Source organism: Eutrigla gurnardus (genome assembly GCF_963514095.1).
Source record: "Eutrigla gurnardus genome assembly, chromosome: 19".
In the NCBI taxonomy this organism is placed as follows: Eukaryota; Metazoa; Chordata; class Actinopteri; order Perciformes; family Triglidae; genus Eutrigla; species Eutrigla gurnardus.
In genome coordinates this window covers 2,324,329-2,396,004 of record NC_139930.1, presented here as the reverse complement: position 1 = coordinate 2,396,004, position 71,676 = coordinate 2,324,329, and the positions used below count along the sequence as shown (strand labels likewise).

The following is a 71,676-nucleotide window of genomic DNA, read 5'->3' as shown; positions in this document are numbered from 1 at the left end:
GGCTGTAGAAAGTTAATATAGCTTATGTGGTATAACCTCCATGTCCACCAGATATAAGGCATTATTATCTCTAGCATTGTTTTTGATACATGTTGTTCTTCGGTTGGTAACAGAGATTTTACTGGTTACTACCTCTGATTTATCTCCCTATAATCATGGCAGTATGCAACCTAAGCACTAAGTGGTTTTCTCTACAGGTATTGGCCATATTTGGAGAAGATGGCAGTGAAGTTGCCTGAGCTCCAAATACTTACAGCCATGAGGCCTTTCCTCTCTGTAATGCATGCCAAGGCTCACACTGGCAAATGTGAGGTACAGTGTGCAAGTTAAGAGTTTGTGTCATAAGAAGATCGACCACATTAGTGAAATCACTTAATATGTTGTAATCATGTTACGGGCTTGTCAAAGTTCCTGTAAGGCCAGAGATATACTTGCTTTTAACTAGTGTTCACCATAGCTACCTTTTTTTGCATAGTGTCATTTTGGACAGTTCTTTTGCAGCTCCTCAGAAATAAAGATGTTGTTAAGGACACACATGCTTAAAAAGGAAGTATATCTCTGGCCTAACAGTTACAACTGGTGAGGAAACAAGTACAAAAACATGCCCGGACACTTTGGTGTAAGCAAGAGAGCAAGTAAATACAGGTATTTTATAAGCAGTGCATATATTTGTGCATATGTTTGTTTATTTTGGAGCAGGTGAAGTGGAGTGGCAGAAACCAGGATGGTGCAGGAAATACTGTTGGTGAGGAGGTGGAGCAGGTCAACAGTTTTCTCTCAAGGGCAGCTCTGACCACAAAATACATGACCAAGTCAGGTTGGTTCAAAAAAATGAAGTGGCATGCTTTGAAACGACACCAGATAATAAAATTGATTTGAATGTGCATATTCTCTGTTTTGTTTTATACAGGCAGAGCTGATATGATAACAATGCTTGCAATGGAATGGAACAGCAGGAAGGTGGAGAGTCTCCACAAGACACTGGCAAAGCGATTTGTCAAAGTAAGAAGTCTACACTTTTTTAACATTTACATTTGTCATTTAATGGTTAAATGGATGGTAAATGGAATGTATTTATATAGCACAGCTTTCTAGTGTTTGTGACCATTCCAAAGCTTTACAAAGTATGTCCACATTCATCTCATTGTCACACACATTCATACACGTGAATACACTGGTGACTGAAACTACTGTACAATGTGCCAGCTCCTCATCAGAATATAATTCACATAGACAGCAATATGGGATTCAGTATCTTTCCCAAGGATACTTTGACATGTAGAATGCAAAGTATTAAGCATTTAGCAGCAGATAATTGAGTGAACATTCTTCTGACATTGTATTTTTCTGCTGAAAACATTATAAATAGACTACACAGAGAGCAGAGTTGGAAGCTGCAAATCTTCAGCATCTCCAGGAAGACCTCAACATCACACTGGATGACACAGAACAGTGGGTGGAGGATGTGAAGCAGTGGGCAGCCACTGGTAAGCAACATTGTCGCTGACAAGTCAGTTTGGTACTGTCATTCATTTGGCTTCATTTGGTTTTCAAACTCTGCCTGTTTCTGTTTTTCAAGAGAATCATGGTGCTCATAGTAGCCAGGAAGAGCTCCAGAGAGAAATAGATGAGATCATCTATTCCCTCAGAAGGAAGAAGCATGATCTCTATCGACAAAATGGTATTTAGTATTGCATCACTCAACAACTAATGCTTCTTTGTTATTCTTACTAATAATACTTTTTTTAAACTAACAGACAGCAATCAAACAAGGCAACGGAAACGGAGGAGACTGGGTGAGCTCAAGAAAAAACTAAGAGAGGACTCTACAAGATGGCGTGCATCGCGGGTCAGCAGCTCCTGGTTTGAGTCAGCGGCCACGATTAAAACCGACAATCTACAAGACTGATGATCAAGTTATTGTAGAGGATGAGTTTCTCAACTTCCTTGTGGTCAAAATTAAAACGATGACCCAGGATGAAATAGTCCTTCTAGCCTCGAATGCCTTCGACTCTGAGTGGATCGAGTCCTCAAAGAAGGTGTTGTTTGAACTCTGTCCTGACACTAAGCAACGGTGCGTGACCCACAAAGGCAACCAAAAAGATGCCAATAATATCAAATGGTGCCTAAAAGTATTGAATGAATATGGAGATAATATTCCCCGGTTCGTCTCCCACTACCTCGATGAGTTGCCGCCTGTGTCTTTTAACAATCTGGATGTGTCCAACCTGCTGAGCAAAATGGAGCGGCTACACAGTGAAGTTTGCGCGCTAAGGCACGCAGTGAAACTTCAGGCAGATGTCGGCGAGGATCTACGCATGGTGGTTGCGACCATGGACAGCAAAGTTGCCACCGTAGAGCGTAGACTGGAGCTGAGTCACAATGGAGGGCTGTTGGCGCCGAGCAACACTGAACCAGCCTGCACCAGCGCTGTGCGTAATGGCCCAGCTGGAGAGGATGGCACGGCCTCGGCGGAGGACGCGCGCGTCACTGGCCTTGCTGCAGCCGGTGACTCCACCTGTGCAGGCCTGTCTGCTGAGTCAGGGACCGTGAATGGCGGCGCGAGCCCAGGAGGATCTGTAGTCAACACGCCGCAATCGAGCCGGGTTGTAAAACAGAAGCGACCTCAGAGAAAGATCAGCCAGGATCAACCTGTTTCCATGAAACAGCATGTTGGAAAAACTGATCGGAGGGCGTCTAAACCTATCATTGGCACCGCTGCACAAGGGAATATAAAGGTGGTCCGTACGAAGTTGGTGAGTGTTTTCGCTACCAGATTCACACCAGATCTCGATGCAGATACTCTGTCCAACTACTTGACTAAACAACTTGGCCATGATGTTAAATGTGAGCGTATTGACACCGTGAGCAGCCGATACAGCTCGTTTAAAGTCTGTGCTGAGTGTAATGATGTTATGGAGATGTATAACCCAGAGCTCTGGCCTGAAGGTTGCGTTGTGAGACGCTACTATGAGCCACGCAAAGCAGGGCAAATGGGTGCTGGCAGAGCTAGGCTTACTGCTGGTCCAAATGCGCCAAATGGGGCTACGGCGGTGCTGCCGAACTAATATTATTTATGCGGGTTGGATCATATAACTGTCGCGGGCTGCGCCTGGGCAACAACGCAGGAGATAAGTGCCGGCGCTCAGTAGTGGACAACTTGCTGAAAAAGTGTGACATTCTATGTCTCCAAGAAACTTTGTTACCAAAGCAAGACTTGGGGAAACTGAACTCTTTTAATGACAATTTTCACGGGGCTGGTGAATCCACAACGGATCTTTCCCTGGGAATAGTGAGAGGAAGAATAGCAGGGGGCGTGGCCATCCTCTGGCACAAAAAGTTGGACTCGATGATAGAAGTCATCAGGCTTGAAGCTGACTGGTGTATTGCTGTCCTCATAAAAATTAATAACAAGGAATTTAGCATCCTCAACGTACACCATATGAAGCATTGGCAAATGAGGATGAATATCTAAATCGACTTGCTTTTATAAATTCTTTTATCTCTGAGAACCAAGCCACAAGTGTATTTGTAGTGGGTGATATGAATGCTGATATATCAGATAAAAGCTCTTTGTTTGCAAACCATATGTTACAGTTCTGTGATGAACATAATCTAACCGTATCCACTCAAATGTTTTTGCCTGCAGACAGTTTCTCTTACATAAGTGAGGCCTGGCATACTACATCATGGCTTGACCATTGCATTAGCACTGCCGATGCACATGATATTATAAGAACTATAGAGATTGTCTATGAGGCATCCACCTCTGATCATATTCCTTTTGTCATGACATTGGACTGTGATAGTCTCCCTGAGCTGACACAGCAGGGGAAAAATTCCTCTAATAACAAAATTGACTGGTCTAAACTCACAAATGAGGATAGGCTTTCATACTATGGAAACACTGATGTTCTCTTGAGTAGTCTCTGTCTGCCCAAAGATGCTGTCCTGTGCAATGATGTAAATTGTAACCTAAAATCTCATTGTGAGGATCTCTGTGCCTTGTATGATTGTATTGTGGGATCTGTATATGAGGCCAGCAGAACGTACTGTAACAACTCTGAGAGAAGACACACTATTAAGCCATCATGCAGAAGCCAAGAGTGCATGTAGGGCTTGGGTACAGGCAGGCAGGCCAAGAGAAGGACCTGTTCTTGATTACAAAAAAGCCACTACTGCTAGATATAAATATGCAGTTTGTTATGTTAATAAAAATGAGCAAGAAATGAGAGCAGATTCCATGGCTGAAAAGCTCCTTGGTAACGATGTCACTGGGTTTTGGAAAGAGGTAAAAGCTATTAACAGGGACAATACATCATTACCTCGTACCATAGAGGGGGTTTCTGGTGGTGGCAACATTTTTTATTTTTTATTTTATTTAACCTTTATTTAACCAGGAAAACATCTTATTGAGATTAAAAATCTCTTTTTCAAAAGAGTCCTGGCCAAGACAGGCAGCAGCACAGATTTGTTAACAGACAATCATTTAAAAACAACAGAGAACATACAAATAGAGCCACAGTTAAAACATCATCAAACAAAGCATGTACAGACAGAAGAGCCAGCTTCAACATCATTAAGTAACGCCTTAAACATGTTCATAGAAACCAGCTCCTTAAGTTTCAGCGCATTTTGCAGCTGGTTCCATGAAAAAGGAGCAGCATAACTAAATGCCCTTTTCCCCAGTTCAGTGTGGACTCTAGGCACAGTCAGTAAAAACAAGTCCTCAGAGCGGAGCTGGTACTTTCCTGTGCTTTTCTGAAAGACATACTTCTGCAGGTATGTTGGAAGAACACCGAGGATAGTTTTATAAATTAAGATATGCCAATGATGGAGTCTGCGGGTGGACAGGGCAAACCATCCAACTCGAGCATACAAAGAGCAGTGGTGCGTGAGGGTTTTAAAATTAGTAACAAATCTCAGTGCTCCGTGATAGACCGTGTCCAAAGACTGTAGGCATTTTGAAGATGCATTCATATATAAAACATCACCATAATCCAACACAGACAAAAAGGTTGCAGCAACAAGTCTTTTTTTGGCTTCAAAAGAAAAACAAGATTTGTTTCTAAAGTAAAACCCTAGTTTTATCTTTAGTTTTTTCAAAAGCTGCTGGATATGAGGTTTAAAAGAGAGAGCATCATCAATTATAATTCCCAGATATTTATATTGAGACACAGATTCAATGACAGAGCCCTGGAAAGTGGTGATAGGAGGAAGGTCAGAGGGCTTTGATTTAGCTTTTGTGAACAGCATGAGCTTTGTCTTTTCAGCATTTAAAACAAGTTTTAAATCATACAGGTTACGTTGCACAGTGTTGAAAGCAATCTGGAGCTTACAGAGAGCCTGATTTGGGGTAGACGCAGAGCAATATATCACAGTGTCATCGGCATAAAAGTGAAAATTTGTGTTTGGGGCTTTACAATCCAGACAATTGATGTAAATAGTAAATAATAAAGGTCCTAGAACCGATCCCTGTGGCACACCCTTGGATACATTAAGAGAGCTAGAAGTAATACCTTCTGCTCGCACACACTGAGATCTGTCTGATAGATAGTTTTTAAACCAACCGACAGCTTGATCAGACAAACCGATGCTGCAGAGTCTTTCTAATAATAAGGCATGATCCACCGTATCGAAAGCCTTTGATAGGTCAACAAAAAGGGCTGCACAATGTTGCTTGTTATCTAAAAATTCAATAAAATCATTTACCACTTTTAAAGCAGCTGTTGACGTACTATGTTGTTTCCTAAAACCAGATTGAAATTCAGATAAAATACTGTTTGTTGATAAAAAGTCCTTCAGTTGTTGGCTTACAATGGACTCCAATACCTTATTCAAAACAGACAGTTTGGAAATGGGCCTATAGTTGTTTAGCACAGTGGGGTCCCCCCCTTTTAACAGTGGGAGAACAAAGGCAGATTTCCAAATAAGGGGAATTTCGTTTGTCTCCAGGGATAAATTAAAAAGATAAGTCAAAGGTGATGCAATAAAATCAGCAGCTAACTTTAGAAAGTAGGGTTCAAGATGGTCTGGACCTGCTGATTTTTTTGTGTCTAAACATTTCAGGGCCTTATGGACCTCTGAATGTGTAACAGCGCCAAAAGTAAAAGCTTGTCCCTCAAAACAACAACTACAAACAGAGCAAGCAGAGGAGCCTTGAGCTGTGTTTTCAGAGTTAAAAAGTGAACCAGCGGCAATAAAATGCTCATTAAAACAGCCAAGCATGTCAGCCTTTTCATAAATTTGGGTAGAGTCTTTGACAATGCATGGAGGTAGCTCAATACCATTTTTATTTCCAGTTATTGATTTAATGGTTTTCCAGAATTTCAACGGATTGTTTAGGTTATTTGACGTTTCAGTAAGAAAATGATCAGCTTTGGCTTTTCTAATTGCCACTGTGCTTGCATTTCGCAGCTGCCTAAAGAGCAACCAGTCTGATCCAAGACCAGTACCCCTGGCCTTAGACCATGCCACATTGCGCTCATGGAGTAAATTGGATAACTCTGGCGTGAACCATGCATTATCCCTGCCCTTTATTCTATACTTCCTAAAAGGAGCGTGCTTGTTAACAATTTCAATAAAACCATCATAAAAGAATTTCCAGGCATTTTCAACATCAGAAATGACATTCATTTTCTCCCAATCAAATAGAAACAGGTCATGAAAAAATGCTTGCTCCACAAAATGCTTCGTGTCCCGCTTTATGATGACACGCGGTTTAGTTTTAGGAACTTTTGTATTTCTTACAGTTGAAATGACACAGTGATCACTGATGTCATTGGCAAAAACAGAAGCAGCAGAATATTTATGAGGAACATTGGTTAAAATAAGATCAATTAAAGAGGATTTTTCCGGACATTTCATATTAGGTCTAGTAGGGCTGTCAACAATCTGAAATAAATTAAACGAATCACAAAAAGCTTTAAAATCGTCTGATGCTGGAAGCAGCCAGTTCCAATTAAGGTCACCAATAAGGACAATTTCATTGAACTTCAACCCAGATAAAAGTTCCATTAACGATGGTAAGGTGCAGCTGATAGCTGAAGGTGGCCTATAGCAGCCGACGACAGTGATGTGGAGAGTTTTTGAGATTTCCATGTCAAGAGCCAGAAGTTCAAATTGCTTACTTACTGATGTAGAGAGACGGATGTTTACATGGAACTTAGATTTGACATAGACTGCAACCCCTCCTCCCTTTTTGGGTCTGTCAGTCCTATACACATTATAGCCGTCAATGTTGATATCCTTGTTTAAAACTGCTTTGTTTAGCCAAGTTTCAGATATGACAATAACATCAGCATCAGTTGTATGTGCCCAGATACGAATCATATCCATCTTTGCAATCATACTGCGCACATTTAAATGGATGAAACCAAGTCCAGACCTTGTTTTGAATTCAGCAGGGGTGTTAAAAATAACAGCAGACTCAGCAGAGCCTGGGCCTGGGTTAGGTTGAACATTCCCAGAAATCAGCAGCAACAGAACAATTACACACCTATAATCAGACCTTATAGATTTGTTTGAAGGATCCTTTTTAATTTTTAAAAATATAAAAAAGTCACGAAGGCAACCTGAGGGAATAGTAAAGTTGTCTTGTAAAGCCATCAGGCTGACCAGACGGGCCAGGTCCATAGATGCAGGGGGCAGAAGAGTCATAGCTGACAGACTAATGCCCAGTGGACTGCCAGAAGCGCATGTCCCCCGGCATGGTAAAACCGGAGTAATGTTCACTGGACGGGAGTTTTTGGTCCCGTGGGGGATTTCCCCGGCGCCGCTCCAAATTAATAGGAAAAAGGCAGCCACGAGCAGCGACATTGTATGTTGAGATCCCCAAAAAAAAACAAAAAAAAACACGAGGAGAAAAGCAGCCAGACTATTTCACCTCAATAAACGACGCCACACATTAGTGCAGGGAGAGTCCTCCAGGAATCCGTTCCGTGGTTTCCCGACCACCCGATCAACTGAGGGCAGAACGTGTCGTGTCGTCAGACGTAAACAGGAAATCAATCCGGTACCTCGCTCCGAACAAAGTTAATAAACTGGACCAACGGGGATCCCAAACTTTCTTTATATGTCCATGTCCCAAACACAGCCGGAGCCAGCCCCGGACAGCAACAAAAAGCAGCAGGACCATACACCACCCTCCAGACGGATCGACAGCGTATCCTCCCAGCTCCGCGAGGCGACAGGCTCCGACAGTCCAAGGAGCGGCGATCCAGGTCCCCCCGAAACAACGCGGAGAAGCCACTACCTCACTTAAAAAATATCCATAGCTGAACTGTGGAGGCAACACTACTCAGAGCTTTTTAATTGTGTTAAAAGTGACCCCTGCATCTTAGGCAAGATTTCCAGTGGTGATACTGTGCAAATCACAGTCAACGAAGTACTACAAGCTATTGCACAGTTAGCTGATAACAAGGCATGTGGGTCAGATAAAATTTCAGCAGAACATCTTAAATATGCTAGCCCAAGAGCAGCAATTCTTCTAGCTATTTGTTTTACTAGTTTTATGACCCATGGAGTGCTACCAGACTCTATGTTATCGGTAACTCTGGTCCCTGTCATTAAGAATAAAGCCGGCAAGGTGGGCAGCCTGGACAACTACCGACCAATTGCTTTAGCCAGTGTGCTGTCCAAAGTCTTGGAGAGCATATTATTAAATAGAGTGTCTGTTTATGTACACACCTCTGATAACCAGTTTGGATTTAAGGCTAAACATGGAACTGATTTATGTATTTATGCTTTAAAGGAAATTGCTGATAGATATAAAAGACAGAATTCTTCAGTTTTAATTGGTTTTATAGATGCATCTAAGGCATTTGATCGTATAAACCATCATAAATTGTTTTCAAAATTGAGTCAGAGGGGCGTGCCTGACAGTGTCCTAAGGATTTTGGTTTATTGGTATGCCAATCAGTGCATACAAATAAAATGGGGGAATGTAGTCTCTGCTCCATTTGGGGTGAGTAACGGAGTCCGTCAGGGTGGGCTACTGTCACCTTGCCTGTTTAATGTTTATATGGATGATCTATCAGACCAGTTGAGAAGATGTAAAACAGGATGCGTGATAGGAAATATCATTGTTAATCATCTTATGTATGCGGATGATCTGGCAATCATTTCTCCCTCCAGTGCTGGGTTTCAGGAGCTGCTCAACATATGTTCAGAATATGGGGTAGAATTTAATGTTAGTTATAATGCCAAAAAGAGCTCTGTTATGATCTGTCGAACTAAAGGTGATAAGGAACTGGTGTTCCCATTATTTCATTTGTCAGGAAATGTGTTACCTTTTTGTCATACTGCTAAGTATTTGGGACACATCATCACTGATGATTTGTGTGATGATGAGGATATGTACAGGCAACGGCGTATTTTATATACACAAGCCAATGTGCTGAAACGTAAATTTTTCTGGTGTTCTAATGATGTTAAAATTAGTCTCTTCAGAGCATACTGTACCCCCCTTTACACTGCCCCCTTGTGGGTTAAGTTCAAAAAGGCAAGCATTCGCAAACTTCAGGTTGCCTATAACGATTGCCTACGAATTTTGATGGGAAAACCCAGGTGGTGCTGTGCAAGTGAGTTATTCTGTCAAGTGCGTGTAAATACTTTTCACGCTCTGTTGCGGAAATTGATGTACAAATTCATCTCTCGACTGAATGACACACAAAATATCGTATTAATGCTGTTGATCAATCCTGGACTCAGTGCTGTGAGATACCAGTCAGCCATGTGGAAACACTGGTATGACTGTCTCTTTTAAATTTGTAAATTCGTGTGTTTGTTTGTTTTTTAATGGACCTTGAGTCTAATAATAAAGTCTATCTATCTATAATCCAGTTCAACACTGTTGCTGCTGGTCAAGACACAACTGACATAGAAGCAGCATGCAGCCTGTCTGATAATGTGGTTCTGCCTTGGGAAGTGCAAGGAGATGGTAAGCAAAGTCATCATTTTGATATTGAGCTGTGAATATTGGTTTAAAATACACTGACAAAGTCCATACATGAAAACATATTGGCCGATACCGATATCAATCCAATATGATATCAGTACGAATCATACATACTTTTATTGCTTATTTTGTAGTATGGAATGTTAGAAAAGGCTTGATTAAGTGATAGAGATCAGTCAAATAGAGAACAATAGTCAGCAACAGTAGGTATGAGGAAAAACTGACCCATTCTTTTATTAACCAATGGGCACATGAACATGGAACATGCTCAAATGTTTTGATTCTGTCACATCTGTTCTCTATTCTAAAATAGTGGTGAGCCTCCGTTCGAAGAGGCGACTTTTCGACCAAGTCATGCTGGTCGGGCGTATGGAAGAGGAGAAGCTCATAATTGTGAAGGAGATGACCCAGCATTATCAGTGCCTGAGAAAGGCATTAGATAATCTGGAGAACCTCCTTCATCACACTGAGGACAACATCAGGAACCACAGTATGTTCTACAAATATTCTATTTAGTTATTTATTTATTAAAAGAGGAGCATTCCCAATGACTGACATTTTTTTTTATTTTCCTTTTGAGTAGACAAAAACACAGCCTCAGAGTTGGGCATTCAAACTGCATTACATTTCCAAATGTATCTGCCTAATTTTAAATCTCATTCCTTTTCACTTTTCCCTCAAGCCCCTCCTTGGGATATGACCGAGGCCGGATACAGGGGACCGCACGCCTGTCTTTTACAGAGAAAAGACTTTCTCCAAAACAAACTGAGTGCAGTCACAGGCACCTACGCCACTGTCAACACAGAGCCCGGTTTCTTCACAATGGAGGAAGACGTGGAAAGTGAAGAGGACAGCAGTAGTGAAGATTCTGATGAAGAAATCTAGTTGGGAGGAGAGGGAGGGGTGGGGTGGTTTACAAGACTCTTGTTTTGTAAAAATCCCACGGCGGAGGAAAAAAATGTAGATTTCTTGTAGATGTTATTATCTATGTTGTAAATATATGTTGTATATTGAAGCCATGGAAAGCCATGCCTATCAAAGCTTTTGACATCCAAACTAATCAGCGCCTTGGCGGCTACATTCATTAGCTAGCCTTTCCTTCATGTTAACTTGTCTTCAGACTTCAAGCTTCATTTTGTCAACAGGTGCCTGTTCAAAAATGTTATTTTTATTCTTTTGCTATTCTTCTTTAATCAGACTTGCATTTATATAGATTTGAAAATGACAATGTTTTTTAAAAAAGCATTAAAAACAAGTTTATTATAACTTAAATATAAGTTTAGTGAATGTAGGTGAACTCTGACCTATGCTGGTTCTGAGGTCAAAGCAAATGTGTTATTTCATAAGTGTTTCAAACTGGTCGCCCTTTGTCAGATTCACGACCCAGGAAGTATCTCTCAGGGTCAATAAGGTCGGTGACCCCTGGTTTACAGTGTCATTCTTTAATCTGTCTGGAGGAGAACTTTAACATCTGGAATAAATACATGTACATTTAATCCACAACTGTGTCTTTTTTGAAACCCACCTGTTTGATATAAAAGCATCTAAAGTTTGAGTTTATTTGCACATTAAAAATGGAAATAAAGCTCATAGGCTACATGATGGCCACTAAATCTGTCCAAACTACACAGAGAAGCACATCGCTCTCTTGAAGTATGTTCACAAGCAGCAACGTTAGCTAACGTTGTTAGCTAGCGTTAGCTTCACTAATAATCAATCTGATTGACGTGTGGGGCACAGTCTCGATAGCCACATTATATGTAAACAAACTTTAAACCACATTATTACACCAGAACAACAACAATAGATCCAAATTACGAACCCCAGAAGTTCTTTTTTCAAACGTTGATCGAACAGTTCTGTCTTTGAACGTACCCCTGTTAGTCTGCGAAACGGAGCGACAAGAATAAGTGCTAAAATAGCGCGATTAAATGTTTGTGTTAATGTATTTATTTACAAAGGCTTTCTCAAAATATAAACATATGTGACGTGGTTTGACTTTTTATGCTAAAAAATAAGTGGATAGATAATTTCTAAACCCTACGTTTAGAAACCTAACCTAACCCGGAAGAATGCTTGAAGAACGACAGTCTGGTCACGTGGTTGCTATGTGTGTGTGTGTGGTGCGCCATTTTTAATGTAGTTTTAAAGTGTTTTCCCTATTATGTGACGAGATTACAAGGAAGCTTGGAGGCTCTCCAGATGTTTTTGGTAGTGGAAAACACATATTTATGGTCAAATATGATTTTTATTATAATTAAGAGGTTTAAATCTGTTTTTTTCTGGGTTTTGACCCATACAGTTGCGCCCCCTGTTGGATTACCCTCTGTTATGGTAGTAGAGGTCAAGACCTTTCCAAAACTGTTGACCCCATGTTTGTAACACATTTCGTTCCCGTCCTGTAAGCATTCATAAGTGTCTCATTTTCAAGGTTCAAAGGTCACTCCTGAGAAGCAGGAACCTCACACAGTTCTCATACTGATATATGTTACTCTCTAGGCCAAGACCTTTCCAATGATATTTTCATTGTTGTCCTACGACAAAGTTACATTTTCCATCTTGCTCCAAGCCAGCCCCTTTGAGATGGAGTTTCTCACACCCCTTTCAGGTCCAACTTGGATAAAATCAGAAGTACATCTTTTCAGGGGTATTTACTGGCCAAATGTGTTTAAGATATTGATGACTGACCTATTCACAATCATAATTATCATTTTTACCAAGTTGACATACATTTTTCTCCATCAGCAACATCATGTCTATGTAGTATGGTTTGGCCTGATCAAGGTTGAAACGTCTGTATTTTATAGCAGGGGCCATTTAAAATCTTCATCCTGACAGTCAGAGAACCTTCTTCCTCCCTCTTCAACCGCTTATCCTGGATAGGGTCGCGGGGGTAACAGGTCCAGAACCATTTCATTTCATTTATGTTTAAGAAGGAATACAGCTAGCAACTCGTATATGTTATTTCAAAATATTTTATTACATATCTATCCAGATGAGGTGATGCACTGTATAGAGCCGTCAGATCATTTCCTTCTCCTTCCTCTACCTTTTTTGCAGCCAGGAGACCACAGTGGAAATCAGTTTCTTGCACACATCACATTGTCACCTTGTTAAAATAATTGCCTTAGTCACTTTTTGGCAAAAATGAGTTTTTTGCCTAAATGGTCTCCACGTGTTGCTGCCAGCTGGTAAAATCACCTAATTCCTCAGTTGACAAGATCATGAAATTCTGCCCCTTTTTCAGAACGGCCTGATGTCAAGAGAGTGTAGAGCAGTATTATTTAGTATAACTTGCAGTAGAGATGCCGATTCCCATCCTGCAGGTCTTTGGACTGTGGGAGGAAGCCGGAGAACCCGGAGAGAACCCACGCTTACACGGGGAGAACATGCAAACTCCACACAGAAGGAGCCAGGGCCGACCTGGGAATCGAACCCGGGACCCTCTTGCTGCGAGGCAAGAGTGCTACCCACTACACCACCGTGCAGCCCCCGATTTTAGTCAATTACTTTAATTAAAAATACTGGCGGTAAGAGTCAAACAAGACCACAGCATGGAGACCCAGGGGAGGATTGGCCATAGGGAGTACCGGGAGTTTTCCCGGTGGGCCGGTCAATAATGGGCCGGCAGTGGCTGCCTTTTTTTTTCTCTTTTTTTTTTGCTGCAGCCCAGGGAGAGAGACATGCACCGGCCCACAGAGCTCAGCTGCAGCCCACAGACACATTAGAGGCCCAGTGGCTTGTCTGTCTAAAGAATACCTGGCCCAGTGGCCCTATGATAGGCTACAGAGGCCCAGTAGTCCCACCCATTTTCCAGACCCCTACTAACCTGATTAATAGTTGCTTTTATTAACCACTATTTTATATTTTCATCAAAGCATGCCACACATTTGCAGATCTACAAGCTTAAAACTCACATGTTGCCATGTGGTGTGGTTTGACCACCTTGCTATCAGCCTGCCAATGCCATGAGTGAGTTAAATAAACAACACTCTTGAATCTTAAATCCTTTCTCCAGTATCCTTCTTAAGAGCAAATGAGCAACATACTGTGTAGTCATCATTTATGTTATTCAAGGCTCCAGAATATAAAGGGATATTATTCAGTATAGTAGTGTTATTAAGGGCTTGTGTGATTATATGTACAGTACATCAACGGGCCGAGTTGGCACAGTATCTGTGGCGGATTGTGGTGGGCCAGTCTGGACCAAAAAGTCCAGGGCCGAATTTTTGTCCCAGTCCAGGCCTGGGGAGACGTGCTAGGCAAGAAAGCACAAGGACTCCGGGGGAACATAGAGAGAGAGAGAGAGAGAGAGAGAGAGAGAGAGAGAGAGAGAGAGAGAGAGAGAGAGAGAGAGAGAGAGAGAGGCTCAGTGTGCCACTATAATCCCCCAGCAGTCTAGGCCTATAGCAGCATAACTAAGAGCTGGTCCAATGCAAACCTGAACCAGCCCCAACTATAAGCGGTGTCAAAGAGAAAGGTTTTAAGCCTACTCTTAAATGTGGGAACAGTGTCTGCCTCCCGAACCAGAACCAGAAGACGGTTCCACAGAAGAGGAACTTGATGACTGAAAGCTCTGGCCCCTGTTCTACTTTTGGAGACTTTAGGAACTACAAGTAAGCCTTTATTCTGAGAGCGAAGAGCTCTAGCAGGACAGTATGTTTAATGAAGTCGGCAGGTCTAATGATGTCCCCAGGACCAGACTCAAATCCAGGGGGGACCGAGCCTTTGTGGGGGCTGCACCAAGGCTCTGGATCAGCCTCGGGACATTAGATCTGCCCAGACCCTGGAGGTTTTTATGTCCTCATTGAAGACTCAGCTTTTCTCTCTGGCTTTTGATTCAAACTGAGCAAGACATCCTTTTATTGTATGTTTATGTGTTCTGTCTTATATTATTGCATGATGTCTACTGTTTTATTTATTGTCCAGAACAGCACTTGTCAACTGTTGGGTGTTTTAAACACACTTTATAAATAAAGTTTGAGTTGAGTTTGAAGGCTCTGTTAGAAGTGAGGAAACAAAGTCAATGTGCCGCACCTCTTCCTGGAATGAACCCCAGCTTGAGAACGCCTCCCTCCTCTCTCTGCTCACACACACACACACACACACACACACACACACACACACACACACACACACACACACACACACACACACACACACACACACACACACACACACTTCCTTGTTCCTCCCCTTCAGATCTACCGTGTGAGGATGAGTGTAACCAACATGGCGGTGAAGTGCAGCAGCTGACAGGCCACATTCACTGCACACACACATGTTGTTGAGATCAGACCTCAGACCAGTTTCACTTCTCACAAAGTGAAACTCAGACAGTCGTCGTCGCTGAGAGGTGAAATGGCGCAGAAAGGAGTTCAGCTGGACCGGGAGACCTTGTCTTGTTCCATCTGTCTGGATCTACTGAAGGATCCGGTGACTCTTCCCTGTGGACACAACTACTGCATGAAGTGTATTGGAAGCTTCTGGGATGAGAAGGAGATCCACAGCTGCCCTCAGTGTAGGCAGACCTTCATACCGAGGCCTGTCCTGCAGAAAAACACCATGTTGGCAGATGTGGTGGAGGAGCTGAAGAGGACTGGACTCCAAGCTGCTCCTGCTGGTCTCTGCTATGCTGGACCTGAAGATGTGGCCTGTGATTTCTGCACTGGGAGGAAACTGAAAGCCCTCAAGTCCTGTCTGGTGTGTCTGGCCTCTTTCTGTGAGAAACACCTCCAGCCTCATCATGAATCAGCAGCATTTAAGAAACACCGGCTGGTGGAGCCCTCCAACAAGCTCCAGGAGAACGTGTGCTCTCGTCATGATGAGGTGATGAAGATGTTCTGCCGTACTGATCAGCAGTCTATCTGTTATCTCTGCTCTGTGGAGGAACATAAAGGCCACGACACAGTCTCAGCTGCAGCAGAAAGGACGGAGAGGCAGAGAGAGCTGGAGGGGAGTCGACTAAACATCCAGCAGAGAATCCAGGACAGAGACAAAGATGTGAAGCTGCTCCACCAGGAGGTGGAGGCCATCAACCACTCTGCTGATAAAGCAGTGGAGGACAGTGAGGAGATGTTCACGGAGCTGATCCGTCTCATGGAGAGAAGACGCTCTGACGTGAAGCAGCAGGTCAGATCCCAGCAGGAAAGGGAAGTGAGTCGAGTCGGAGAGCTTCAGGAGAAGCTGCAGCAGGAGATCAGTGAGCTGAAGAGGAGAGACGCTGAGCTGGAGAAGCTCTCACACACAGAGGATCACAACCAGTTTCTACACGACTACCCGTCACTGTCACCACTCAGTGAGTCCACACACTCATCCAGCATCAACGCCCGTCCTCCTCGCCGCTACTTTGAGGACGTGACGGCGGCGCTGTCAGAAGTCAGAGATGGACTACAGGAAGTTCTGACACACAGATGGACAAACGTCTCACTGGCAGGGACTGAAGTGGATGTTTCACTGCCACCACCAGAACCCAAGACCAGAGCTGGATTCTTGAAATATTCACGTGAAATCACACTGGATCCAAACACAGCATACAGACGTCTGTTATTATCTGAGGGGAACAGAAAAGCAACATGGAGTCGAAACCAGTCTTATTCTAGTCACCCAGACAGATTCACTGGATGGTTTCAGGTCCTGAGTAGAGAAAGTGTGACTGGACGTTGTTACTGGGAGGTGGAGTGGAGAGGAGGTGGAGTTGGTGGAGTTGAAGTAGCAGTCGCATACAAGAGTATCAGCAGAGCAGGAGGAGGGAATCCATGTGGGTTTGGACACAATGATAAATCCTGGTCTTTAGATTGTTACAATAACAGTTATAACTTCTGGTACAACGGTGTTAAAACTCCCGTCTCAGGTCCTCGGTCCTCCAGAGTAGGAGTGTTCCTGGATCACAGAGCAGGTATTCTGTCCTTCTACAGCGTCTCTGAGACCATGACTCTCCTCCACAGAGTCCAGACCACGTTCACTGAGACCCTCTATGCTGGACTTCATGTTTATGGTGATGGAAGTAGTGGTGAGATCTGTAAACTCAACTAGACAGAAGTCATTTAAGAGCTGAATGACTTCACCTTCCTCCTCCCCCTCCTCCTCTCCTCCTCTCCTCCTCTCCCCCTCTCACCTCCACCCTCCCCTCCTCCTCTGCTTAGTGATGTACTTCTATGTTCTCCTCCTCATCCTCCTCTCCCCCTCCTCTCCTCCTCTCCTCCTCTCCCCCTCCTCCTCTCCTCCTCTCCTCCTCTCCTCATCCTCCTCTCCCCCTCCTCTCCTCCTCTCCCCCTCCTCCTCTCCTCCTCTCCTCCTCCTCCTCTGCTTAGTGATGTACTTCTATGTTCTCCTCCTCATCCTCCTCTCCCCCTCCTCTCCTCCTCTCCTCCTCTCCCCCTCCTCCTCTCCTCCTCTCCTCCTCCTCCTCTGCTTAGTGATGTACTTCTATGTTCTCCTCCTCTCCTCCTCTCCTCCTCCTCTCCCCCTCCTCTCCTCCTCTCCCCCTCCTCCTCTGCTTAGCGATGTACTTCTATGTTCTCCTCCTCTCCTCCTCTCCCCCTCCTCTCCTCCTCTCCCCCTCCTCCTCTCCTCCTCTCCTCCTCCTCCTCTGCTTAGTGATGTACTTCTATGTTCTCCTCCTCATCCTCCTCTCCCCCTCCTCTCCTCCTCTCCTCCTCTCCCCCTCCTCCTCTCCTCCTCTCCTCCTCCTCCTCTGCTTAGTGATGTACTTCTATGTTCTCCTCCTCTCCTCCTCTCCTCCTCCTCCCCCTCCTCCTCTCCTCCTCTCCCCCTCCTCCTCTGCTTAGCGATGTACTTCTATGTTCTCCTCCTCTGCGTGGCTCTTTGGTGGAAACCAGCAGACCTCCTTAATCCCAGCTGCTTTGTTTTCTTTCTCTACGTTAGTAAAGAAATCTAGAATCCCACGTAGAAAGTGATTGTGTGATGAAATCATTGATCCTTTAACAGACTTCACTGATGAGATCTGTGGACACACTGAAGCTTTCCATGATGAATAAAGCAGCGTGAACAAAGTGCTTCCTCCTCGTCTTCATTCCAGGGTGTCATACAAAGCTGCTGGAGAAGAAGCTGAGTTCAATCCTGACAAGAACACACATATTGTTCTTCTGGTTCTGGTTCTGTTGGTTTTCATGCAGAGGAACGTTCAGAATGAGGCCGTCATGTTGGTTATCATAATAATAATAATAGTAATAATAATAATAATAATAATAATAAATGGAAGTAGCAGAAAAAAAGCATCCGCACACTCAGATCTGAGCAAAAGTCCTTCTTCTAAAGGCAGCTTCCCCTCAGAGACCTTCTTCAAGTCTAGAACGGTAGCAAGACAATGTAGCAGCACAAAAGGTTCAAGGATCATCACTTGATGATGCCACGTAAAATGACGGAGCGGGGTCAGCGATGCTGAGGCACAGAGGTCACAGAGGTCACCAACTTTCTGCAGAGTCAATCACTACAGACCTCCAAACTTCATGTGGCCTTCAGATTAGCTCAAGAACAGTAGAGAGCTTCATGGATGGGTTCCATTAGGGGGGAGAATCTTTGGCTTCACAGCGATTCCATTAACGATTCAGTAGAAATGTTTATTTTTTTTATTAACGATTCGATTCTGTAACTTTTAACCAAAATTCTATATCCATGAAATAAACATCAATAATACGAGTGAGACTATCTGGATTCTTCTGAAAGGTGAACAAATAAACCACAGAATTACTTATTAAACATATTTATTCTATAAAAGCAGCCCCCCAGCTGTTAGCTGGGGGGCTGCAGCTAACTTATTGTTACTATCAGCAGTGATGAATACTTACTCTCTTGAAACAATTCCGTATATCCATCACGTCACGTTCTTCTCCTAATGCTGCTCTAGTCGGTTCTGTGTGCTCCGCTCCCGGTACACACACTGCAGGTACCCAGGTACCGAGTGCAACCTAGGTTGCAGGGAAAACGTGGACTGGGCTTCAGTGATGTGGGCGTGTTCTATATGAACAAGTGGAATGGACTGGATAACGACGCACTGACTCTGACTCTCTACCGCTTCCACTATGAAGTGAAGGGAAACTAAGATTTATGATCACATTTAAGTTAATAATAACTGGTTTATTTATTTAAACTCATATTCTGGCCAGATTGCTGTTGTCCTCAATCTTGAAGTGACTCGGTTTGTTTTACGTTCCATATATTCATAATTAAAACTCTGTATCCGATCTGACAACGTGTTCATAGAGATGTAACATTTTTAAGCAGCTACTGAACAAAACAGCTTAAACTCATACTGTACGACACCCTCCAACAAATCCTGCATTATATCAACTGCAAAATGACCAGTGCACTGAAAATCCTGTCATGAACCAAGCACACAAGGGTTTAACACCATAAACAAAAGGTAGAGCAGGATCTTCACTTAGTGCATTACAACGTTCAATATGAAGCTCTCTGGAGCGCAGACTAAGTCCTGGATCATCCTCAGAACAAACACACGGAATTTCTTCCTCATTTGTCAGACAGAAGCTACAAAAGTATGTTGCACTGAAAGATTCAACAAAGCCGAGCAAACTATTCAAAGCAAGATTATCTGCCGTGACTTGAATTACAGAGCCAAACACTGGTTCATCAATAAATGGGAGTTGATTCCTTCAGTTTCTAAAATGTTCAAATCGTCATTAAGAGGCTTTAATATTTCTTCAAAACCGTACGTCTTTAAATCCTGGGTGTAGAAAAGAGCTGCAAGATGTCTGTTCATTAGCACAGAGTTCACCTTGGCTGGGAGGTTTTTTAAAGGAAAATAAACACAACCAAGTTTGTGGATCCCCTTCTTAGAACCCAATGCATTAGCCATTTCTAAATCCTCCTAATAAAGTAACATTTGTAGAGCATGTCTCTGTTGTGAAGAAAGAGGATGGTTTTGGAAATAAACCCCATCATTAATGTCTTTGTATGTCCCCTTTTTACAGTGTTTCTCTTGTAAGAAGCACTCTCTTGTCTCACTGTTTCTGAAAATGGATGTAGTGTACCTAAAATGGGTACATACATGAACTTGTCTGTTACAGGAACCTGACTATATGAGTTCTATGTCTACGTGTATCCACTCTCACACCAAGGACAAATTCTTTACAATCAACAATTTCCCATTTTTCATCATAATATTTTTGGCTCTTCATCCGTGTTAAATTTGGAAAAGGGCTTGTCTAATGGATTTAAACAGTGCTCTACTTTCTTATACATTTCTGACTCCTTAGTTTCAGAGGGAAATGTTTGGAGAACTGCTTCTTGTGCTCGACCTTGAACATCACTAATAACTTCCTCCATGGAACCAACTATGGTTTGGATAGTGCTTTGAGAACAAGCAGAGGTTTGTAAGTGTGCAACAACTGAACCACATTCTTTCAAGAGAGTTCTGTGTAATTACAGGGGGAACCTGTAACATGTCCCCCAGGTCCATGCTCCTATGATTTCAGTTCCACCTCTGATCACCATACATACAACACCGGACTTGGACCTCATATTCACACCAACACTTCACCCATTCCCGTAATCATTACACACCACCACCACATCAGACACTACCACACCCACTCTGTGAACTTTCATCATCTCAGACCACTCACAGAACAATCCACCACTCCAGTCAACAAACCACCTGTCACCATAAACTTGGCACTTTTTAATGTTCGCTCTCTTTTAAATAGAACTTTTTTAATGAATGATGTGATTTTAGATAACAAGTTAGACTGTCTTCTTTTAACTGAGACATGGCTTGGCACTGACGCACCTGCTGTTCTCACCGAGGCTTCCCCACCAAATTTTAATTTGTTATTTTCTACTAGAGAGGGTAGAAGAGGAGGAGGCACGGCATCGATTATAGATAACTCATTGACCTCAAATGGAGTGTTTTTTAACAGTTACTCATCATTTGAGCACCAAGCCTTTACTTTTAGCAGTCCTCCAATTCTTTGCCTTACTATATACAGACCACCCCATCACTCTAGCTCTTTATCAGTGAATTTTCTGAACTTTTATCAATTATCCACACCTCTCATAGCAGGATTTTAATAACTGGTGATTTTAATCTACACGTTGATGTTACCTCGGCCCCGATATCCAGAGAGTTTTAAAATCTTTTAAGTTGTCTTGATTTTAAGCAGCACGTCGCTCAGCCAACTCACAACAGAGGACACACCCTGGACCTGGTCATAACCCATGGCCTGTCCATCGGTGTGTCCTCTGTTGTCGACCTGGCTGTGTCTGACCACTACTGTGTATTTTTTTAACATCACCAGTTTTAAATCAAATCAAATCAAATCGATTTATTTATAAAGCACATTTAAAAACAACCAAAGTTGACCAAAGTGCTGTACAGTTCAGTGAACACAAAATGACAAACAAGGTACAAAACACAGAATAGCCATGGCTGGGACAGCCAGAATGAAAAATGACACACACTTGAGACCATCAGGGACATTTAAAGGCCTGGGAAAACAAAAAGGTTTTTAGATTTGCCTTAAAGGCAGCTGCAGAGGAGGAGCACCTCATTGAAATGGGTAGGCTGTTCCATAGTCTTGGGGCTGCAATGGCAAAGGCAGAGACTGTCCTCCTCGAGAAAACGACCACATAGGTCGTGTGTCAAGCACCGAATTACGACCATATGTTACGTTTCAAAATAGCGCGCCCTCTAGCGGTCAAGTAAATATCGACACTCCGGTGTCTCAGATGAGACGTCACTGATGAACTTTGACCTTCTTCTCCAATCAAAAACAACGTACTAAGAGCCGGAAGAGTTTGAGTGCGACAGGTTTGTATATTTAATTTTATTTGCCGATGTTTTATATTAATATAATCGAGTACTTGCGATTCATATGTAGCTGAGTTTAGTTTGACGGTTTTAGATCAGGTCTGAATCATATTAAAGACATGATTTGACCAATAGAGTGGCCAGACGTCCTCTTTTTCCCGGACTTGTCCTCTTTTTAAGTCCGATCCGTCCGGTTTCTTTTGTTTGTTTTTTATAAATTCATGAAAATGTCCGTGTTTAATTTTTTTTCACGGGACCAATTGGCATGTGTTGAAATTATCTGACGTTTTGCACAGAATACTACTGTAATGTGTACTACCCCCCCACACACACACACACGTCGACAATAATAATAAAAACATATAATAATTCACTTTATATTACATTTAACTATATGTTAATTTCTGTGGCAACAAATAGAATACATGGTTGCACGACTAATCTGAGTTCATCCGTTTGGTTCATGTTGTTTTTTTTCAGGTCTTCTGAACATTAATATACATAGTATATAAATAAACCAACGGTTCTTTTAAGAACCATAACACAACGGTTCTTTTAAGAACCAGTTTCTTATCTCTGGAAATGGCATCTGAGTCCTTCAGACAGTGGCTGGAGGCGGGGAAAGTGTTGGCAGATGAATTGGCAGCAAAAACAGAAATATTTTTCATATATTTTTCTCTATTATTGCACTTAATTTTCTCAGTAAAGGCAAATATCTTTTTTTTTTTTTTTTTTTTAACTTTTAGCCATCAAAGAAAAGGAAACAGAAGGGGACTGGAGGCTCCAATGTTTCCTGGAGGACAAGGGACCAGGATGGGTCCATTGTACCAAAATCAATGCGGAAGAACCGATCTGGTCAGAAAAATATTACATTTATTATTATAAGTTGAAGCTGTTGGTCAGCAGTAATGTTTCTTACATTATTGCTTGCAGCTAAACCCACTGGTACTATGGAGGTGCAAGAAGGTGAGGCCTCGCAGATGGATGAAATTCCGCAAGAAGTCCCAAATCTTGGTATGCATATTTAAATCTGACAACTCAAATAAAGTCAACCTTAATCTTTGAATTTGAAAATATCCGAATAGGCATCTGAATATTGAATGTACTGCAGCAGCCATGTAGGCTATATGATGCATTGGCTGTGGCAAAGCCATATAGACCTTTTTTGTTGTGTTAAAAAAAAAACTTATGACTCTCTTTGGCATGTTTTTTTTTTATACTTTATCAATTTAGATCAACATCTCCAAACATTAAGAGACTTGTTGAGTTCAGTCACCGTCCCAGCATCAGCAGAAGTGGAGGAAACAACCAGCATGTCAGAGTGGACCAAGAGGCAGCTGACCACTGGGGAAAAATTCAAGGCTGCAGTGCCAGAGCTCCTGAGTTGCTTGCTGGCTGCAGAAGGTGTTCCCCAGCATTGCTGTCAGCAGTGCAAAACAGCCAATGCTGTGGTCCGGTGCTTGGACTGTGTTCCCTCAGGAGTTCAGTTTCTCTGTGCAGAATGTGACTCAATGGTTCATAAAAAACTCATCTTTCATGACAGAGAAATCATGATAGAGAGTTTTTACAAACATATTCCTCCCACATCATCAGTGAAAATGGATGAAAGAGGCCATTATGAACTGGTTGAACAAGGTGTGTTCAAAAGATTTTGCTTTCTGTTTTTTGTCTTTAGGTTTCGATAAAATGCACTACATAAACTTGAACTGTTAGTGTTTTATATTTTGACTATAGGTATTAATTTGTGAAATTTTCATTACTCCAGTATGTCTGCTGCCCATTCCTCCACCAACACAAATGTGCTCCTGTGGCCGAGACCAAGATTACACCGTCATGCCAGGAAAGCAGACTGTCTTGGTGACTATCAATGGTACCTTGTCACTTCCTTCTACTGTTTGTATCCCATCACAAGCCAATAATGGCTCAATATTATCACTTGGTCCTGTTTTGTACCTATAATGTGAAATGGTATACAGTGGGTACGGAAAGTATTCAGACCCCTTTAAATTTTTCACTCTTTGTTTCATTGCAGCCATTTGCTTAAATCAAAAAAGTTCATTTTATTTCTCATTAATGTATACTCAGCACCCCATCTTGACAGAAAAAAACAGAAATGTAGAAATTTTTGCAAATTTATTAAAAAAGAAAAACTGAAATATCACATGGTCATAAGTATTCGGACCCTTTGCTGTGACATTCATATTTAACTCACATGCTGTCCATTTCTTCTGATCCTCCTTGAGATGGTTCTGCTCCTTCATTGGAGTCCAGCTGTGTTTAATTGAACTGATTGGACTTGATTAGGAAAGGCACACACCTGTCTATATAAGACCTTACAGCTCACAGTGCATGTCAGGGCAAATGAGAATCATGAGGTCAAAGGAACTGCCCAAGGAGCTCAGAGACAGAATTGTGGCAAGGCACAGATCTGGCCAAGGTTCCAAAAGAATTTCTGCAGCACTCAAGGTTCCTAAGAGCACAGTGGCCTCCATAATCATTAAATGTAGAGATGGGCAAATGAAGCCTCGTGAAGCTTTTGAGGCTTCTTCCTGATTGTACCGAAAAAAGATTCGAAGCTTCAAAGCTTCACAGAAAGACCCTACCAGTGACATCTAGTGGTCAGCTGCAGTTATAGCAGCAATGAACCTCCAAATGATTCACACATCATTGCTTCCAGTTCCAACACAAAAGCAATAAAGTCATTATTAAGCAGTTGTGTCTTCATTCTAAGAATCATTGTTCACACATACACAACAAAGTGTTACTATATAATGTCAATTGACTAATACAATGTTAAATGTGTTGTCCTGTTACTACCTGTAATTACTTGAAACATGTGTTTTGGAGGTGTGACTGAGTTTGTGAGAAGTTTTGATGCAATTCAGTGGAAACCACTTGTGGTGGGACATCCCAGGATTTGGATCATAAACTGATTATCATTAAGAACATGATTGTGATGTAACACATAATATGAAAAGATTCAAATGCAACATTGTAGAGGTACTTTTGTGAATATGTGGGATTGTGCTTGTGCTACAGTGTCAAAATGAAGTGATTACGTGCATAAGGGAAATGTGCTTGGGGGATGTGTTGTTGTGTTGATGTTTATGCTTGTGCAACACTTTATTACAAGTTTTTATTTAAAAACAAAATCTGCTCAATGGTGCTTGGCTTCCAACGGCTTCTTCTCTGGCTGACGATCTCGCCAGCCTTCGAAAAGATCCTCTCACAGGGGACAGAGGATGCTGGTGTGCAAAGATACTGCATTGCTACTATAAAAAGGTGTGGGTAGGCAGCCTTTTGGAGGAGCCAATTCTTTAATGGGTCCTCTGTCCTGGGCAGCAGTTTGTCCTTCAGATATCTGGATTATCATTATCATTTCAGCAAGAGATGAATACAAAACAAAATAGAAAAAGTAAAAGTACATTTTGTTTAACTCTGGACCTCTGCAATTGCACTGGCGGTACAATTTGATGGACGTTGTGCATCCACGTGGCTGTCCAGTAGGTCCCAGAGGCTGTTGCTCTGGACAGGGGATGGACCCTCTGCAGGTGCCAGTGGCAGAGCCGGTGCAGGCATTACATTGGCACATTCTCTGGTGAGCCTTTCCACCGCTGCCTGACAGCTTGTTGTGCTGCAGAAGCCCACCTCTTTGAATCGGGGATCCAATAATGTTGCAAGTGTTAATGAAGTTACCTTTTCAAGCAAGGTTGGTGTTCATGTTGTGAACCAAGTTACTGGCTATGTGGTGTGTTACTGAAGCACACTGTCTTGAAGCTTGGTGCTTCAGCATCTTTACAATGGGGATCACCTTTGATCCAGACACCCTCCTCTCTGTGGACATCTCTTCAGTGGCCTGGTGGAAGGGAGAGAGGACTGAGATGCACTGATTGATTGTTTCATATTCCTCAGCAGAAAATGGCAGGAGGGGGGTGTTAAGACTGCTGAGGGCTGCACCCAGGGGCTCCCTCTGCTCGTACAGCCGCCGGAGCATTGAGAATGTGCTGTTCCAGCGGGTGTCCACCTCTTGCACAAGTTTGTGCTCTGGTCGGCCCATCTGTCGCTGTATTTCACAGAGCTTTTCTTTAGCTGTAGTGCTCGACTTGGAATGCCCCACGATTTTACGTGCCCTGGTGCGTATGTCATCCAGGTCAGATGTCTGTGACAATGACTTCTTCACCACCAGATTTAACATGTGGGCAAAGCAGTTAATGTGACGCACATTAAGTACATTGGCACAAGCAATCATATTTGGTGCCGCGTCTGTGACCAGACACCTCACTCTGGTTCTTATTCCCCATTCTGCCATAAGAGTGGCTTTGGCCTCTGCAATATTTGCTGCAGTGTGGGACCTGGGGAATTGCTTGACACCAAGCAGAACAGTTTTGAGCTGGACCTCTTCTGTGATGAAGTGCCCAGTCACTGCCAAGTAGGCATCCATGTTAATGGAGGTCCACATTGCTGCTGTTAAACAGATAGTGGATGCCTTCGAAACTTCTGCTACGGCCTGGTCTTTGGTGATCTTATATTTGTCCTCCAACATCTGTTTCAGAGCCTTCCTTCCTGGGATCGTGTATGTCGGATCCAGGAGGTGGACAAAGGCCCTAAAGCCTTCATTCTCCACCACAGACAATGGCTGTGTGTCCATAACTACAAGGTTCAGCAAGGCCTCATCCAGCTGTTGCTTCCTGGACACTGATGAAAGAAAAAATGTAGGTTACATGTGTGCAACTTTTAAATCTTATTTGGATTCAACTGAAGAATAGGTTGTATTGAGTAGTTACAATACAGTTACAATACAATACCAGAAGGGTCAGCAGGGTGAGCTTCAGCTGAGGTGCTCGGCTGAGAAGTTGCTGCATGATCATGCTTGGCACGAAGATGCCGCAACATAGAGGAGGTGTTGTTTCCATACACCAGCTCTCGTGAGCATATGAGGCACTGAACCTAAATTTAAAAAAATACATTAATAAATATATTTAAATGCAATATTGAAACAATCAAGATAATATGAAGTTGAAAATATTACAAGCTATATCATAACATTCATTCATTTTCTGTAACCATTACATCCTTGCAAGTGTCGCGGGAAGATATTTTGCAATACCATATTAAAGTATATTATATTAGGCTATATTATATTATAAAACACCTACCTTGGTGGGTGACACAAGGTCGAAGTGTTCCCATCCACGGGATCGCTTTCTTCCACTCGGATTCTCCATCACTCAAGTAGGGTCGTCGCTGTCAAAGGTCTCTCAGAACGCTATGAAGCAGGGGGGAGCACTGGGCATCTCGCGTCTCGTTATAACGAATGAAGGAGCGCCAAAACTTCGAATCAGTCACCTCATTTCCGGTGGTTCGTTGTGACGTATGAAGCGTCAAACGTCATCGGTCACGTGATCGCGGAGATTTGATACAAGCCTCGACACAGCGTTTCGAACCAGCCTGCTTCAATAGAGTGAAGCAGGCTTCGGAGTCTCGGTGTCAAACGTCCCATCTCTAATTAAATGGAAGAAGTTTGGGACGACCACAACTCTTCCTAGACCTGGCCGTCCAGCCAAACTGAGCAATCGTGGGAGAAGAGCCTTGGTGAGAGAGGTAAAGAAGAACCCAAAGATCACTGTGGCTGAGCTCCAGAGATGCAGTAGGGAGATGGGAGAAAGTTCCACAAAGTCAACTATCACTGCAGCCCTCCACCAGTCGGGGCTTTATGGCAGAGTGGCCCAACGGAAGCCTCTCCTCAGTGCAAGACATATGAAAGCCTGCATAGAGTTTGCCAAAAAACACATGAAGGACTCCCAGACTATGAGAAATAAGATTCTCTGGTCTGATGAGACTAAGATTGAACTTTTTGGCGTTAATTCTAAGCGGTATGTGTGGAGAAAACCAGGCACTGTTCATCACCTGCCCAATACAATCCCAACAGTGAAACATGGTGGTGGCAGCATCATGCTATGGGGGTGTTTTTCAGCTGCAGGGACAGGACAACTGGTTGCAATTGAAGGAAAGATGAATGCGGCCAAGTACAGAGAGATCCTGGAAGAAAACCACTTCCAGAGTGCTCAGGGCCTCAGACCTGGCCGAAGGTTCACCTTCCAACAAGACAATGACCCTAAGCACACAGCTAAAATAACAAAGGAGTGGCTTCAGAACAACTCTGTGACCATTCTTGACTGGCCCAGCCAGAGCCCTGACCTAAACCCAATTGAGCATCTCTGGAGAGACCTGAAAATGGCTGTCCACCATCCAACCTGACAGAACTGGAGAGGATCTGCAAGGAAGAATGGCAGAGGATCCCGAAATCCAGGTGTGAAAAACTTGTTGCATCATTCCCAAGAAGACTCATGGCTGTACTCGCTCAAAAGGGGGCTTCTACTCAATACCGAGCAAAGGGTCTGAATACTTATGACCATGTGATATTTCAGTTTTTCTTTTTTAATAAATTTGCAAAAATTTCTACATTTCTGTTTTTTTTCTGTCAAGATGGGGTGCTGAGTGTACATTAATGAGAAATAAAATTAACTTTTTTGATTTAAGCAAATGGCTGCAATGAAACAAAGAGTGAAACATTTAAAGGGGTCTGAATACTTTCCGTACCCACTGTATGTATTTTTTTTCAGGTCCATACAACCTCTGGTTGCCTGCTGTCAGTTGCCCACATTGCTCCTGCAAGTGGACGCCAGGAATCAGTGACTTCATCAGTTGCAGATACTGGCCAGCAACAGCAAGCTGCCAAATGCTGTTTAAATTTGATGTTTTTACATCATTTCAGCAAATGAAGTTGGCCAGCCTAGCTACATCCCAGAAAGCATTTATCAGAATGCTTGAACATCGGGCCCATCGCACAGGACGGGTGAGAACTCTTGCTATTTGAAATTTTGAATTCCAAATTGCAAAGTTTGGAATTAACCAAAATAATACCATCCTTGTTTTCAGACGGGCAGTATTTGCGGTGATACCTTTCACAGGGTATATCGCGAATTTGCCTTCTGCCACTGGAAGAAACAGCATCTGTGCCTGGTTGAGCCCTTCAAGTGCCCTGCATGCACACCAGACATGCTTGCCATATCTGCAGATGGTAACAGAAAGCACTACCGCTTCAAAAAGTCCAAAGGGTCAGCAAACTATTTTTCTAATCTTAGTAATACCTTTTTGTTTCGGTTCCATGGCCCTAATCCATGGCCAATAACTTCAGTAATGTTATTTATTTTTACCTCCACAGTAAATCACAGTAATATTTAACTACTCCGCTAATGTGAAATATCAGCATTCATTTCGACAGGTGACATAAAGGCTGTAATAAAACAAGGAAATTCTTCTGATTTAACAGGACAGATGAACCACCTCTCTTTGATGGCCTGTTCATCGCTGAAGATGCCAAAGTGTCTGCCTTTGTGGATCATATTAGAAGCCAAATGACGATTGTAAGGTTTTATCCAACCTCCTACCACTTCTTTTTCTTTTTTGAACTTGTCTCTGGGCTACATATAACAGATTGTGTCTCCTTTCAGAGGACTGGTCATGACGTCTGTGGGCCGGCAACTTTTACAGCAGGGCGAGAAACCTCACGAAAGTCCAGGGCCAAGGTGGACGAGGAGGGCCTGGAAATTGCCGTTTGCAGACATGGCATTCTGCTTCAAGGCTTAAACCACTACCGTGGTGAAATCTATGCCTACCCATTGTTCCTGCAGAAAGAGCTTGCTGAAGCTGCAAACATAACGTTCTTTTGTATGGACCTCACTTGCAGGTAATCTTAACCCTTTCCAAGTCATAAATGAAGTTTTCACTGGTATTTTGCACTGTATTAATTCCTTGTAGATTGCCACAACAGGCCTAGAATCATGCCTTTTTTATGGCTGTAGAAAGTTAATATAGCTTATGTGGTATAACCTCCATGTCCTCCAGATATAAGGCATTATTCTCTCTAGCATTGTTTTTGATACATGTTGTTCTTCGGTTGGTAACAGAGATTTTACTGGTTACTACTGTGGTGGAAATCAGTTTATGATCACCTGATGAGAAATAAGAATACAACTCCTAACAGCGCTTTTAGTAATTTATTCTATAAAGAGTCCAAAACAGGCTAGCAGTCGCTACAGACAGACTGTAAACAGACAAAGTCTAATAAGTCAAAGCCCTCGCAAACAGGGTGTCCAAGCAGACCACATCACCGACCTACAGCTTCAGAGCAAACTATCTGGCCAGATAGGGGCAGACTCCTTAAGAGTCCGACCCAGTCTTCAGTCTTGAGAAGGGCTTTTTATACAGTTGTTTGTGATGTGTCATCAGAAAGCATTGTTCCGTTGTTTGTGTAGACGGAGAACTTTGTCCAGAATGTGGTGTTTGAACCACTCATCAGTGTCCAGAGATCCATATTGACTTGCCAGCTGTGCTGGTGTCACAAGATGCATTTCACAACTCATGTAACACATGACATGACATAAGTGCAGAATACAGGTTACCTCATGACACACATGGAATAGTATGAGTTAAAACTACTCAAACTACTAATTACACTATAATGAACTGCTAAATGAAAAATTCCCATCACATTTCTCCCTTTTTGTCATTCTCTGACAAACACAAAAGACAGTCGAACAGCTAAGCATACAACTTCATTTAGTACACAAAGACTTTAAGAGCCAGACATCAATGATGTAAATTCACAGTGATTTAAACATCACATCACAATAACTCTTAGTCCTTGAGAGCTTTTGCTGTCCTTCTAACTCATAGAAGACACATGATTTCATTCCTGACAAACAATCCTCATCACTATCTTTGTCATCCTTAGCTTTGTTTGCAGAAGTATTCTCATCCTCTACATTGATCTTCTCCTTTTCTGTGGGCTCCTCCAGTGAAGCCTCTCCATCGGCCGAACTCTCATTGATAAAAGAATGTCCACCAGATCCGGAGGGACGGTTGTAGTGTGAGAAGGTGATGGAGCTCGGTTTGTGCTTCACCATGCGTAGGAGATCCAGGACTTTCGCCCCGAAATCAGGAACAGTTGCGAGGATAGTGAGTAGAGGACTGGAGTCCAGATTGAGAATAGGGCACAGACCCTTTGCTTCATGAACCTGTGGACTTGGGTCCACGGGTGTTCTGCTGAGAATGAGTGTCCAGGCTCCTGCAAGCACACAGCTTCCAGCTTGTGAACGTCTTCATCCAGTTCCCTCAGTGAGCTTCAGGGAGACAATGATTCCCTCTGTCTGGTCTTTGGAGAACTCGCTCATTCAGGGCTTGTTGTAACGTGGACTTTGAAAAAGCATCCTAGGGTGCAGGGTGTGTCGGAGGGGGAGGAGTTTACACTCAGAGCCCCCTCTATGTCTAGATTAAGGTGGTCCAGTTTCCTTATCAGCTGGTTCATCGACTCTGACCAGGAAGACTTGACCTGCAGAGACTCCTTCTTACTGCTGGTCTCCTCCTCCATGTCATAACCATACCTCCTGGTCGTGCGATTGATTTCTGTACTCACAGTATCTCTCCTCCTCTGTTTGTCTTTGCCTGTGTTCCTTTGTCTGCCATTGACAAGATATTCTCCACTCTGAGGCAGCTCTGGAAACACAACGTCGTCGTCACCATCTTCGTGGATGATTTTGTTGTTGTGGAGGACTTTTCCAAAGGCTGTAATTCACAGATGAGGAAAAGTGCCATCACTAGTTAGTGATAGTAACACACATGCTTCTTCTCTCAAACTCCAACCATGCAACCTGAAAGGGTGCCATGGCTTCATTGTTGGACAGAGAACGTCTCCTACGTCACCACAACTGTCACACCTTCTTGACGTGTATTGAAGCTCGGAGTGCGGGAGGGCTGAACGATTTATCGTTTTCTGACCGAAATTGCGATTTCAGACAACGCGATCATGTGATCGCCAAAGCTGCGGTTTCTGCAGCGCTCCTGACTCACCCAGGATCTGTTGTCAACTATTTTACACATGCCGTCTCCCGACCATCCTGCCAAGCTCACCAATCAGACTACTCATGAACAGGTCACGCTAACCAATCAGTATTAACCTGCTCCGTATTTGTAATTAGTCAGAAATGACTTCAACTGGACCAGAAGCGGAGTTAGGGGATTTAATCGCCAAGAAAAACAGCACGTCCGTCATTGGGAGTATTTCTGGTTTGAGGCTGCAGACGTGCACCAGAAACGGGTACTGTGCAAAACCTGTGGCGCTAAAGTTGCGACATCCAGCGGAAACACAACCAATATATACTGGTGATATAATCTCCCGCGAGAGGGTGCATTTCACGGCAGGGGCGCTGATTGCGGCACAACACCGGCACTTGAAAAATCACCACAGACATTTGCATGACGCGTGCATGACGAAAAAGTCCGGTGCCTATGAGGATCAGGCCCACTGTAGCAAACAGACTACAATTACAGCATCTTTTGCCAGTGTAACTCCGTATGATAAGAGCAGCGGAAGACACCGGAAAGACGGATTTAAAAACCTCCTCCGCACGCTGGACAGATATACGATTCCCTCCCGCACCGACTTCTAACAGGTTGCCGTCCCACAGCTTATACGCGGAGTGTAAAGAAGAAGTGGTAAGCCATAAATGAATGACCCACCTATTTTAATGTCTGACATATTTTTTAGAAGGGTCATTTTATTTCAATAACAGTTTTTGTATTTGATTTACAATTAAATTATTACAGTTAAGGATTTTTGCACATTTTAAGACAGTCAAAGATGGCTCTTTTAGTTCATTTGTAATAACTGCCATTGGTCAAGGACTTTAAAGAATGAACATGCATGTTCCTTGTTAATAAATTCACTTGGAAGCAATTTTTTAGTTTTCATCCTTGCATTAGAGTTATAGCATTCAATTTAATGTTACTGTACATTGTGAATATTGCACTGAAGCTTGATTTGAAGGAAATCGTGAATCAAATCGAAATCGCAATATCTGCCAGAAAAATCGCAATTAGATCTTTTCCTAAAATCGTTCAGCCCTAGAGTGCGGGCAGAACCCAATCTGCACTCCTCCCCTCGCACCGGGGTGTTAGGTTGTGGTGATGCGATTGACTACTCACTGTCGGTGGTGACACAGCTGTCACTTGTTGGAGCTTGGCATGCTACTGGTGGAGGAAGGTGTTATTTCATCCTTGCCTCTTAGTCGAACCAGTGACAGGATCTTCTCCCTCCGGACTTGGAATGTGTTTGCATTGAATGCATCTTTGTGGTCAGGAGAACTTGGAAGGGATCCGTGTCGTGTCTTTGCTTCCAGGGTTTTCTCCTGTGATTTTTGATGATCACCCAGTCTTCAGGTGATGCTGGAATGCACTCGGTGGTGATGGAAGTGCAGCTTTCACCTGTGCATGAAGGCCATTTCCATCAACGTTGTATGATATCCAAGCCATCTTTGAGCAGATTGATGAGATGTTTTCTCCATCCATCCATCGTCTACCGCTTATCCTGTATTCAGGATTACGCCGGGCTGGAGCCGATCCAGGCTGTCATTGGGCTGAAGGGTACACCCTGGACAGGACGCCAGTCCATCACAGGGCTAACATGTAGAGACAAACAACCATTCACACTCACATTCACACCTATGGGCAATTTAGAGTCATCAATTTACCTATCCCCATCCTGCATGTCTTTGGACTGTGGGAGGAAGCTGAGCATGCAAAATATGGGAAACAGCAAGTGTTACGTCTGAGTAGGGTTTTGGTGTAGTAAACCCATTTAATTTATGCAAACGGTTGAACCGCATTTGTCCTTACAACACGTTCTGCAAAATTAAAAACATCAGAAACCTATGCCGACGGCATCACATTTAAATCGAGGTGGGAGGGGGAGATGCGTGCGCCGTACCTTGTGTTTATTTACGTCAACGTTTTGAAGATGCGTTACTAGACAAGCTCTCCTGAGAAGGGGAGAGAGTCACTGACACAGCAGAACATTCATCTGTCCAATAGAAATGCTTCAAACAACTTTTCTGGTTCTTTCTGTACTTCATACCACACTTTCTCAAAATCTCTGTCTATCCCTACGTTTACGTGCAAGGTGCAGTGTAATGACTGCTCCTGCATCCACTATGTATCACATGCTTTCTCTTTCTGTCTCTCTCTTCTCTGACTCACATTTCCACATCTCAAATGCCCCCCAGTCTGCTCTGAATGGCACAATCTTTCTCTGCTTTCTCTTGGACAGAGTTGTGTATTGAGCTGCACAAGTTATCTCCATTTTCCTCAGTTGAACCTTCAACTGTCTTAATTGATTATTACTTACACCGCAAAGTAAAGTTATTTATAAATGGTATGATCACAGCGTATTTTCACTCTCCTTTCTGTGCAGTTGGAACAAAATTGATGTCATGTAACAGTCCTTCTGGTCTATCAACTGAGTGAACGATAAGTCTAGTCTAGTCTTCTCACCGCTTTCTGTTGTCCTTTCAACTGGATTGGATCGGCAATCGGGGCTCCGCTGGAGGGCAGCTTCTCACCCCTTGGGGAGGAATACGGCCTCCTGTCCATCCGACGGAGTCCAGATCACACGTCCAATCCCATCCTCGTCGCCAAGTTTGTGGTGGAAATCAGTTTATGATCACCTGATGAGAAATAAGAATACAACTCCTAACAGCGCTTTTAGTAATTCATTCTATAAAGAGTCCAAAACAGGCTAGCAGTCGCTACAGACAGACTGTAAACAGACAAAGTCTAATAAGTCAAAGCCCTCGCAAACAGGGTGTCCAAGCGGACCGCATCACCGACATACAGCTTCAGAGCAAACTATCTGGCCAGATAGGGGCAGACTCCTTAAGAGTCTGACCCAGTCTTCAGTCTTGAGAAGGGCTTTTTATACAGTTGTTTGTGATGTGTCATCAGAAAGCATTGTTCCGTTGTTTGTGTAGACGGAGAACTTTGTCCAGAATGTGGTGTTTGAACCACTCATCAGTGTCCAGAGATCCATATTGACTTGCCAGCTGTGCTGGTGTCACAAGATGCATTTCACAACTCATGTAACACATGACATGACATAAGTGCAGAATACAGGTTACCTCATGACACACATGGAATAGTATGAGTTAAAACTACTCAAACTACTAATTACACTATAATGAACTGCTAAATGAAAAATTCCCATCACAACTACCTCTGATTTATCTCCCTATAATCATGGCAGTATGCAACCTAAGCACTAAGTGGTTTTCTCTACAGGTATTGGCCATATTTGGAGAAGATGGCAGTGAAGTTGCCTGAGCTCCAAATACTTACAGCCATGAGGCCTTTCCTCTCTGTAATGCATGCCAAGGCTCACACTGGCAAATGTGAGGTACAGTGTGCAAGTTAAGAGTTTGTGTCATAAGAAGATTGACCACATTAGTGAAATCACTTAATATGTTGTAATCATGTTACGGGCTTGTCAAAGTTCCTGTAAGGCCAGAGATATACTTGCTTTTAACTAGTGTTCACCATAGCTACCTTTTTTTGCATAGTGTCATTTTGGACAGTTCTTTTGCAGCTCCTCAGAAATAAAGATGTTGTTAAGGACACACATGCTTAAAAAGGAAGTATATCTCTGGCCTAACAGTTACAACTGGTGAGGAAACAAGTACAAAAACATGCCCGGACACTTTGGTGTAAGCAGGAGAGCAAGTAAATACAGGTATTTTATAAGCAGTGCATATATTTGTGTATATGTTTGTTTATTTTGGAGCAGGTGAAGTGGAGTGGCAGAAACCAGGATGGTGCAGGAAATACTGTTGGTGAGGAGGTGGAGCAGGTCAACAGTTTTCTCTCAAGGGCAGCTCTGACCACAAAATACATGACCAAGTCAGGTTGGTTCAAAAAAATGAAGTGGCATGCTTTGAAACGACACCAGATAATAACATTGATTTGAATGTGCATATTCTCTGTTTTGTTTTATACAGGCAGAGCTGATATGATAACAATGCTTGCAATGGAATGGAACAGCAGGAAGGTGGAGAGTCTCCACAAGACACTGGCAAAGCGATTTGTCAAAGTAAGAAGTCTACACTTTTTTAACATTTACATTTGTCATTTAATGGTTAAATGGATGGTAAATGGAATGTATTTATATAGCACAGCTTTCTAGTGTTTGTGACCATTCCAAAGCTTTACAAAGTATGTCCACATTCATCTCATTGTCACACACATTCATACACGTGAATACACTGGTGACTGAAACTACTGTACAATGTGCCAGCTCCTCATCAGAATATAATTCACATAGACAGCAATATGGGATTCAGTATCTTTCCCAAGGATACTTTGACATGTAGAATGCAAAGTATTAAGCATTTAGCAGCAGATAATTGAGTGAACATTCTTCTGACATTGTATTTTTCTGCTGAAAACATTATAAATAGACTACACAGAGAGCAGAGTTGGAAGCTGCAAATCTTCAGCATCTCCAGGAAGACCTCAACATCACACTGGATGACACAGAACAGTGGGTGGAGGATGTGAAGCAGTGGGCAGCCACTGGTAAGCAACATTGTCGCTGACAAGTCAGTTTGGTACTGTCATTCATTTGGCTTCATTTGGTTTTCAAACTCTGCCTGTTTCTATTTTTCAAGAGAATCATGGTGCTCATAGTAGCCAGGAAGAGCTCCAGAGAGAAATAGATGAGATCATCTATTCCCTCAGAAGGAAGAAGCATGATCTCTATCGACAAAATGGTATTTAGTATTGCATCACTCAACAACTAATGCTTCTTTGTTATTCTTACTAATAATACTTTTTTTAAACTAACAGACAGCAATCAAACAAGGCAACGGAAACGGAGGAGACTGGGTGAGCTCAAGAAAAAACTAAGAGAGAAGATAATCCAGTTCAACACTGTTGCTGCTGGTCAAGACACAACTGACATAGAAGCAGCATGCAGCCTGTCTGATAATGTGGTTCTGCCTTGGGAAGTGCAAAGAGATGGTAAGCAAAGTCATCATTTTGATATTGAGCTGTGAATATTGGTTTAAAATACACTGACAAAGTCCATACATGAAAACATATTGGCCGATACCGATATCAATCCAATATGATATCAGTACGAATCATACATACTTTTATTGCTTATTTTGTAGTATGGAATGTTAGAAAAGGCTTGATTAAGTGATAGAGATCAGTCAAATAGAGAACAATAGTCAGCAACAGTAGGTATGAGGAAAAACTGACCCATTCTTTTATTAACCAATGGGCACATGAACATGGAACATGCTCAAATGTTTTGATTCTGTCACATCTGTTCTCTATTCTAAAATAGTGGTGAGACTCCGTTCGAAGAGGCGACTTTTCGACCAAGTCATGCTGGTCGGGCGTATGGAAGAGGAGAAGCTCATAATTGTGAAGGAGATGACCCAGCATTATCAGTGCCTGAGAAAGGCATTAGATAATCTGGAGAACCTCCTTTATCACACTGAGGACAACATCAGGAACCACAGTATGTTCTACAAATATTCTATTTATTTATTTATTAAAAGAGGAGCATTCCCAATGACTGACATTTTTTTTTATTTTCCTTTTGAGTAGACAAAAACACAGCCTCAGAGTTGGGCATTCAAACTGCATTACATTTCCAAATGTATCTGCCTAATTTTAAATCTCATTCCTTTTCACTTTTCCCTCAAGCCCCTCCTTGGGATATGACCGAGGCCGGATACAGGGGACCGCACGCCTGTCTTTTACAGAGAAAAGACTTTCTCCAAAACAAACTGAGTGCAGTCACAGGCACCTACGCCACTGTCAACACAGAGCCCGGTTTTTTCACAATGGAGGAAGACGTGGAAAGTGAAGAGGACAGCAGTAGTGAAGATTCTGATGAAGAAATCTAGTTGGGAGGAGAGGGAGGGGTGGGGTGGTTTACAAGACTCTTGTTTTGTAAAAATCCCACGGCGGAGGAAAAAAATGTAGATTTCTTGTAGATGTTATTATCTATGTTGTAAATATATGTTGTATATTGAAGCCATGGAAAGCCATGCCTATCAAAGCTTTTGACATCCAAACTAATCAGCGCCTTGGCGGCTACATTCATTAGCTAGCCTTTCCTTCATGTTAACTTGTCTTCAGACTTCAAGCTTCATTTTGTCAACAGGTGCCTGTTCAAAAATGATATTTTTATTCTTTTGCTATTCTTCTTTAATCAGACTTGCATTTATATAGATTTGAAAATGACAATGTTTTTTAAAAAAGCATTAAAAACAAGTTTATTATAACTTAAATATAAGTTTAGTGAATGTAGGTGAACTCTGACCTATGCTGGTTCTGAGGTCAAAGCAAATGTGTTATTTCATAAGTGTTTCAAACTGGTCGCCCTTTGTCAGATTCACGACCCAGGAAGTATCTCTCAGGGTCAATAAGGTCGGTGACCCCTGGTTTACAGTGTCATTCTTTAATCTGTCTGGAGGAGAACTTTAACATCTGGAATAAATACATGTACATTTAATCCACAACTGTGTCTTTTTTGAAACCCACCTGTTTGATATAAAAGCATCTAAAGTTTGAGTTTATTTGCACATTAAAAATGGAAATAAAGCTCATAGGCTACATGATGGCCACTAAATCTGTCCAAACTACACAGAGAAGCACATCGCTCTCTTGAAGTATGTTCACAAGCAGCAACGTTAGCTAACGTTGTTAGCTAGCGTTAGCTAACGTTGTTAGCTAGCGTTAGCTTCACTAATAATCAACCTGATTGACGTGTGGGGCACAGTCTCGATAGCCACATTATATGTAAACAAACTTTAAACCACATTATTACACCAGAACAACAACAATAGATCCAAATTACGAACCCCAGAAGTTCTTTTTTCAAACGTTGATCGAACAGTTCTGTCTTTGAACGTACCCCTGTTAGTCTGCGAAACGGAGCGACAAGAATAAGTGCTAAAATAGCGCGATTAAATGTTTGTGTTAATGTATTTATTTACAAAGGCTTTCTCAAAATATAAACATATGTGACGTGGTTTGACTTTTTATGCTAAAAAATAAGCGGATAGATAATTTCTAAACCCTACGTTTAGAAACCTAACCTAACCCGGAAGAATGCTTGAAGAAAGACAGTCTGGTCACGTGGTTGCTATGTGTGTGTGTGGTGCGCCATTTTTAATGTAGTTTTAAAGTGTTTTCCCTATTATGTGACGAGATTACAAGGAAGCTTGGAGGCTCTCCAGATGTTTTTGGTAGTGGAAAACACATATTTATGGTCAGATCTGATTTTTATTATAATTAAGAGGTTTAAATCTTGTTTTTTTCTGGGTTTTGACCCATACAGTTGCGCCCCCTGTTGGATTACCCTCTGTTATGGTAGTAGAGGTCAAGACCTTTCCAAAACTGTTGACCCCATGTTTGTAACACATTTCGTTCCCGTCCTGTAAGCATTCATAAGTGTCTCATTTTCAAGGTTCAAAGGTCACTCCTGAGAAGCAGGAACCTCACACAGTTCTCATACTGATATATGTTACTCTCTAGGCCAAGACCTTTCCAATGATATTTTCATTGTTGTCCTACGTCAAAGTTAAATTTTCCATCTCGCTCCAGGCCAGCCCCTTTGAGATGGAGTTTCTCACACCCCTTTCAGGTCCAACTTGGATAAAATCAGAAGTACATCTTTTCAGGGGTATTTACTGGCCAAATGTGTTTAAGATATTGATGACTGACCTATTCACAATCATAATTATCATTTTTACCAAGTTGACATACATTTTTCTCCATCAGCAACATCATGTCTATGTAGTATGGTTTGGCCTGATCAAGGTTGAAACGTCTGTATTTTATAGCAGGGGCCATTTAAAATCTTCATCCTGACAGTCAGAGAACCTTCTTCCTCCCTCTTCAACCGCTTATCCTGGATAGGGTCGCTGGGGTAACAGGTCCAGAACCATTTCATTTCATTTATGTTTAAGAAGGAATACAGCTAGCAACTCGTATATGTTATTTCAAAATATTTTATTACATATCTATCCAGATGAGGTGATGCACTGTATAGAGCCGTCAGATCATTTCCTTCTCCTTCCTCTACCTTTTTTGCAGCCAGGAGACCACAGTGGAAATCAGTTTCTTGCACACATCACATTGTCACCTTGTTAAAATAATTGCCTTAGTCACTTTTTGGCAAAAATGAGTTTTTTGCCTAAATGGTCTCCACGTGTTGCTGCCAGCTGGTAAAATCACCTAATTCCTCAGTTGACAAGATCATAAAAATTCTTCCCCTTTTTCAGAACGGCCTGATGTCAAGAGAGTGTAGAGCAGTATTATTTAGTATAACTTGCAGTAGAGATGCCGATTCCCATCCTGCAGGTCTTTGGACTGTGGGAGGAAGCCGGAGAACCCGGAGAGAACCCACGCTTACACGGGGAGAACATGCAAACTCCACACAGAAGGAGCCAGGGCTGACCTGGGAATCGAACCCGGGACCCTCTTGCTGTGAGGCAAGAGTGCTACCCACTACACCACCGTGCAGCCCCCGATTTTAGTCAATTACTTTAATTAAAAATACTGGCGGTAAGAGTCAAACAAGACCACAGCATGGAGACCCAGGGGAGGATTGGCCATAGGGAGTACCGGGAGTTTTCCCGGTGGGCCGGTCAATAATGGGCCGGCAGTGGCTGCCTTTTTTTTTCTCGTTTTTTTTTGCTGCAGCCCAGGGAGAGAGACATGCACCGGCCCACAGAGCTCAGCTGCAGCCCACAGACACATTAGAGGCCCAGTGGCTTGTCTGTCTAAAGAATACCTGGCCCAGTGGCCCTATGATAGGCTACAGAGGCCCAGTAGTCCCACCCATTTTCCAGACCCCTACTAACCTGATTAATAGTTGCTTTTATTAACCACTATTTTATATTTTCATCAAAGCATGCCACACATTTGCAGATCTACAAGCTTAAAACTCACATGTTGCCATGTGGTGTGGTTTGACCACCTTGCTATCAGCCTGCCAATGCCATGAGTGAGTTAAATAAACAACACTCTTGAATCTTAAATCCTTTCTCCAGTATCCTTCTTAAGAGCAAATGAGCAACATACTGTGTAGTCATCATTTATGTTATTCAAGGCTCCAGAATATAAAGGGATATTATTCAGTATAGTAGTGTTATTAAGGGCTTGTGTGATTATATGTACAGTACATCAACGGGCCGAGTTGGCACAGTATCTGTGGCGGATTGTGGTGGGCCAGTCTGGACCAAAAAGTCCAGGGCCGAATTTTTGTCCCAGTCCAGGCCTGGGGAGACGTGCTAGGCAAGAAAGCACAAGGACTCAGGGGGAACATAGAGAGAGAGAGAGAGAGAGAGAGAGGCTCAGTGTGCCACTATAATCCCCCAGCAGTCTAGGCCTATAGCAGCATAACTAAGAGCTGGTCCAATGCAAACCTGAACCAGCCCCAACTATAAGCGGTGTCAAAGAGAAAGGTTTTAAGCCTACTCTTAAATGTGGGAACAGTGTCTGCCTCCCGAACCAGAACCAGAAGACGGTTCCACAGAAGAGGAACTTCATGACTGAAAGCTCTGGCCCCTGTTCTACTTTTGGAGACTTTAGGAACTACAAGTAAGCCTTTATTCTGAGAGCAAAGAGCTCTAGCAGGACAGTATGTTTAATGAAGTCGGCAGGTCTAATGATGTCCCCAGGACCAGACTCAAATCCAGGGGGGACCGAGCCTTTGTGGGGGCTGCACCAAGGCTCTGGATCAGCCTCGGGACATTAGATCTGCCCAGACCCTGGAGGTTTTTATGTCCTCATTGAAGACTCAGCTTTTCTCTCTGGCTTTTGATTCAAACTGAGCAAGACATCCTTTTATTGTATGTTTATGTGTTCTGTCTTATATTATTGCATGATGTCTACTGTTTTATTTATTGTCCAGAACAGCACTTGTCAACTGTTGGGTGTTTTAAACACGCTTTATAAATAAAGTTTGAGTTGAGTTTGAAGGCTCTGTTAGAAGTGAGGAAACAAAGTCAATGTGCCGCTCCTCTTCCTGGAATGAACCCCAGCTTGAGAACGCCTCCCTCCTCTCTCTGCTCACACACACACACACACACACACACACACACACACACACACACACACACACACACACACACACACACACTCACGCACACACGCACACACTCACACACTCACACACACACACACACACACACACACACACTCACGCACACACGCACACACTCACACACACACACACACACACACACACACACACACTCACACACTCACACACTCACACACTCACACACACTTCCTTGTTCCTCCCCTTCAGATCTACCATGTGAGGAAAGTGAAACTCAGACAGTCGTCGTCGCTGAGAGGTGAAATGGCGCAGAAAGGAGTTCAGCTGGACCGGGAGACCTTGTCTTGTTCCATCTGTCTGGATCTACTGAAGGATCCGGTGGCTCTTCACTGTGGACACAACTACTGCATGAAGTGTATTGGAAGCTTCTGGGATGAGAAGGAGATCCACAGCTGCCCTCAGTGTAGGCAGACCTTCATACCGAGGCCTGTCCTGCTGAAAAACACCATGTTGGCAGATCTGGTAGAGGAGCTGAAGAGGACTGGACTCCTAGCTGCTCCTGCTGGTCTCTGCTATGCTGGACCTGAAGATGTGGCCTGTGATTTCTGCACTGGGAGGAAACTGAAAGCCCTCAAGTCCTGTCTGGTGTGTCTGGCCTCTTTCTGTGAGAAACACCTCCAGCCTCATCATGAATCAGCAGCATTTAAGAAACACCGGCTGGTGGAGCCCTCCAACAAGCTCCAGGAGAACGTGTGCTCTCGTCATGATGAGGTGATGAAGATGTTCTGCCGTACTGATCAGCAGTCTATCTGTTATCTCTGCTCTGTGGAGGAACATAAAGGCCACGACACAGTCTCAGCTGCAGCAGAAAGGACCGAGAGGCAGAGAGAGCTGGAGGGGAGTCGACTAAACATCCAGCAGAGAATCCAGGACAGAGACAAAGATGTGAAGCTGCTCCACCAGGAGGTGGAGGCCATCAACCACTCTGCTGATAAAGCAGTGGAGGACAGTGAGGAGATGTTCACGGAGCTGATCCGTCTCATGGAGAGAAGACGCTCTGACGTGAAGCAGCAGGTCAGATCCCAGCAGGAAAGGGAAGTGAGTCGAGTCGGAGAGCTTCAGGAGAAGCTGCAGCAGGAGATCAGTGAGCTGAAGAGGAGAGACGCTGAGCTGGAGAAGCTCTCACACACAGAGGATCACAACCAGTTTCTACACGACTACCCGTCACTGTCACCACTCAGTGAGTCCACACACTCATCCAGCATCAACGCCCGTCCTCCTCGCCGCTACTTTGAGGACGTGACGGCGGCGCTGTCAGGAGTCAGAGATGGACTACAGGAAGTTCTGACACACAGATGGACAAACGTCTCACTGGCAGGGACTGAAGTGGATGTTTTACTGCCACCACCAGAACCCAAGACCAGAGCTGGATTCTTGAAATATTCATGTGAAATCACACTGGATCCAAACACAGCATTCAGATATCTGTTATTATCTGAGTGGAACCGAAAAGCAACAAGGAGTCAAAACCAGCCTTATTCTAGTCACCCAGACAGATTCACTGATTATTATCAGGTCCTGAGTAGAGAAAGTGTGACTGGACGTTGTTACTGGGAGGTGGAGTGGAGAGGACGTGAAGTTGGTGTAGCAGTCGCATACAAGAGTATCAGCAGAGCAGAAGGAGGGAATCCATGTAGGTTTGGATTAAATGATAAATCCTGGTCTTTAGATTGTTACAATAACAGTTATAACTTCTGGTACAACGGTGTTAAAACTCCCGTCTCAGGTCCTCCAGAGTAGGAGTGTTCCTGGATCACAGAGCAGGTATTCTGTCCTTCTACAGCGTCTCTGAGACCATGACTCTCCTCCACAGAGTCCAGACCACGTTCACTGAGACCCTCTATGCTGGACTTTATGTTTATGGTGGATGTAGTGGTGAGATCTGTAAACTCAACTAGACAGAAGTCATTTAAGAACTGAATGACTTCACCTTCCTCCTCCTCTCCTCCTCTCCTCCTCTCCCCCTCCTGCTCTCCCCCTCCTCCTCTGCTTAGCGATGTACTTCTATGTTCTCCTCCTCTCCTCCTCTCCTCCCCCTCCTCCTCTGCTTAGCGATGTACTTCTATGTCCTCCTCCTCTCCTCCTCTCCTCCTCCTCCTCTGCTTAGTGATGTACTTCTATGTTCTCCTCCTCTCCCCCCCTCCTCCTCTCCCCCGCTCACCTCCACCCCTCCTCTCCCCCTCCTCCTCTCCTCCTCTCACCTCCAGCCCTCCTCTCCTCCCCCTCTCACCTCCACCCCTCCTCTCCCCCTCTCACCTCCTCTCCTCCTCTCCCCCTCCTCTCTTCCTCTCCCCTCTCACCTCCTCCCCTCCTCTCCCCCTCCTCCTCTGCTTAGCGATGTACTTCTATGTTCTCCTCCTCTACTCCTCTCCCCCTCCTCCTCTGCTTAGCGATGTACTTCTATGTTCTCCTCCTCTGCTTAGCGATGTACTTCTATGTTCTCCTCCTCTTCCTCCTCCTCTCCCCCTCCTCTCCTCCTCCTCCTCTGCTTAGTGATGTACTTCTATGTTCTCCTCCTCTCCTCCTCTCCTCCTCTCCCCCTCCTCCTCTGCTTAGTGATGTACTTCTATGTTCTCCTCCTCTGCTTAGCGATGTATTTCTATGTTCTTCTCCTCCTCTCCTCCTCTCCCCCTCCTCTCCTCCTCTCCCCCTCCTCCTCTGCTTAGCGATGTACTTCTATGTTCTCCTCCTCTCCTCCTCTCCTCCTCTCCTCCTCTCCCCCTCCTCCTCTGCTTAGCGATGTACTTCTATGTTCTCCTCCTCTGCGTGGCTCTTTGGTGGAAACCAGCAGACCTCCTTAATCCCAGCTGCTTTGTTTTCTTTCTCTACGTTAGTAAAGAAATCTAGAATCCCACGTAGAAAGTGATTGTGTGATGAAATCATTGATCCTTTAACAGACTTCACTGATGAGATCTGTGGACACACTGAAGCTTTCCATGATGAATAAAGCAGCGTGAACAAAGTGCTTCCTCCTCGTCTTCATTCCAGGGTGTCATACAAAGCTGCTGGAGAAGAAGCTGAGTTCAATCCTGACAAGAACACACATATTCTTCTTCTGGTTCTGGTTCTGTTGGTTTTCATGCAGAGGAACGTTCAGAATGAGGCCGTCATGTTGGTTATCATAATAATAATAATAATAATAATAATAATAAATGGAAGTAGCAGAAAAAAAGCATCCGCACACTCAGATCTGAGCAAAAGTCCTTCTTCTAAAGGCAGCTTCCCCTCAGAGACCTTCTTCAAGTCTAGAACGGTAGCAAGACAATGTAGCAGCACAAAAGGTTCAAGGATCATCACTTGATGATGCCACGTAAAATGACGGCGCGGGGTCAGCGATGCTGAGGCACAGAGGTCACAGAGGTCACCAACTTTCTGCAGAGTCAATCACTACAGACCTCCAAACTTCATGTGGCCTTCAGATTAGCTCAAGAACAGTAGAGAGCTTCATGGATGGGTTCCATTAGGGGGGAGAATCTTTGGCTTCACAGCGATTCCATTAACGATTCAGTAGAAATGTTTATTCGATTCTGTAACTTTTAACCAAAATTCTATATCCATGAAATAAACATCAATAATACGAGTGAGACTATCTGGATTCTTCTGAAAGGTGAAAAAATAAACCACAGAATTACTTATTAAACATATTTATTCTATAAAAGTAGTCCTGCATAATATTTTATGCTGAATACAAAAATGTAATCAAACATTGCTCAGTTATTTTGAACATTTTTCAATAGACTACATGCTGGCAGGGGAGTCTTAAAAGTCTCAACACATTAATCATAATTAAGAATCACGATTCATAAGATTTAACACATTTATATGGATTATTGGTGAAGCCAAAGCGAACAGTAAAACCAGCGTACCCAAATGAACACTGTAGGAGTGTCAGGCTAGGGCATGGAGGGAGGACTCAGATGCAGGGCAGTAGCAGTAAAAAGGCTTTTATTCTTAACATAAAAAGTATAAACACAAAATCACTCCACCGGGAGGAAAAAAAACGAGGCTACAAGCAAAACTACAAAAATACCAACTTAACTTAACATGAGGTGACGTGGAACGAGACGAGGAACGTGACGTGGATCATGACGTGACGAGAGACAGGACGAACTGGCACAAGACAAGGGGAGACGCAGACTTAAATCCACAGAGGGATAACGAGCAACAGGTGACAACAATCAGGGATCAGGGATGACATCAGACCAGGGAACACATGAGGAAGGGCAAGTGACCTGAAACGAGAGGGGAGTTATTTTCAAAATAAAACAGGAAATGACAAGACAAAAACCCAAGACGAGACATTACCTCACCGGCGTGACAAGGAGTTGATCTCAGGGGCGTCAGGTTTTAAGGACAGGGGGGGCTTAGCCCCCAGAAGATGCACAGAATGTGAGCGAACGTTTGGGGTGGTGGAGTGATTATTATTAATGTATTATTTTTATTATTATTATTATCATTATTATTATTATTATTATTATTATTATTATTATTATTATTATTATTATTTTCCACTGATGACAATCATACGTGAATGTGCTCAGCTCTTGTTTCACTGTGTGCATCCATGCGTAAAGTGAGAAACACAGCTGATAATCCAGAAGGAAGTCACCCCATAAAAGGAAGTCACCCCATAAAAGGAAGTCACCCCATAAAATTCCAAGACTGCCTGCATCACAAATGACTCACCTTTCCAGTCGAGGTTTCTCCCCTCTCACTCTCTCTGCTCCTCTGCCCTGACTCTTACAGGTTTGATTATTATTAGTGTATTATTATTATTATTATTATTATTACCGTATTATCATCATCATTATTATTGTCATTATTATTATTATCCACATAATCATATGTCAATGAGCTGGTTCACGGTGTGCATCTGATGCTCCAGAAGGAAGTCACCCCAAAGATAATATGAAGAGTGCACACCTAACTCTACAAACAACCAGGACCTTCACATTGCATGTCGGACTAACTAGCTAGCTACTGTAGCAGAGTTCTTTTTGAGCTGAAATGTAACTTTTGACTGCAAAACAACAAAGGTAAGACGTGCACAGAGATATACAGCATGCATCTCATGCTGCCTCCTGTACAGGGGGCTCTCAGCTACAGAGTGTGCAAGCCAGGTTTTTTTTGTCAAACAGGGAGCATTTGGCAATGACGTGGGACTTTCTGCTGTTAGCTGGGGGGCTGCAGCTAACTTATTGTTACTATCAGCAGTGATGAATACTTACTCTCTTGAAAAAATTCCGTATATCCATCACGTCACGTTCTTCTCCTAATGCTGCTCTAGTCGGTTCTGTGTGCTCCGCTCCCGGTACACACACTGCAGGTACCCAGGTACCGAGTGCAACCTAGGTTGCAGGGAAAACGTGGACTGGGCTTCAGTGATGTGGGCGTGTTCTATATGAACAAGTGGAATGGACTGGATAACGACGCACTGACTCTGACTCTCTACCGCTTCCACTATGAAGTGAAGGGAAACTAAGATTTATGATCACATTTAAGTTCATAATAACTGGTTCATTTATTTAAACTCATATTCTGGCCAGATTGCTGTTGTCCTCAATCTTGAAGTGACTCGGTTTGTTTTACGTTCCATATATTCATAATTAAAACTCTGTATCCGATCTGACAACGTGTTCATAGAGATGTAACATTTTTAAGCAGCTACTGAACAAAACAGCTTAAACTCATACTGTACGACACCCTCCAACAAATCCTGCATTATATCAACTGCAAAATGACCAGTGCACTGAAAATCCTGTCATGAACCAAGCACACAAGGGTTTAACCCCATAAACAAAAGGTAGAGCAGGATCTTCACTTAGTGCATTACAACGTTCAATATGAAGCTCTCTGGAGCGCAGACTAAGTCCTGGATCATCCTCAGAACAAACACACGGAATTTCTTCCTCATTTGTCAGACAGAAGCTACAAAAGTATGTTGCACTGAAAGATTCAACAAAGCCGAGCAAACTATTCAAAGCAAGATTATCTGCCGTGACTTGAATTACAGAGCCAAACACTGGTTCATCAATAAATGGGAGTTGATTCCTTCAGTTTCTAAAATGTTCAAATCGTCATTAAGAGGCTTTAATATTTCTTCAAAACCGTACGTCTTTAAATCCTGGGTGTAGAAAAGAGCTGCAAGATGTCTGTTCATTAGCACAGAGTTCACCTTGGCTGGGAGGTTTTTTAAAGGAAAATAAACACAACCAAGTTTGTGGATCCCCTTCTTAGAACCCAATGCATTAGCCATTTCTAAATCCTCCTAATAAAGTAACATTTGTAGAGCATGTCTCTGTTGTGAAGAAAGAGGATGGTTTTGGAAATAAACCCCATCATTAATGTCTTTGTATGTCCCCTTTTTACAGTGTTTCTCTTGTAAGAAGCACTCTCTTGTCTCACTGTTTCTGAAAATGGATGTAGTGTACCTAAAATGGGTACATACATGAACTTGTCTGTTACAGGAACCTGACTATATGAGTTCTATGTCTACGTGTATCCACTCTCACACCAAGGACAAATTCTTTACAATCAACTATTTCCCATTTTTCATCATAATATTTTTGGCTCTTCATCCATGTTAAATTTGGAAAAGGGCTTGTCTAATGGATTTAAACAGTGCTCTACTTTCTTATACATTTCTGACTCCTTAGTTTCAGAGGGAAATGTTTGGAGAACTGCTTCTTGTGCTCGACCTTGAACATCACTAATAACTTCCTCCATGGAACCAACTATGGTTTGGATAGTGCTTTGAGAACAAGCAGAGGTTTGTAAGTGTGCAACAACTGAACCACATTCTTTCAAGAGAGTTCTGTGTAATTACAGGGGGAACCTGTAACATGTCCCCCAGGTCCATGCTCCTATGATTTCAGTTCCACCTCTGATCACCATACATACAACACCGGACTTGGACCTCATATTCACACCAACACTTCACCCATTCCCGTAATCATTACACACCACCACCACATCAGACACTACCACACCCACTCTGTGAACTTTCATCATCTCAGACCACTCACAGAACAATCCACCACTCCAGTCAACAAACCACCTGTCACCATAAACTTGGCACTTTTTAATGTTCGCTCTCTTTTAAATAGAACTTTTTTAATGAATGATGTGATTTTAGATAACAAGTTAGACTGTCTTCTTTTAACTGAGACATGGCTTGGCACTGACGCACCTGCTGTTCTCACCGAGGCTTCCCCACCAAATTTTAATTTGTTATTTTCTACTAGAGAGGGTAGAAGAGGAGGAGGCACGGCATCGATTATAGATAACTCATTGACCTCAAATGGAGTGTTTTTTAACAGTTACTCATCATTTGAGCACCATGCCTTTACTTTTAGCAGTCCTCCAATTCTTTGCCTTACTATATACAGACCACCCCATCACTCTAGCTCTTTATCAGTGAATTTTCTGAACTTTTATCAATTATCCACACCTCTCATAGCAGGATTTTAATAACTGGTGATTTTAATCTACACGTTGATGTTACCTCGGCCCCGATATCCAGAGAGTTTTAAAATCTTTTAAGGTGTCTTGATTTTAAGCAGCACGTCGCTCAGCCAACTCACAACAGAGGACACACCCTGGACCTGGTCATAACCCATGGCCTGTCCATCGGTGTGTCCTCTGTTGTCGACCTGGCTGTGTCTGACCACTACTGTGTATTTTTTTAACATCACCAGTTTTAAATCAAATCAAATCAAATCAATTTATTTATAAAGCACATTTAAAAACAACCAAAGTTGACCAAAGTGCTGTACAGTTCAGTGAACACAAAATTACAAACAAGGTACAAAATACAGAATAGCCATGGCTGGGACAGCCAGAATGAAAAATGACACACACTTGAGACCATCAGGGACATTTAAAGGCCTGGGAAAACAAAAAGGTTTTTAGATTTGCCTTAAAAGGCAGCTGCAGAGGAGGAGCACCTCATTGAAATGGGTAGGCTGTTCCATAGCCTTGGGGCTGCATTGGCAAAGGCAGAGACTGTCCTCCTCGAGAAAACGACCACATAGGTCGTGTGTCAAGCACCGAATTACGACCATATGTTACGTTTCAAAATAGCGCGCCCTCTAGCGGTCAAGTAAATATCGACACTCCGGTGTCTCAGATGAGACGTCACTGATGAACTTTGACCTTCTTCTCCAATCAAAAACAACGTACTAAGAGCCGGAAGAGTTTGAGTGCGACAGGTTTGTATATTTAATTTTATTTGCCGATGTTTTATATTAATATAATCGAGTACTTGCGATTCATATGTAGCTGAGTTTAGTTTGACGGTTTTAGATCAGGTCTGAATCATATTAAAGACATGATTTGACCAATAGAGTGGCCAGACGTCCTCTTTTTCCCGGACTTGTCCTCTTTTTAAGTCCGATCCGTCCGTTTTTTTTTGTTTGTTTTTTATAAATTCATGAAAATGTCCGGGTTTAATTTTTTTTCACGGGACCAATTGGCATGTGTTGAAATTATCTGACGTTTTGCACAGAATACTACTGTAATGTGTACTGCCCCCCCCCCACACACACACACACACACACACACACACGTCGACAATAATATTAAAAAATTATGATAATTCACTTTATATTAAATTTAACTATATGTTAATTTCTGTGGCAACAAATAGAATACATGGTTGCACGACTAATCTGAGTTCATCCGTTTGGTTCATGTTGTTTTTTTTTCAGGTCTTCTGAACATTAATATACATAGTATATAAATAAACCAACGGTTCTTTTAAGAACCATAACACAACGGTTCTTTTAAGAACCAGTTTCTTATCTCTGGAAATGGCATCTGAGTCCTTCAGACAGTGGCTGGAGGCGGGGAAAGTGTTGGCAGATGAATTGGCAGCAAAAACAGTAATATTTTTCATATATTTTTCTCTATTATTGCACTTAATTTTCTCAGTAAAGGCAAATATCTTTTTTTTTTTTTTTTTTTTAACTTTTAGCCATCAAAGAAAAGGAAACAGAAGGGGACTGGAGGCTCCAATGTTTCCTGGAGGACAAGGGACCAGGATGGGTCCATTGTACCAAAATCAATGCGGAAGAACCGATCTGGTCAGAAAAATATTACATTTATTATTATAAGTTGAAGCTGTTGGTCAGCAATAATGTTTCTTACATTATTGCTTGCAGCTAAACCCACTGGTACTATGGAGGTGCAAGAAGGTGAGGCCTCGCAGATGGATGAAATTCCGCAAGAATTCCCAAATCTTGGTATGCATATTTAAATCTGACAACTCAAATAAAGTCAACCTTAATCTTTGAATTTGAAAATATCCGAATAGGCATCTGAATATTGAATGTACTGCAGCAGCCATGTAGGCTATATGATGCATTGGCTGTGGCAAAGCCATATAGACCTTTTTTGTTGTGTTAAAAAAAAAACTTATGACTCTCTTTGGCATGTTTTTTTTTTTATACTTTATCAATTTAGATCAACATCTCCAAACATTAAGAGACTTGTTGAGTTCAGTCACCGTCCCAGCATCAGCAGAAGTGGAGGAAACAACCAGCATGTCAGAGTGGACCAAGAGGCAGCTGACCACTGGGGAAAAATTCAAGGCTGCAGTGCCAGAGCTCCTGAGTTGCTTGCTGGCTGCAGAAGGTGTTCCCCAGCATTGCTGTCAGCAGTGCAAAACAGCCAATGCTGTGGTCCGGTGCTTGGACTGTGTTCCCTCAGGAGTTCAGTTTCTCTGTGCAGAATGTGACTCAATGGTTCATAAAAAACTCATCTTTCATGACAGAGAAATCATGATAGAGAGTTTTTACAAACATATTCCTCCCACATCATCAGTGAAAATGGATGAAAGAGGCCATTATGAACTGGTTGAACAAGGTGTGTTCAAAAGATTTTGCTTTCTGTTTTTTGTCTTTAGGTTTCGATAAAATGCACTACATAAACTTGAACTGTTAGTGTTTTATATTTTGACTATAGGTATTAATTTGTGAAATTTTCATTACTCCAGTATGTCTGCTGCCCATTCCTCCACCAACACAAATGTGCTCCTGTGGCCGAGACCAAGATTACACCGTCATGCCAGGAAAGCAGACTGTCTTGGTGACTATCAATGGTACCTTGTCACTTCCTTCTACTGTTTGTATCCCATCACAAGCCAATAATGGCTCAATATTATCACTTGGTCCTGTTTTGTACCTATAATGTGAAATGGTATACAGTGGGTACGGAAAGTATTCAGACCCCTTTAAATGTTTCACTCTTTGTTTCATTGCAGCCATTTGCTTAAATCAAAAAAAAAATTTATTAATTTTTTTTTTTAATTTTATTTCGCATTAATGTATACTCAGCACCCCATCTTGACAGAAAAAAACAGAAATGTAGAAATTTTTGCAAATTTATTAAAAAAGAAAAACTGAAATATCACATGGTCATAAGTATTCAGACCCTTTGCTGTGACATTCATATTTAACTCTCATGCTGTCCATTTCTTCTGATCCTCCTTGAGATGGTTCTGCTCCTTCATTGGAGTCCAGCTGTGTTTAATTGAACTGATTGGACTTGATTAGGAAAGGCACACACCTGTCTATATAAGACCTTACAGCTCACAGTGCATGTCAGGGCAAATGAGAATCATGAGGTCAAAGGAACTGCCCAAGGAGCTCAGAGACAGAATTGTGGCAAGGCACAGATCTGGCCAAGGTTCCAAAAGAATTTCTGCAGCACTCAAGGTTCCTAAGAGCACAGTGGCCTCCATAATCATTAAATGGAGAGATGGGCAAATGAAGCCTCGTGAAGCTTTTGAGGCTTCTTCCTGATTGTACCGAAAAAAGATTCGAAGCTTCAAAGCTTCACAGAAAGACCCTACCAGTGACATCTAGTGGTCAGCTGCAGTTATAGCAGCAATGAACCTCCAAATGATTCACACATCATTGCTTCCAGTTCCAACACAAAAGCAATAAAGTCATTATTAAGCAGTTGTGTCTTCATTCTAAGAATCATTGTTCACACATACACAACAAAGTGTTACTATATAATGTCAATTGACTAATAAAATGTTAAATGTGTTGTCCTGTTACTACCTGTAATTACTTGAAACATGTGTTTTGGAGGTGTGACTGAGTTTGTGAGAAGTTTTGATGCAATTCAGTGGAAACCACTTGTGGTGGGACATCCCAGGATTTGGATCATAAACTGATTATCATTAAGAACATGATTGTGATGTAACACATAATATGAAAAGATTCAAATGCAACATTGTAGAGGTACTTTTGTGAATATGTGGGATTGTGCTTGTGCTACAGTGTCAAAATGAAGTGATTACGTGCATAAGGGAAATGTGCTTGGGGGATGTGTTGTTGTGTTGATGTTTATGCTTGTGCAACACTTTATTACAAGTTTTTATTTAAAAACAAAATCTGCTCAATGGTGCTTGGCTTCCAACGGCTTCTTCTCTGGCTGACGATCTCGCCAGCCTTCGAAAAGATCCTCTCACAGGGGACAGAGGATGCTGGTGTGCAAAGATACTGCATTGCTACTATAAAAAGGTGTGGGTAGGCAGCCTTTTGGAGGAGCCAATTCTTTAATGGGTCCTCTGTCCTGGGCAGCAGTTTGTCCTTCAGATATCTGGATTATCATTATCATTTCAGCAAGAGATGAATACAAAACAAAATAGAAAAAGTAAAAGTACATTTTGTTTACCTCTGGACCTCTGCAATTGCACTGGCGGTACAATTTGATGGACGTTGTGCATCCACGTGGCTGTCCAGTAGGTCCCAGAGGCTGTTGCTCTGGACAGGGGATGGACCCTCTGCAGGTGCCAGTGGCAGAGCCGGTGCAGGCATTACATTGGCACATTCTCTGGTGAGCCTTTCCACCGCTGCCTGACAGCTTGTTGTGCTGCAGAAGCCCACCTCTTTGAATCGGGGATCCAATAATGTTGCAAGTGTTAATGAAGTTACCTTTTCAAGCAAGGTTGGTGTTCATGTTGTGAGCCAAGTTACTGGCTATGTGGTGTGTTACTGAAGCACACTGTCTTGAAGCTTGGTGCTTCAGCATCTTTACAATGGGGATCACCTTTGATCCAGACACCCTCCTCTCTGTGGACATCTCTTCAGTGGCCTGGTGGAAGGGAGAGAGGACTGAGATGCACTGATTGATTGTTTCATATTCCTCAGCAGAAAATGGCAGGAGGGGGGTGTTAAGACTGCTGAGGGCTGCACCCAGGGGCTCCCTCTGCTCGTACAGCCGCCGGAGCATTGAGAATGTGCTGTTCCAGCGGGTGTCCACCTCTTGCACAAGTTTGTGCTCTGGTCGGCCCATCTGTCGCTGTATTTCACAGAGCTTTTCATTAGCTGTAGTGCTCGACTTGAAATGCCCCACGATTTTACGTGCCCTGGTGCGTATGTCATCCAGGTCAGATGTCTGTGACAATGACTTCTTCACCACCAGATTTAACATGTGGGCAAAGCAGTTAATGTGACGCATCATTAAGTACATTGGCACAAGCAATCATATTTGGTGCCGCGTCTGTGACCAGACACCTCACTCTGGTTCTTATTCCCCATTCTGCCATAAGAGTGGCTTTGGCCTCTGCAATATTTGCTGCAGTGTGGGACCTGGGGAATTGCTTGACACCAAGCAGAACAGTTTTGAGCTGGACCTCTTCTGTGATGAAGTGCCCAGTCACTGCCAAGTAGGCATCCATGTTAATGGAGGTCCACATATCTGCTGTTAAACAGATAGTGGATGCCTTCGAAACTTCTGCTACGGCCTGGTCTTTGGTGATCTTATATTTGTCCTCCAACATCTGTTTCAGAGCCTTCCTTCCTGGGATCGTGTATGTCGGATCCAGGAGGTGGACAAAGGCCCTAAAGCCTTCATTCTCCACCACAGACAATGACTGTGTGTCCATAACTACAAGGTTCAGCAAGGCCTCATCCAGCTGTTGCTTCCTGGACACTGATGAAAGAAAAAATGTAGGTTACATGTGTGCAACTTTTAAATCTTATTTGGATTCAACTGAAGAATAGGTTGTATTGAGTAGTTACAATACAGTTACAATACAATACCAGAAGGGTCAGCAGGGTGAGCTTCAGCTGAGGTGCTCGGCTGAGAAGTTGCTGCATGATCATGCTTGGCACGAAGATGCCGCAACATAGAGGAGGTGTTGTTTCCATACACCAGCTCTCGTGAGCATATGAGGCACTGAACCTAAATTTTAAAAAATACATTAATAAATATATTTAAATGCAATATTGAAACAATCAAGATAATATGAAGTTGAAAATATTACAAGCTATATCATAACATTCATTCATTTTCTGTAACCATTACATCCTTGCAAGTGTCGCGGGAAGATATTTTGCAATACCATATTAAAGTATATTATATTAGGCTATATTATATTATAAAACACCTACCTTGGTGGGTGACACAAGGTCGAAGTGTTCCCATCCACGGGATCGCTTTCTTCCACTCGGATTCTCCATCACTCAAGTAGGGTCGTCGCTGTCAAAGGTCTCTCAGAACGCTATGAAGCAGGGGGGAGCACTGGGCATCTCGCGTCTCGTTATAACGAATGAAGGCGCGCCAAAACTTCGAATCAGTCACCTCATTTCCGGTGGTTCGTTGTGACGTATGAAGCGTCAAACGTCATTGGTCACGTGATCGCGGAGATTTGATACAAGCCTCGACACAGCGTTTCGAACCAGCCTGCTTCAATAGAGTGAAGCAGGCTTCGGAGTCTCGGTGTCAAACGTCCCATCTCTAATTAAATGGAAGAAGTTTGGGACGACCACAACTCTTCCTAGACCTGGCCGTCCAGCCAAACTGAGCAATCGTGGGAGAAGAGCCTTGGTGAGAGAGGTAAAGAAGAACCCAAAGATCACTGTGGCTGAGCTCCAGAGATGCAGTAGGGAGATGGGAGAAAGTTCCACAAAGTCAACTATCACTGCAGCCCTCCACCAGTCGGGGCTTTATGGCAGAGTGGCCCAACGGAAGCCTCTCCTCAGTGCAAGACATATGAAAGCCTGCATAGAGTTTGCCAAAAAACACATGAAGGACTCCCAGACTATGAGAAATAAGATTCTCTGGTCTGATGAGACTAAGATTGAACTTTTTGGCGTTAATTCTAAGCGGTATGTGTGGAGAAAACCAGGCACTGCTCATCACCTGCCCAATACAATCCCAACAGTGAAACGTGGTGGTGGCAGCATCATGCTATGGGGGTGTTTTTCAGCTGCAGGGACAGGACGACTGGTTGCAATTGAAGGAAAGATGAATGCGGCCAAGTACAGAGAGATCCTGGAAGAAAACCACTTCCAGAGTGCTCAGGGCCTCAGACCTGGCCGAAGGTTCACCTTCCAACAAGACAATGACCCTAAGCACACAGCTAAAATAACAAAGGAGTGGCTTCAGAACAACTCTGTGACCATTCTTGACTGGCCCAGCCAGAGCCCTGACCTAAACCCAATTGAGCATCTCTGGAGAGACCTGAAAATGGCTGTCCACCATCCAACCTGACAGAACTGGAGAGGATCTGCAAGGAAGAATGGCAGAGGATCCCGAAATCCAGGTGTGAAAAACTTGTTGCATCATTCCCAAGAAGACTCATGGCTGTACTAGCTCAAAAGGGGGCTTCTACTCAATACCGAGCAAAGGGTCTGAATACTTATGACCATGTGATATTTCAGTTTTTCTTTTTTAATAAATTTGCAAAAATGTCTACATTTCTGTTTTTTTTCTGTCAAGATGGGGTGCTGAGTGTACATTAATGAGAAATAAAACTAACTTTTTTGATTTAAGCAAATGGCTGCAATGAAACAAAGAGTGAAACATTTAAAGGGGTCTGAATACTTTCCGTACCCACTGTATGTATTTTTTTTCAGGTCCATACAACCTCTGGTTGCCTGCTGTCAGTTGCCCACATTGCTCCTGCAAGTGGACGCCAGGAATCAGTGACTTCATCAGTTGCAGATACTGGCCAGCAACAGCAAGCTGCCAAATGCTGTTTAAATTTGATGTTTTTACATCATTTCAGCAAATGAAGTTGGCCAGCCCAGCTACATCCCAGAAAGCATTTATCAGAGTGCTTGAACATCGGGCCCATCGCACAGGACGGGTGAGAACTCTTGTTATTTGAAATTTTGAATTCCAAATTGCAAAGTTTGGAATTAACCAAAATAATACCATCCTTGTTTTCAGACGGGCAGTATTTGCGGTGATACCTTTCACAGGGTATATCGCGAATTTGCCTTCTGCCACTGGAAGAAACAGCATCTGTGCCTGGTTGAGCCCTTCAAGTGCCCTGCATGCACACCAGACATGCTTGCCATATCTGCAGATGGTAACAGAAAGCACTACCGCTTCAAAAAGTCCAAAGGGTCAGCAAACTATTTTTCTAATCTTAGTAATACCTTTTTGTTTCGGTTCCATGGCCCTAATCCATGGCCAATAACTTCAGTAATGTTATTTCTTTTTACCTCCACAGTAAATCACAGTAATATTTAACTACTCCGCTAATGTGAAATATCAGCATTCATTTCGACAGGTGACATAAAGGCTGTAATAAAATGTAGCCCTTGCTAAAGTAATGGGTGTATTTGCATTTTGATAACAATATAATGTACAGATTCATAATTCATGTGAAGTTCATTGTTTATTGATGTGTTTAAAAATGCATAAATATGGTTAAAATACAAAGGTTACAAAAGTTAAAAATCTACAAGAAGTATGTGTTAAAAGTATAAGTTCATGTCATCTCATGTCGTGTCCTAAAAGAAAAAAGAGTAAGTTCATCTGAGACAGTGTTTAAGTGTAATTACGTTATTTACACAATATTATTTGTTTTAAGAGGTGTTGATCACAAAAGTCTTTGCTGTGATTGGCTTGTGCAGAAGACTCCGGCCAATGGCGGGAGCAGTCTGACGTGAGGGGGAGGGACTTAGACTGTGTTGTGATTCCGGGAAGAAAGCAGGGAGAAGAAAAAAAGAAAAAGGGAGAGACACGAGTTAGCGCCGCAGGGGAGTGTTATCAGTCCTACACTGTTTACAATAATGATAAATGACATTTTCAACAACATACCAACAGGAATGGGAAGATCTCTGTTTGCAGATGATGGGACAGTATGGAAGAGGGGAGGCAACATAGATCACATCGTCATGAAATTACAGCAAGGGATAGATCAAGTGGAAAAATGGGGAGCAGAATGGGGTTTCAAATTTTCAGTGGAAAAAAGTAAAGTAATGTTCTTTTCAAAAAAGAAAATCAGTGAAAATAAAAAGGTAAATTTATATGGAAGGAACTTAGAAAGAGTAAACAGCATGCGATTCTTGGGATTAAGCTTTGACTCTGGATTAACGTGGAGAGAACATGTGAAGGGAATAGTTCAAAAAAGTAAGGTAGTATTGAATGTTATGAGGTGTTTGGCCGGGCTAGAATGGGGGGCGGACTTTACGTCACTAAAATATATATACATTGCACTAATACGATCTAGAATAGAGTATGGTAGTGTGGGATATGGATCAGCAGCTAAATCAGTCCTCTTACAGCTAGATGTCATTCAAGCTCGAGCACTGAGAATGTGTTTAGGAGCAATGAAAACAGCACCAGTCTGCTCCCTTCAGGTTGAAGCAGGAGAAATGCCATTATGGCTCAGAAGAAAACAGCTTACAGCCAATCACTGGATACATCTAAAAGGACACAATGAAGAGCATCCAACAAAGAGAGTTTTGGAGATGTGTTGGGAAAAGGGGAAAGAACAAAAATCAAGCTTTGGGTGGGTCAGTGAGGGAATAGCAGAACAACTAAAAATACAGCAAATAGAAGTCAGCCCAACAGTTCTGTGGACGCAAATACCAGTATGGATGCTACAAGAGACGAGCGTAGACCTAGAAATATGGAACATCAAGAGAAGAAATAAAACAGTGGACCTAGTACAGGAATGTTATAACTACACAGAGGGAAAGTATGGGGAATATGTGCACATATATACAGATGGATCAAAAGAGCCGGAAACAGGAGCAACAGGTGCAGCAGTGGTGGTTCCCAGTCATCATACCAAAATATCAAAAAGAACATCAGACCACCTAAGCATATATGCAGTGGAGCTATGCGCAATATTAATGGCAATAGACTGGGTGGAGGACAGAGTGGACAAGAAGACAGTCATATGCAGTGATTCAGTTTCATCACTCTTAAGCATAAAAAACAGGTCAGCAAAAACACATCAGGAATTATTATATGAAATACTGTTAAAAACATCCAGATTAACACAACAGGGGAGGGAAATAACGTTCATGTGGGTGCCAGCTCACTTGGGGATACAAGGAAATGAAAAAGCAGACAAATCTGCTAAGGAGGCAGTAAAGAAAGAGGAGGTTGAAGTGAAAGTGAAATTATCAAAAGCAGAGGGGAAAAGTTTAATATGGAAGGAAATAATTAATCAATGGAACCAGTATTGGAAGAGCCAGGAAAAAGGGAGACATTTATATAAATTACAGGGAGTAGTAGGAGAGATGGGGGGTTATGGAGACAATAGAACAGAACAGGTAACAATGAGCAGATTAAGAATAGGGCATACCAAACTGAACAGCACACTTAATATCATAGGGAAGCATGCAAATGGTCTGTGTAATTGTGGGGAGAGGGAAACAGTGGAACACGTGGGGATGGCATGTCCTGGATATGAAAGGGAGAGGGAGAGGATGAATAGAGGGTTGCAGAAGGTAGGAGTGAGGGAAATTAATTTTAACAGTATAATAGAATGTGGAAAATCGAGGGAAGGGAGGAGAATCATAATAAGATACCTAGTAACAACTGGGTTAATTAAAAGGATATAGAAGAGGAGGAACGGGAGGAGTAAAGTCCAGCAGATGGCGGTAATACCGCCATCTGCCAACTGCCATTAAAATCCGCCAATGGCTGCCAACTGCCATTAAAATCCAAAGAAGAAGAAGAAGAAGACACGAGTTACTGCCATTAAAATCCAAAGAAGAAGAAGAAGAAGAAGACACGAGTTAGCCCAACCGCGTCGAAGTTTTGAGACTTTTTTTTAGAGGCTGAAAGTTCTTGTTTTAAGGTGAACGGACTGTTACCGGATAACACAGACTTTTGTGCCCTGTCAAGAGGATCTGCGCCCTCCGGTGTGGACGAGAGCTGTCGGACGGAATCGTTACGAGCGGACTGTGAGTTTTGGCTGCGCCTGCCGGCGAGCCGCCATTTCCCCCTCATCCCCCCGTTTCCCCACGGACTGTCGGGAGCGCATGGACTGTTGTCGGGAGCCGTGAGTAACTGTGGATTTGCACGTGCCTTTTATTTTGCTTTCATAGAGCGAAGCGGCCAGTGTGTTTTGGGCCTCAACGCACACGAGCAACGAAACAGGCCTGCAACGGGGTTTTGGGGTAGCTTTTCCCAGACTGTTGTGGACGGTGGTGTGTGTGTGTGTGTGGGTGGGTGTGTGTGTGTGTGGGTGGGTGTGTGTGTGTGTGGGTGGGTGTGTGCGTGTGGGTGTGTGTGTGTGTGTGTGTGGGTGGGTGTGTGTGTGTGGGTTCATTGCATTATTCGCTCGCTTTATGTTTCATGATATTTGGTGTGAAGAACCAGTGATTGCCAGCATTTAAAGTGATTTAAAACGGGTATCATTTCTGTTGAATATTAATTTTATTGTCACTGAACCCAAGTGGTTATTTCACATTTTTTATTTTTCTATTTTGAACTAAAAAATCCTCTAACTAAAAAAGTATTTACATTTAAAGTGCTATTGTGTGTGGTTTTCATTTACTCAATTCATATTTTATTTATTAAGCATAACAAAAAGGGGAATATCATAAGTTTAACCCAGGCCCGCCCCATAGGTACATGAGACGGGTGTTACAAAAACAAGGAAATTCTTCTGATTTAACAGGACAGATGAACCACCTCTCTTTGATGGCCTGTTCATCGCTGAAGATGCCAAAGTGTCTGCCTTTGTGGATCATATTAGAAGCCAAATGACGATTGTAAGGTTTTATCCAACCTCCTACCACTTCTTTTTCTTTTTTTAACTTGTCTCTGGGCTACATATAACAGATTGTGTCTCCTTTCAGAGGACTGGTCATGACGTCTGTGGGCCGGCAACTTTTACAGCAGGGCGAGAAACCTCACGAAAGTCCAGGGCCAAGGTGGACGAGGAGGGCCTGGAAATTGCCGTTTGCAGACATGGCATTCTGCTTCAAGGCTTAAACCACTACCGTGGTGAAATCTATGCCTACCCATTGTTCCTGCAGAAAGAGCTTGCTGAAGCTGCAAACATAACGTTCTTTTGTATGGACCTCACTTGCAGGTAATCTTAACCCTTTCCAAGTCATAAATGAAGTTTTCACTGGTATTTTGCACTGTATTAATTCCTTGTAGATTGCCACAACAGGCCTAGAATCATGCCTTTTTTATGGCTGTAGAAAGTTAATATAGCTTATGTGGTACAACCTCCATGTCCACCAGATATAAGGCATTATTATCTCTAGCATTGTTTTTGATACATGTTGTTCTTCGGTTGGTAACAGAGATTTTACTGGTTACTACCTCTGATTTATCTCCCTATAATCATGGCAGTATGCAACCTAAGCACTAAGTGGTTTTCTCTACAGGTATTGGCCATATTTGGAGAAGATGGCAGTGAAGTTGCCTGAGCTCCAAATACTTACAGCCATGAGGCCTTTCCTCTCTGTAATGCATGCCAAGGCTCACACTGGCAAATGTGAGGTACAGTGTGCAAGTTAAGAGTTTGTGTCATAAGAAGATTGACCACATTAGTGAAATCACTTAATATGTTGTAATCATGTTACGGGCTTGTCAAAGTTCCTGTAAGGCCAGAGATATACTTGCTTTTAACTAGTGTTCACCATAGCTACCTTTTTTTGCATAGTGTCATTTTGGACAGTTCTTTTGCAGCTCCTCAGAAATAAAGATGTTGTTAAGGACACACATGCTTAAAAAGGAAGTATATCTCTGGCCTAACAGTTACAACTGGTGAGGAAACAAGTACAAAAACATGCCCGGACACTTTGGTGTAAGCAAGAGAGCAAGTAAATACAGGTATTTTATAAGCAGTGCATATATTTGTGCATATGTTTGTTTATTTTGGAGCAGGTGAAGTGGAGTGGCAGAAACCAGGATGGTGCAGGAAATACTGTTGGTGAGGAGGTGGAGCAGGTCAACAGTTTTCTCTCAAGGGCAGCTCTGACCACAAAATACATGACCAAGTCAGGTTGGTTCAAAAAAATGAAGTGGCATGCTTTGAAACGACACCAGATAATAAAATTGATTTGAATGTGCATATTCTCTGTTTTGTTTTATACAGGCAGAGCTGATATGATAACAATGCTTGCAATGGAATGGAACAGCAGGAAGGTGGAGAGTCTCCACAAGACACTGGCAAAGCCATTTGTCAAAGTAAGAAGTCTACACTTTTTTAACATTTACATTTGTCATTGAATGGTTAAATGGATGGTAAATGGAATGTATTTATATAGCACAGCTTTCTAGTGTTTGTGACCATTCCAAAGCTTTACAAAGTATGTCCACATTCATCTCATTGTCACACACATTCATACACGTGAATACACTGGTGACTGAAACTACTGTACAATGTGCCAGCTCCTCATCAGAATATAATTCACATAGACAGCAATATGGGATTCAGTATCTTTCCCAAGGATACTTTGACATGTAGAATGCAAAGTATTAAGCATTTAGCAGCAGATAATTGAGTGAACATTCTTCTGACATTGTATTTTTCTGCTGAAAACATTCTAAATAGACTACACAGAGAGCAGAGTTGGAAGCTGCAAATCTTCAGCATCTCCAGGAAGACCTCAACATCACACTGGATGACACAGAACAGTGGGTGGAGGATGTGAAGCAGTGGGCAGCCACTGGTAAGCAACATTGTCGCTGACAAGTCAGTTTGGTACTGTCATTCATTTGGCTTCATTTGGTTTTCAAACTCTGCCTGTTTCTATTTTTCAAGAGAATCATGGTGCTCATAGTAGCCAGGAAGAGCTCCAGAGAGAAATAGATGAGATCATCTATTCCCTCAGAAGGAAGAAGCATGATCTCTATCGACAAAATGGTATTTAGTATTGCATCACTCAACAACTAATGCTTCTTTGTTATTCTTACTAATAATACTTTTTTTAAACTAACAGAAAGCAATCAAACAAGGCAACGGAAACGGAGGAGACTGGGTGAGCTCAAGAAAAAACTAAGAGAGAAGATAATCCAGTTCAAGCCTGTTGCTGCTGGTCAAGACACAACTGACATAGAAGCAGCATGCAGCCTGTCTGATAATGTGGTTCTGCCTTGGGAAGTGCAAGGAGATGGTAAGCAAAGTCATCATTTTGATATTGAGCTGTGAATATTGGTTTAAAATACACTGACAAAGTCCATACATGAAAACATATTGGCCGATACCGATATCAATCCAATATGATATCAGTACGAATCATACATACTTTTATTGCTTATTTTGTAGTATGGAATGTTAGAAAAGGCTTGATTAAGTGATAGAGATCAGTCAAATAGAGAACAATAGTCAGCAACAGTAGGTATGAGGAAAAACTGACCCATTCTTTTATTAACCAATGGGCACATGTTTTGATTCTGTCACATCTGTTCTCTATTCTAAAATAGTGGTGAGCCTCCGTTCGAAGAGGCGACTTTTCGACCAAGTCATGCTGGTCGGGCGTATGGAAGAGGAGAAGCTCATAATTGTGAAGGAGATGACCCAGCATTATCAGTGCCTGAGAAAGGCATTAGATAATCTGGAGAACCTCCTTCATCACACTGAGGACAACATCAGGAACCACAGTATGTTCTACAAATATTCTATTTATTCATTTATTAAAAGAGGAGCATTCCCAATGACTGACATTTTTTTTTATTTTCCTTTTTAGTAGACAAAAACACAGCCTCAGAGTTGGGCATTCAAACTGCATTACATTTCCAAATGTATCTGCCTAATTTTAAATCTCATTCCTTTTCACTTTTCCCTCAAGCCACTCCTTGGGATATGACCGAGGCCGGATACAGGGGACCGCACGCCTGTCTTTTACAGAGAAAAGACTTTCTCCAAAACAAACTGAGTGCAGTCACAGGCACCTACGCCACTGTCAACACAGAGCCCGGTTTCTTCACAATGGAGGAAGACGTGGAAAGTGAAGAGGACAGCAGTAGTGAAGATTCTGATGAAGAAATCTAGTTGGGAGGAGAGGGAGGGGTGGGGTGGTTTACAAGACTCTTGTTTTGTAAAAATCCCACGGCGGAGGAAAAAAATGTAGATTTCTTGTAGATGTTATTATCTATGTTGTAAATATATGTTGTATATTGAAGCCATGGAAAGCCATGCCTATCAAAGCTTTTGACATCCAAACTAATCAGCGCCTTGGCGGCTACATTCATTAGCTAGCCTTTCCTTCATGTTAACTTGTCTTCAGACTTCAAGCTTCATTTTGTCAACAGGTGCCTGTTCAAAAATGTTATTTTTATTCTTTTGCTATTCTTCTTTAATCAGACTTGCATTTATATAGATTTGAAAATGACAATGTTTTTTAAAAAAGCATTAAAAACAAGTTTATTATAACTTAAATATAAGTTTAGTGAATGTAGGTGAACTCTGACCTATGCTGGTTCTGAGGTCAAAGCAAATGTGTTATTTCATAAGTGTTTCAAACTGGTCGCCCTTTGTCAGATTCACGACCCAGGAAGTATCTCTCAGGGTCAATAAGGTCGGTGACCCCTGGTTTACAGTGTCATTCTTTAATCTGTCTGGAGGAGAACTTTAACATCTGGAATAAATACATGTACATTTAATCCACAACTGTGTCTTTTTTGAAACCCACCTGTTTGATATAAAAGCATCTAAAGTTTGAGTTTATTTGCACATTAAAAATGGAAATAAAGCTCATAGGCTACATGATGGCCACTAAATCTGTCCAAACTACACAGAGAAGCACATCGCTCTCTTGAAGTATGTTCACAAGCAGCAACGTTAGCTAACGTTGTTAGCTAGCGTTAGCTTCACTAATAATCAATCTGATTGACGTGTGGGGCACAGTCTCGATAGCCACATTATATGTAAACAAACTTTAAACCACATTATTACACCAGAACAACAACAATAGATCCAAATTACGAACCCCAGAAGTTCTTTTTTCAAACGTTGATCGAACAGTTCTGTCTTTGAACGTACCCCTGTTAGTCTGCGAAACGGAGCGACAAGAATAAGTGCTAAAATAGCGCGATTAAATGTTTGTGTTAATGTATTTATTTACAAAGGCTTTCTCAAAATATAAACATATGTGACGTGGTTTGACTTTTTATGCTAAAAAATAAGCGGATAGATAATTTCTAAACCCTACGTTTAGAAACCTAACCTAACCCGGAAGAATGCTTGAAGAACGACAGTCTGGTCACGTGGTTGCTATGTGTGTGTGTGTGGTGCGCCATTTTTAATGTAGTTTTAAAGTGTTTTCCCTATTATGTGACGAGATTACAAGGAAGCTTGGAGGCTCTCCAGATGTTTTTGGTAGTGGAAAACACATATTTATGGTCAAATCTGATTTTTATTATAATTAAGAGGTTTAAATCTTGTTTTTTTCTGGGTTTTGACCCATACAGTTGCGCCCCCTGTTGGATTACCCTCTGTTATGGTAGTAGAGGTCAAGACCTTTCCAAAACTGTTGACCCCATGTTTGTAACACATTTCGTTCCCGTCCTGTAAGCATTCATAAGTGTCTCATTTTCAAGGTTCAAAGGTCACTCCTGAGAAGCAGGAACCTCACACAGTTCTCATACTGATATATGTTACTCTCTAGGCCAAGACCTTTCCAATGATATTTTCATTGTTGTCCTACGTCAAAGTTAAATTTTCCATCTCGCTCCAAGCCAGCCCCTTTGAGATGGAGTTTCTCAAACCCCTTTCAGGTCCAACTTGGATAAAATCAGAAGTACATCTTTTCAGGGGTATTTACTGGCCAAATGTGTTTAAGATATTGATGACTGACCTATTCACAATCATAATTATCATTTTTACCAAGTTGACATACATTTTTCTCCATCAGCAACATCATGTCTATGTAGTATGGTTTGGCCTGATCAAGGTTGAAACGTCTGTATTTTATAGCAGGGGCCATTTAAAATCTTCATCCTGACAGTCAGAGAACCTTCTTCCTCCCTCTTCAACCGCTTATCCTGGATAGGGTCGCGGGGGTAACAGGTCCAGAACCATTTCATTTCATTTATGTTTAAGAAGGGATACAGCTAGCAACTCGTATATGTTATTTCAAAATATTTTACTACATATCTATCCAGATGAGGTGATGCACTGTATAGAGCCGTCAGATCATTTCCTTCTCCTTCCTCTACCTTTTTTGCAGCCAGGAGACCACAGTGGAAATCAGTTTCTTGCACACATCACATTGTCACCTTGTTAAAAGAATTGCCTTAGTCACTTTTTGGCAAAAATGAGTTTTTTGCCTAAATGGTCTCCACGTGTTGCTGCCAGCTGGTAAAATCACCTAATTCCTCAGTTGACAAGATCATGAAATTCTGCCCCTTTTTCAGAACGGCCTGATGTCAAGAGAGTGTAGAGCAGTATTATTTAGTATAACTTGCAGTAGAGATGCCGATTCCCATCCTGCAGGTCTTTGGACTGTGGGAGGAAGCCGGAGAACCCGGAGAGAACCCACGCTTACACGGGGAGAACATGCAAACTCCACACAGAAGGAGCCAGGGCCGACCTGGGAATCGAACCCGGGACCCTCTTGCTGTGAGGCAAGAGTGCTACCCACTACACCACCGTGCAGCCCCCGATTTTAGTCAATTACTTTAATTAAAAATACTGGCGGTAAGAGTCAAACAAGACCACAGCATGGAGACCCAGGGGAGGATTGGCCATAGGGAGTACCGGGAGTTTTCCCGGTGGGCCGGTCAATAATGGGCCGGCAGTGGCTGCCTTTTTTTTTCTCTTTTTTTTTTGCTGCAGCCCAGGGAGAGAGACATGCACCGGCCCACAGAGCTCAGCTGCAGCCCACAGACACATTAGAGGCCCAGTGGCTTGTCTGTCTAAAGAATACCTGGCCCAGTGGCCCTATGATAGGCTACAGAGGCCCAGTAGTCCCACCCATTTTCCAGACCCCTACTAACCTGATTAATAGTTGCTTTTATTAACCACTATTTTATATTTTCATCAAAGCATGCCACACATTTGCAGATCTACAAGCTTAAAACTCACATGTTGTGGTGTGGTTTGACCACCTTGCTATCAGCCTGCCAATGCCATGAGTGAGTTAAATAAACAACACTCTTGAATCTTAAATCCTTTCTCCAGTATCCTTCTTAAGAGCAAATGAGCAACATACTGTGTAGTCATCATTTATGTTATTCAAGGCTCCAGAATATAAAGGGATATTATTCAGTATAGTAGTGTTATTAAGGGCTTGTGTGATTATATGTACAGTACATCAACGGGCCGAGTTGGCACAGTATCTGTGGCGGATTGTGGTGGGCCAGTCTGGACCAAAAAGTCCAGGGCCGAATTTTTGTCCCAGTCCAGGCCTGGGGAGACGTGCTAGGCAAGAAAGCACAAGGACTCCGGGGGAACATAGAGAGAGAGAGAGAGAGAGAGAGAGAGAGGCTCAGTGTGCCACTATAATCCCCCAGCAGTCTAGGCCTATAGCAGCATAACTAAGAGCTGGTCCAATGCAAACCTGAACCAGCCCCAACTATAAGCGGTGTCAAAGAGAAAGGTTTTAAGCCTACTCTTAAATGTGGGAACAGTGTCTGCCTCCCGAACCAGAACCAGAAGACGGTTCCACAGAAGAGGAACTTGATGACTGAAAGCTCTGGTCCCTGTTCTACTTTTGGAGACTTTAGGAACTACAAGTAAGCCTTTATTCTGAGAGCGAAGAGCTCTAGCAGGACAGTATGTTTAATGAAGTCGGCAGGTCTAATGATGTCCCCAGGACCAGACTCAAATCCAGGGGGGACCGAGCCTTTGTGGGGGCTGCACCAAGGCTCTGGATCAGCCTCGGGACATTAGATCTGCCCAGACCCTGGAGGTTTTTATGTCCTCATTGAAGACTCAGCTTTTCTCTCTGGCTTTTGATTCAAACTGAGCAAGACATCCTTTTATTGTATGTTTATGTGTTCTGTCTTATATTATTGCATGATGTCTACTGTTTTATTTATTGTCCAGAACAGCACTTGTCAACTGTTGGGTGTTTTAAACACGCTTTATAAATAAAGTTTGAGTTGAGTTTGAAGGCTCTGTTAGAAGTGAGGAAACAAAGTCAATGTGCCGCTCCTCTTCCTGGAATGAACCCCAGCTTGAGAACGCCTCCCTCCTCTCCCTCCTCTCTCTGCTCACACACACACACACACACACACACACACACACACACACACACACACACACACACACACACACACACACACACACACACACACACACACACACACACACACACACACACACACACACACACACACACTTCCTTGTTCCTCCCCTTCAGATCTACCGTGTGAGGATGAGTGTAACCAACATGGCGGTGAAGTGCAGCAGCTGACAGGCCACATTCACTGCACACACACATGTTGTTGAGATCAGACCTCAGACCAGTTTCACTTCTCACAAAGTGAAACTCAGACAGTCGTCGTCGCTGAGAGGTGAAATGGCGCAGAAAGGAGTTCAGCTGGACCGGGAGACCTTGTCTTGTTCCATCTGTCTGGATCTACTGAAGGATCCGGTGGCTCTTCACTGTGGACACAACTACTGCATGAAGTGTATTGGAAGCTTCTGGGATGAGAAGGAGATCCACAGCTGCCCTCAGTGTAGGCAGACCTTCATACCGAGGCCTGTCCTGCTGAAAAACACCATGTTGGCAGATCTGGTGGAGGAGCTGAAGAGGACTGGACTCCTAGCTGCTCCTGCTGGTCTCTGCTATGCTGGACCTGAAGATGTGGCCTGTGATTTCTGCACTGGGAGGAAACTGAAAGCCCTCAAGTCCTGTCTGGTGTGTCTGGCCTCTTTCTGTGAGAAACACCTCCAGCCTCATCATGAATCAGCAGCATTTAAGAAACACCGGCTGGTGGAGCCCTCCAACAAGCTCCAGGAGAACGTGTGCTCTCGTCATGATGAGGTGATGAAGATGTTCTGCCGTACTGATCAGCAGTCTATCTGTTATCTCTGCTCTGTGGAGGAACATAAAGGCCACGACACAGTCTCAGCTGCAGCAGAAAGGACCGAGAGGCAGAGAGAGCTGGAGGGGAGTCGACTAAACATCCAGCAGAGAATCCAGGACAGAGACAAAGATGTGAAGCTGCTCCACCAGGAGGTGGAGGCCATCAACCACTCTGCTGATAAAGCAGTGGAGGACAGTGAGGAGATGTTCACGGAGCTGATCCGTCTCATGGAGAGAAGACGCTCTGACGTGAAGCAGCAGGTCAGATCCCAGCAGGAAAGGGAAGTGAGTCGAGTCGGAGAGCTTCAGGAGAAGCTGCAGCAGGAGATCAGTGAGCTGAAGAGGAGAGACGCTGAGCTGGAGAAGCTCTCACACACAGAGGATCACAACCAGTTTCTACACGACTACCCGTCACTGTCACCACTCAGTGAGTCCACACACTCATCCAGCATCAACGCCCGTCCTCCTCGCCGCTACTTTGAGGACGTGACGGCGGCGCTGTCAGAAGTCAGAGATGGACTACAGGAAGTTCTGATACACAGATGGACAAACGTCTCACTGGCAGTGACTGAAGTGGATGTTTTACTGCCACCACCAGAACCCAAGACCAGAGCTGGATTCTTGAAATATTCATGTGAAATCACACTGGATCCAAACACAGCAAACACATATCTGTTATTATCTGAGGGGAACAGAAAAGCAACATTTATGAGGCAACACCAGCCTTATTCTAGTCACCCAGACAGATTCAGTAGATATGATCAGGTCCTGAGTAGAGAAAGTGTGACTGGTCGTTGTTACTGGGAGGTGGAGTGGAGAGGATATAGAGTTGGTGTAGTTGGTGTAGCAGTCGCATACAAGAGTATCAGCAGAGCAGGAGGAGGGGATCTATGTGGGTTTGGACACAATGATAAATCCTGGTCTTTATATTGTTACGATGACAGATATAACTTCTGGTACAACAATGTTGAAACTCGCGTCTCAGGTCCTCGGTCCTCCAGAGTAGGAGTGTTCCTGGATCACAGAGCAGGTATTCTGTCCTTCTACAGCGTCTCTGAGACCATGACTCTCCTCCACAGAGTCCAGACCACGTTCACTGAGACCCTCTATGCTGGACTTTATGTTTGTGGTGATGGAAGTAGTGGTGAGATCTGTAAACTCAACTAGACAGAAGTCATTTAAGAACTGAATGACTTCACCATCCTCCTCCTCCTCCTTTTCCTCCTCCTCTTCTCCCCTTTCTCCTCCTCCTCTCCTCCTTTCCCCCTCTCACCTCCACCCCTCCTCTCCCCCTCTCCCCTCCTCCTCTCCCCTCCTCCTCCCACCTCCTCTCCTCCTTTCCCCCTCTCCTCGCCCTCTCACCTCCACTCCTCCTCTCCTCCTCTCCTGCTCCTCTCCCCCTCTTCCTCTCCTCCTCTCCCCCTCTCACCTCCACCCTCCTCTCCTCCTCTCCCCCTCTCTCCTCCTCTCCTCCTCTCCCCCTCCTCCTCTCCTCCTCCTCCTCTCCTCCTCTCCCCCTCCTCTCCTCCTCTCCCCCTCCTCCTCTGCTTAGTGATGTACTTCTATGTTCTCCTCCTCCTCTCCCCCTCTCCCCTCCACCCTCCTCTCCTCCTCCTCTCCTCCTCTCCCCCTCCTCCTCTTCCTCCTGCTCTCCCCCTCCTCTCCTCCTCTCCCCCTCCTCTCCTCCTCTCCCCCTCCTCCTCTGCTTAGCGATTTACTTCTATGTTCTCCTCCTCTCCTCCTCTCCCCCTCCTCCTCTGCTTAGTGATGTACTTCTATGTTCTCCCCCTCCTCCTCTCCCCCTCCTCTCCTCCTCTCCCCCTCCTCCTCTGCTTAGCGATGTACTTCTATGTTCTCCTCTCCTCCTCCCCTCCACCCTCCTCTCCTCCTCCTCTCCTCCTCTCCTCCTCTCCCCCTCCTCCTCTTCCTCCTGCTCTCCCCCTCCTCTCCTCCTCTCCCCCTCCTCTCCTCCTCTCCCCTTCCTCCTCTGCTTAGTGATGTACTTCTATGTTCTCCTCCTCTCCTCCTCTCCCCCTCCTCTCCTCCTCTCCCCTTCCTCCTCTGCTTAGCGATGTACTTCTATGTCCTCCTCCTCTCCTCCTCCACTCCTCCTCTCCTCCTCCTCTCCTCCTCTCCCCCTCCTCCTCTGCTTAGCGATGTACTTCTATGTCCTCCTCCTCTCCTCCTCCTCTCCTCCTCCACCCCTCCTCTCCTCCTCCTCTCCTCCTCTCCCCCTCCTCCTCTGCTTAGCGATGTACTTCTATGTTCTCCTCCTCTGCGTGGCTCTTTGGTGGAAACCAGCAGACCTCCTTAATCCCAGCTGCTTTGTTTTCTTTCTCTACGTTAGTAAAGAAATCTAGAATCCCACGTAGAAAGTGATTGTGTGATGAAATCATTGATCCTTTAACAGACTTCACTGATGAGATCTGTGGACACACTGAAGCTTTCCATGATGAATAAAGCAGCGTGAACAAAGTGCTTCCTCCTCGTCTTCATTCCAGGGTGTCATACAAAGCTGCTGGAGAAGAAGCTGAGTTCAATCCTGACAAGAACACACATATTGTTCTTCTGGTTCTGGTTCTGTTGGTTTTTATGCAGAGGAACGTTCAGAATGAGGCCGTCATGTTGGTTATCATAATAATAATAATAATAATAATAATAATAATAATAATAATAGTAATATTAATAA

At 43.1% G+C, this 71,676-nt stretch overlaps 4 protein-coding genes across 5 annotated transcripts in view; all 4 read left to right on the top strand.

The window, feature by feature from the left end:
• LOC311029476 (uncharacterized protein) overlaps positions 1-1,775 on the top strand; it is a 2,112-nt gene extending 337 nt beyond the window's left edge. The window contains exons 2-6 of the mRNA XM_084034615.1: positions 198-312; positions 700-817; positions 911-1,002; positions 1,370-1,487; positions 1,580-1,775. Coding sequence (XP_083890741.1) covers positions 198-312; positions 700-817; positions 911-1,002; positions 1,370-1,487; positions 1,580-1,689 — 553 coding nt within the window. The 3' untranslated portion in view covers positions 1,690-1,775. The remainder of the gene's footprint in view (positions 1-197; positions 313-699; positions 818-910; positions 1,003-1,369; positions 1,488-1,579) is intronic.
• A 13,354-nt stretch (positions 1,776-15,129) lies between these two features.
• Positions 15,130-70,729, top strand: LOC311030238 (E3 ubiquitin/ISG15 ligase TRIM25-like). Of its 2 annotated transcripts, XM_084035891.1 has the most exons (3): positions 15,130-16,633; positions 43,342-43,510; positions 69,973-70,729. In XM_084035891.1, the coding sequence occupies exons 1-3, from the start codon at positions 15,320-15,322 to the stop codon at positions 70,152-70,154; spliced, it is 1,665 nt and encodes a 554-aa protein (XP_083892017.1). In that variant the 5' UTR covers positions 15,130-15,319; the 3' UTR covers positions 70,155-70,729. The 2 variants fall into 2 exon arrangements, with proteins under 2 accessions (XP_083892017.1, XP_083892016.1); XM_084035890.1 differs by lacking the exons at positions 15,130-16,633; positions 43,342-43,510 and having other exon boundaries at positions 68,200-70,729.
• On the top strand, positions 34,290-36,630 carry LOC311030260 (uncharacterized protein). Its single transcript, XM_084035915.1, has 5 exons — positions 34,290-35,037; positions 35,425-35,542; positions 35,636-35,727; positions 36,095-36,212; positions 36,305-36,630. The coding sequence occupies exons 1-5, from the start codon at positions 34,945-34,947 to the stop codon at positions 36,412-36,414; spliced, it is 531 nt and encodes a 176-aa protein (XP_083892041.1). The 5' UTR covers positions 34,290-34,944; the 3' UTR covers positions 36,415-36,630.
• On the top strand, positions 59,919-64,617 carry LOC311030251 (uncharacterized protein). Its single transcript, XM_084035905.1, has 11 exons — positions 59,919-60,052; positions 60,674-60,767; positions 60,855-61,090; positions 61,395-61,509; positions 61,897-62,014; positions 62,108-62,199; positions 62,567-62,684; positions 62,777-62,878; positions 62,955-63,128; positions 63,439-63,615; positions 63,804-64,617. Exons 1-11 carry the CDS (start codon positions 60,033-60,035, stop codon positions 64,004-64,006), a joined length of 1,449 nt encoding a protein of 482 aa, XP_083892031.1. The 5' UTR covers positions 59,919-60,032; the 3' UTR covers positions 64,007-64,617.
• Positions 70,730-71,676: the final 947 nt, after the last annotated feature.

Bases quoted from the DNA above. Each gene is read 5' to 3' on its own strand.
- LOC311030260 (XM_084035915.1), top strand. From the start codon at position 34,945: ATGGCAGTGAAGTTGCCTGAGCTCCAAATACTTACAGCCATGAGGCCT. The intron at 35,038-35,424 runs GTACAGTGTGCA...ATTTTGGAGCAG, and splicing joins CTCACACTGGCAAATGTGAG to GTGAAGTGGAGTGGCAGAAA. The intron at 36,213-36,304 runs GTAAGCAACATT...CTATTTTTCAAG, and splicing joins GAAGCAGTGGGCAGCCACTG to AGAATCATGGTGCTCATAGT.
- LOC311030251 (XM_084035905.1), top strand. From the start codon at position 60,033: ATGGACTGTTGTCGGGAGCC. The intron at 62,200-62,566 runs GTAAGAAGTCTA...CATTCTAAATAG, and splicing joins TGGCAAAGCCATTTGTCAAA to ACTACACAGAGAGCAGAGTT. The intron at 63,129-63,438 runs GTAAGCAAAGTC...ATTCTAAAATAG, and splicing joins TTGGGAAGTGCAAGGAGATG to TGGTGAGCCTCCGTTCGAAG.
- LOC311030238 (XM_084035890.1), top strand. From the start codon at position 68,478: ATGGCGCAGAAAGGAGTTCAGCTGGACCGGGAGACCTTGTCTTGTTCC.